General features: G+C 35.7%; 6 protein-coding genes and 1 pseudogene across 6 annotated transcripts; 5 read left to right on the top strand and 2 right to left on the bottom strand.

Annotated features, from left to right (window-relative positions):
* Positions 1–3,971: 3,971 nt before the first annotated feature.
* On the top strand, positions 3,972–5,520 carry LOC133875692 (serine acetyltransferase 1, chloroplastic-like). The gene has a single exon (XM_062313898.1). The coding sequence runs from the start codon at positions 4,092–4,094 to the stop codon at positions 5,280–5,282; it is 1,191 nt and encodes a 396-aa protein (XP_062169882.1). The 5' UTR covers positions 3,972–4,091; the 3' UTR covers positions 5,283–5,520.
* Positions 5,521–9,147: 3,627 nt separating this feature from the next.
* Positions 9,148–11,577, bottom strand: LOC133875711 (cytochrome P450 71D9-like). The gene is made up of 2 exons (XM_062313920.1): positions 10,534–11,577; positions 9,148–10,016 (listed from the first exon to the last, which is right to left on the bottom strand). The coding sequence occupies exons 1-2, from the start codon at positions 11,473–11,475 to the stop codon at positions 9,393–9,395; spliced, it is 1,566 nt and encodes a 521-aa protein (XP_062169904.1). The 5' UTR covers positions 11,476–11,577; the 3' UTR covers positions 9,148–9,392.
* A 4,750-nt stretch (positions 11,578–16,327) lies between these two features.
* LOC133876340 (uncharacterized) lies at positions 16,328–16,762 on the bottom strand. The gene has a single exon (XM_062314608.1). It carries the CDS (start codon positions 16,760–16,762, stop codon positions 16,328–16,330), a length of 435 nt encoding a protein of 144 aa, XP_062170592.1.
* A 3,790-nt stretch (positions 16,763–20,552) lies between these two features.
* Positions 20,553–22,758, top strand: LOC133876339 (premnaspirodiene oxygenase-like; annotated as a pseudogene).
* An 11,184-nt stretch (positions 22,759–33,942) lies between these two features.
* LOC133876382 (serine acetyltransferase 1, chloroplastic-like) lies at positions 33,943–35,308 on the top strand. Its single transcript, XM_062314650.1, has one exon. The coding sequence runs from the start codon at positions 34,051–34,053 to the stop codon at positions 35,071–35,073; it is 1,023 nt and encodes a 340-aa protein (XP_062170634.1). The 5' UTR covers positions 33,943–34,050; the 3' UTR covers positions 35,074–35,308.
* A 4,027-nt stretch (positions 35,309–39,335) lies between these two features.
* On the top strand, positions 39,336–41,410 carry LOC133875772 (cytochrome P450 71D9-like). The gene is made up of 2 exons (XM_062314005.1): positions 39,336–40,250; positions 40,605–41,410. The coding sequence occupies exons 1-2, from the start codon at positions 39,351–39,353 to the stop codon at positions 41,205–41,207; spliced, it is 1,503 nt and encodes a 500-aa protein (XP_062169989.1). The 5' UTR covers positions 39,336–39,350; the 3' UTR covers positions 41,208–41,410.
* Positions 41,411–54,163: 12,753 nt separating this feature from the next.
* Positions 54,164–56,540, top strand: LOC133875643 (cytochrome P450 71D11-like). Its single transcript, XM_062313840.1, has 2 exons — positions 54,164–55,335; positions 55,785–56,540. Exons 1-2 carry the CDS (start codon positions 54,430–54,432, stop codon positions 56,409–56,411), a joined length of 1,533 nt encoding a protein of 510 aa, XP_062169824.1. The 5' UTR covers positions 54,164–54,429; the 3' UTR covers positions 56,412–56,540.
* The last annotated feature ends 4,473 nt before the right edge of the window (positions 56,541–61,013 follow it).

Raw genomic sequence — 61,013 nt, 5'->3', positions numbered from 1 at the left:
CAGTGGAGTAAAGATGCTGACTTCGCCGGAGTGGCAGCGCGTGTAGGACACACGTCACCACCGAGCAGAAGATCCAACGTTGTAGACTCCAGGTGCCGCCGTGCACGGCCTGAAAAAGCGAAGCGTGTCCTTCACGCACAGTCAGAGAGCAAAGACTCCCTAGCGCGTGAGGACTACGTGCCGAGCTTCAGCAACCGACAAGACTAATGCTTCCGGCAATAGGGGCGGAGGACGAAGGGAAACGCAGCTGGGTGGCGCATGTCTAGCAAAAGTCGACGGACATGCGTAGCTCTGGCTTCAAAAATCTGAGAAAAAATAATAAAAATCCGGCCAAAGCACACCGTTGACACAAGAAGCCGGCCACTCTCCCAAACTGGACTTCTTGTGTTGAATCTTCTTGCTAGAATCGAAAGAAAGAAAAAACAAGAAAACAAAAAAAAAATAAAACACAAACCACCGTAGCCTAAAAAAGTTAGGAGAAAATCAAATATTACTGGTTCTACCGGATGAACAAAACTCTACATTCCTGTTGGTAGAGAAAAAAACTAACTTTCACTCGTAAAAAACAAAAAATAGACAGAAAACACAGCCGAGTGGAAGCTCGCTAGCCTTCCTCCCCGACAAAACAAGGCTCCCTAGAAGGGTATAAGAGAAACAAGGCAATTAATTGCGGGGGGAAGTCAAAAAGAAGCATACCCAAGTCTTTGATCTTAGAAAAAACAAACGCACTAAAAATATATTGTTATTGGCCTCGTTTGAAAACAGCAGGGACGGAACCGAGTATTGCTCTTTACTGTTCATAATTTTTTAATTTTACTTTTACATTTTTTAATAACAATCAACATTAAAATATTTTTACTTTTTATATCACATCAATAATTTTTTATTACTATTCAAATAAAAAAATTCACTACAATACAATTTTTTTTTATTTTTTTATATAAATTATTTTTATTTTATGTCACATTATCACTTTTTACTTTGTCAAACAAGTTCATTATGTTGACATGAATGCTGTCAATTTAAAAAAGTAAAGAAAATAGTAAAAAAAGTGGTGGCTTAATTCCCAATCACGTGTGTACATCAAGACGTAATTGGTTACGTAAGCAAGTCAACCATTGTTCTGTGCTGTAGAAGTAGTCAAGCCGCCCAACCCCTGAATTTTGTCCGTCCGATTAAAATCTAAATCCACAAATCAAAAAGGAATTTCAAAGCGCCGCGTCATCTCATGCGTCACACGGACTCACGGCAGTTTTTTTAGTATTGGATATATCAGGATTTCCAACTATTTTTTTTTTAAATCGAACATTTTCAAATTACGTGGATTTAAGTCATTTTATTATTTTCATATATCAAACGGTATAAAAAATGTTATATAATCTTTAATTATGATCCTTTATTTGATTGAAACTTTCGTACGTATTTTTTTTTTAATTTAATTTAATTTATTGGTAAGTAACTTTGGAGTGTGTTACTGGAGTGTTTGATAAAAAATTTTGAGTTAATTTTTTTTTTATAAGTATAATTGGAAGCGATTGATTTGATATAAAGTAAAAAAAGTTTGTATAAAAAAGTAAAAAAAAAATTGTGTTGTAGTTAATTTTTTTTTATTGATGTGATATAAGAAGTAAAAAAAATTAAAAGTTTTGAAGTTATTTATTTATTATTTTTTTTTAAGAAAAGTGAATAAAATAGGGAAGTGAGGTATTTTTTTTTTTTTTTTTTTGAACATCACCTTCATTAGAAGACAACAGCTCCAAAAGGGGAATACAAAAATAGCCTCAAAAGGAGAATACAATCATCCATAGGATTTTACAAACCCAGCATAAAACAGAAGGTGAAAACTGACGCCCGAAGGCGAAAGCACAGCTCAAAGGCCATCTTAGTGACCAGAGATAAAGAATCTCCACCCACTAAGTCAGGATAAAACCTGACTTAAAGCAGCTATCAAATACAATAGACTAATAAGATATGAACCTACAAATTTTAAAGCACAACCCACCTAAAGATAAAAGTCCATACAAAATCAGCCTATTGCAATTTGCAAAAGATATACTGTGAAAAGAAAGAATATACAAAAACCAAACAGAAAACAGCCACTGCCATCACCAGAAAAGGAACCAACCATCGCCTGAGTCGGTGGGTACAACGCACACACCATCTCCCAAGACACCAAGCAGTATCCAGCCACCACAAACCACCGTCAGTATCCACAAACTAGGTCTGCCCCATTACAAAAGTTGATGCTTTAATGTCCCTACTCAAGCATTTTTTATGGAAGTGGAATGATATATGATATATTCGTGTACTTTTCTTTCTTTTTTTTTTTTAAAGTAATTTTACAATAAAAAAGTGGAAAAGATATGTTTTGTATGAAAAATGTTTAGAGTAGTATAATTTGAATAATGCTACGTATCTTATTCTATTTCATTTGGCTAATCAGTGATGTGGAAGCATTTATCGGTCTTTAATTATTTATTTATTTATTTTTAATAAGGACTAATCTAGTGGCTAATGGGCAATGCTACATTAGCCAGTGAGATCTGATGTCAATATAGTATATAGCATTACTTTTATAAATTTTATTACAATTTATTTACAAACTCTTGTGATCGTCTAAATGAGTATCACGCGGTGGACTCTCACGTCAGTTTATAAGAGAGTTGTAATAAAAGTTAAATAATCTTTAACAGTACTCGTGCAAAATTAAACAATAAAATTTAACCGACTAATTTAATTATTTAGTAATTGGCATAATAAATTTCATTTGAAGTAGCACGCCACAATATTAAAAACTTAAATTAAAAAAGTGTTCTTACCCTATCACATGCAACACTCGTATTATCATCCATGAGTATTCTATTATTTGTTTACATACATCAATGCTTTAATGTCGTCGCTAGAACATCCTTTCCAAAGTGGAATGGGGTATATGATTTATTCAACGACCTTTCAAATATATTCTTTTATTCTTATTCCCTTTTCTCATTGGCCCCAAGTTTTTTGTTCTTTTTTTATAATCAAAGGGGAAAAAGGGAAATAAGATAAAAAAAAAAATTACAAAAGAGAGTTTTTGCCGCTCTTATTCCAAAGGGAGGAAATTCATCGTCCCCAATTGATATGAAATTCCTTTTACTTTGTAATCATATGTGGTGCACCTAGCCGTGCTGGCCTTTAAAACTCACCCATTTGAGAACTCATCTACTAGGGAAAATTCTTATAAACCGACACATAGTTAAGTCACATTTTTCGAAATAGTAGATCTTATTCATGATTGACACATCATTTGAGATTAACTTTAAAAAAAAAAAAAAAAGAAGATAAATATAGCACTCCCCTTCTTGTTAGGCCTATAAGACTCGTCTATCCTATGGTTCTTTGGACCCTAACATTGTTGAACTATCCAACTAGTAAAGGCTTATAAGGACCATCTACTAGGGGTGGTGCCATGGGAGTCCTACTAGAGAAAGGTGGAACAACGTACAAGCCTTTATTCGTAACCCTTATATTCTGTCGATTTGTTTTCTCTTCTATGCCGATTACCTTAAGCATCAGAAGTGATTCTGCCAAATCTCTGTTTGATATCTCTAATAATTTATTTTTGTTTTTGGTGGGCTGTTCTGCCGACTTCTAGTAGAAATCTCGAATCTTTTGTCTTTTTTTTTTTTTTTTTTTTTTTTTTTTTTTTTTTTTTCCAACTTCTTTTGAATGCTTAGCGTGTGGTTATTGTATCAACAATTTATATATGAATATATATGAAAAAATATTACTGTAAGTGTATACTCACATATAACATATTACCTCGTAATGATGCCACTTTCACATGTCAATCTTAGTTTGGCATCTTATAAACATTAAAAAAAAAAAAAAAAAAAAAAAATTCTAAGAGGGTCCACCAGACCACCACTCTTTGATTTGGTAAGCAATGAAGGCTTCCTCTTTAGAACTCTTTAAATATTCCTCTTCCGCTCGCTGGATGCAGGAGACCAGCCTTTCTCAACGGAATATCCGAATAAACCATATTACTTTCTTATCTTATTATTTTCATACAAAAAAAAAACATTTTCCCGAGAAAATTTGAATGATTTCCCATGAAAGTTCCGGTCCTAACTCGCCGCATGTCCCTTTCCTTATATAACAAAACCTCCCCTTTGCTATCCATCCCAAATGTTCCCTCACCCAAGTTTCCCCCCCATTCTTTAACACCGATTTTCACGGTCCCCAAACAACACAAGAATTCGATGGCCGCTTGTGTTGGAGCTTCAAGAACCTCCATAACTGAACCCAACCCACTTTCCCGAGACCCAAACAGTTCTCAAATCGACGACAACAAATACAACTACGTGGAATTCTGCCGACCCAGTTTCCCGGATCACGTTTCCTGCGTACCCATTTGCCCGGATCGGTCGAAAATCATACACCCGGATACGAACATAGACGAGGTTGATCAAGACGAAGATGAAGACAGCGAGGTTGATCTATGGCTGAAAATGCAAGACGAAGCTCGTTTTGATGTGGAGCAGGAACCCATATTGTCAAATTACTATTACAACTCGATCTTGTTGCATAGTTCATTGGAGAGCGCGTTGGCTAATCATCTTTCAATGAAACTGAGCAATTCGAGTCTTCCTAGTGGCACCCTATTCGATCTTTTCGTGGGGGTGCTTGGAGGGGATCAGGAAATCATGAGGGCCGTGAAGGATGATCTGAGAGCAGTGAAGGAGAGGGACCCAGCTTGTATAAGCTACGTGCATTGCTTATTGAATTTCAAAGGGTTTCTTGCTTGCCAAGCACATAGGATGGCACATAAGCTGTGGTCACAAGGTCGGAAGGTCTTGGCTTTATTGGTTCAGAACAGGGTGTCTGAGGTTTTTGCTGTGGATATCCATCCGGGAGCTAAGATCGGACGCGGGATATTGCTCGATCATGCCACCGGTGTGGTGGTCGGAGAGACGGCTGTGATTGGGAACAATGTCTCAATTTTACACAATGTGACATTGGGAGGGAGTGGGAAGGAGTGTGGGGACAGGCACCCAAAGATTGGTGATGGGGTGTTGATAGGGGCAGGGACTTGTATTCTGGGGAATATTAGGATTGGGAATGGGGCTAAAATTGGGGCTGGTTCGGTTGTGCTCAAGGAGGTTCCACCTAGGACAACAGCGGTTGGGAACCCAGCTAGGTTGGTTGGGGGGAAGGACAATCCAGTTAAGCTTGATAAGATTCCTGGTTTAACTATGGACCATACTTCACATATTCATGAGTGGTCTGATTATGTTATTTAGGGTCCTGTCTCAGTTAATTTTTGTTTATGCTCCTTTTGCATTTTGATTAGTTTCTTAAAACCGGGGTTTCTTTGTTTGTGTTGTAAGTGAGAACTGAAGTTCTCCTAGTTGCAAACAGGGTGCCCCGAAGCTGCTATGTAGCCTATGTATGTTGAGGGGTTGTTTTGCGTTTGTAATATTACAACCTGCCATGACTGTGATCATGTGCTGCAATATATAGTATTTTGTTCTTGTCGTAGGATGATATCCAGCTTTCTTTATTCTTTTATTATTATTATTAGTTCTATTATTGTTTTTTATGATCAGGATGTGATTTTGTGCATCCAAGGTTGAGTATTTGATCTATGATATGCGATCCATGATTTGTGAATAGCATGATTCTCGAAGGTGATTCAGTTTCGGTTATAAGGCCAGTTGCAACTGGGTTGAAAAGCCTCTTGGCTTATTGAGTCTTCAATTTATGATATGTGTCCCATTCTGAAGGATATGGAGTTCTGGTCTGTCATATACTTGGATTAGCTAATTTTGAAGTCCATAATTTGGTGAAGTCGGTTGCTTGTTGTGAATGGTCAACCCTATCCCCATCTCCACTTTATTTGAGGTTTCGTTTTGGTCGGGGAAGCAGATGGGAGTGTCCCAGACATCCCCTTTCTGCCTAGTTGAATAATATTGAAAAAGGGTCAGGGCACTAGGTCGCTGTGGGAGAAATTGAGTGATTTGTTTCTTCTACTACTGAGATATGCTTTTGGCAGACATCTATCATTTTCTAAGTAGTCGACCTCTGTTTCTATGCTTTTGGTAGTCATTCAATATCTGCTTGTGGGTAGTATATCAAAGTGTCTTAGGGAAGGAATGAAGGAATTAAGTTCCACTTTTTTATTTGCTGGGGGAAGTAGTCCAGCTTTAATTGTGCCAAGTCAAAGTTTTGACGATCATGGATGAAGATTTGGAGAAAGGTTTAGTCTGAATAAAAGGTAGATGGATAAGATTTTAGTCATTGATAAACTGAAGATGAGTACAATATTACTGCAACAAAGAGGAGTACTGTGTGATTGTTTAGCTTTCGTAATCCTCCTATGAGAGGATATGGTTTATTCACCACCTGTCAGAATGGAAGTAAAAACCGTGTAGCCATAAGCAGTTGGGGCATGCAAGTACTTTGTGACATCTAGTTGAGAGAATGGGGAGGAGAGGTAGTTGGAGCAGAGAAGTTATGGGTGTATAAAATGAGCCATTTGCTCCTCTTCACAACTGGGATTACACTTTGGATTATGTGATTTTTTCCAGAAGGGAAGAAGAGTATGCAAAATTATGCATAATCTGAAAGTCTTGCTATATTTGACATGTCATAGGGCCACCCTGAGATAATTGTTAAGGCTATGGATGAAAAGAGAAGAAAATTTAGGTGGAAATGTATGACAGAAACAAGTAGCCGCTTCCGACCAAAGTTGCCGATGTCTAAATTCCTGCCATAATAACTTTGGTCGGAAGCGGCTACTTGTTTCTGCCAGTTTCCCAACTTGTTTCTTGTTTCATCTGGTAAAGTTAGTCCTGGCATTGGCAACTGGCAAGGCTGCCCCGAGCGATTAGAAAACTGACAATGTTTCCACTTGCAGAGGGGTGGATGAGCATTCAGAGGGTGGCACTTAGTTATCAGTTGCAACATATCAAGGGTACATGAACTAATTTTAGCCTACTTATTTTTCATGATTACCAAAGACAAAGAAGCCAGAAAAAGGAAAAATAAACTGGGTGAATTTAAAGAAACGCCCATATGAATGAAAATATATATGCTTCCTTAAAAAAGCTGATTCTGTATATAGTTATCTTGCAGAATCTGTCAATATGCAAACTTATCTTAAACTGCTCTATTTCCAGGACTTCTTGGAATGTTTCTAACATTAATTACTTATCTGGTGAGAGCTATAATAGAAGCTTCTGGGTTTGACTTAGAGCTAAGAGAGAGCAAATTCAATTAATTAAAACTTAGAAGGTTTAATAATACTTAACGCATTTGCATTGAAATTTACAGCATGTTGCTGAGTCTGCATAGGGTGTCAGCAGCCAATTATCAAATCTCCCAGGCCTTAACCCTTCCCTCCCTCCCTCATGAAAATAATTCAGAGAGCTACCAAATTAATTAATCACTCCATTCATGTTTACTGTGACGTGAGGTGTGACTTGATTTTCATCATCGTGGGCCCCAAGTTTGCTCTTATGTTTTTTCTTTCTCCAAGGAGGATAAGTAGTGGCGTGTTTCCTTCTCCTTCTCATACCATAACTAGGAGATCTTTTAGCCGCCTATCAGATTCACTCCTATAAAAAGTTTGATATCCCTTCTTAAGAGTGTTCGTTAATGTTTTAACTTTTTTTTGAGTTAAAGTTAAAAAAAGAAAGAGAAAAAGTTTAACAAACAAGATACTAAACTATTCGGCCATTCATTGAACAAGAGAAAGAGAGACGGGTGCGTTTGCTAAACCATTTTAGAAGGTATTTTTTGTGTTCAAGTTAAAAAGGTGTTTTGAGAATAAAACAGAAAGGAAAATAGATTTTTTATTTTTTATTCTTTTAGAGAATAATTCTCTTTTAGCCACCTTTCAATCCTATAAAAAGTTACTATTCGGCCATTCATTGAACAAGTGAAGTGAGAGAGACTCTGTATGTATGTGCTGTGCGACATAGTTAAAGACAGAAGCTGCCGATTGCTTTTCACTGCTCTTTTTTGTTTTTTTTTTTGTTTTGTTTTTTTTTTTTTTTAAAAAAAAAAACAATTATGGGGAAAAAAAAAAATACACTTTATCCACTTTTAAGTTTGACTCATTTTTTGATCTTGTCTCTAATCTTTTAAGTTTGACTCATTTTTTTTTTTTTTTTTTTTTTTTTTTTTTTTTTGTTGTTGTAAATACTGGACTTCATTACTCTATTCATGGTCTTGGCACCTATATATCTCTTAATCAAGCTTAGAATGTGTTATTTCCTCTATTTCAGGTAGGGGCTCGCACCTTGAGCCTTTTTCTTTCATATATTTGGTCAAATATGTTTCGACTTTTAAATGGGTTTATCATTTAGGCTTTTCACGTTATAACATTGTTATGACTTGACTTTTATTATTGTTGTTGTTTGAAGTTTTGGGAAATCTTATTAGGAGAAAGAGTCTACGCTCAAAGGTATCATTTTTCTTAAACCCTATAAATTATGCTTAGTTTATTTTACTAGTAGTTTATACTATTGTGTGTTTGTGATATCATGAAAATTTGAAATTTTAATTTCGAATCGAATAAGTACTTTGATGTAAAAAAATTATACAAGTTTGTCTTCCCTTACCAAAAATTCTGGTTTTATCCTGTACTAAATGACCCTTCCAAAGTTTCAACTGTCAGTAAGTTTGTCCATTCGTTGATCATTTCTATCTTATTAGATGGAAAATAACCCATGTATGTTGCACCCAAAATGCCTCCATGGGGTAAGACAACTCTTCTTTTTCAATACTGCTTGATGGATTCCCTTTTGGGAATTTTACCCATCTAGTGGTCTAAGACATGGGATCCTCTCTCCCTACTTACGTCGTGGGAGACCGGAGACGTACTGAAAATTAATTACTGGTTAATTAATGTCCCAATTTGAGGTGAGAGCTACTGTTCTCAGTAACTTTAATGGTAATATAAATTAAAGTTGATACTAGATGTCTTCACACTGTTAATGCTAGCTGCTATTGGAAAAACTTTAAGATAACAAGCTGTAAAAAAGTTGTAAAGGGGTTGTACTTGTAGCATTAAAAACCAATTAACTGCATGTTTGCATGCTAATGTAGTCGTTAATTCATGGCAGTTTCTCGTTTGGTAAAATTTTTTACGACAACGATAAATGTCTATAACCTGTTATTCATAGAGTCTGGACAAAGAAGGAACCACAAAACTTCTGAAAGAACTATAGATCCACTAACACAGTGAAATAGATTTGTACATGACATGGTTACGATGATAAAGCATGCATGCATGCATGAAGAAGATCCAAAGAGCAATGAAACATCTCTCCCCAAAATCTTCCATTCTTGAGCTTTCTTTTTGTTTATTTATTTATTTATTTTTTTGTAAGTAACCATTCTTGAGCTTATTCAACCGGCATCGGATAATATGGAGTGGGAATCAAGAGCAGATCGGCTTTTCTTCTTGCTGTGAGGCCGGTGGTCTCAGTCATGTCCATGCCTTCATTCTTCATTCCATTGGGAAGTTTCCAATCAAAATGGTACAAAAACATTGCAAGTGCGAACTCAACATTCACAAGGCCAAATGTCATGCCGGGGCATATCCTCCTTCCGGCTCCAAACGGGATAAATTCGAAATTAGTCCCCTTATAGTCAATAGTGCTATCAAGGAACCTCTCTGGATCAAACTTCTCTGGTTCATTCCAATATTTGGGATCTCTTCCAATTGCCCAAGCATTAACAATTACTTTAGTTTTGGCAGGAATTTCATACCCATTAATTTCACACCTCTCTCTAGATTCTCTGGGAACTAGCAGAGGAGCAGGAGGGTGTAATCTCAGGGTCTCCTTAACAACTAACTTCAAATATTTCATCTCATTCATGGCTGTTTCATCGGCCTTCCCTTTTCTATTAAACACTTCTCTCACCTCAGCTTGTGCCTTCATCATCACTGTTGGATGTTTAATCATTTCTGCCATTCCCCAAGTCATGGTTGTGGCTGACGTCTCACTCCCAGCGCTGAACATGTCCTGAAAGGGGATCAATGATGTTTGATTCATTCGCTTCCCAAAAAAAAGATTGAAGCAATTAATAGAAATAAATAAAGCAAACCTCGACTCCGTCATTCTCCTAATTCTATTTTAATTAAATATTTCACGTATTGGGTTTCACTTACTATAGAGGAGTTTGAGCTTACACGTGAAGACGAGTATTGAAATATAAATTAAATGATCAAATTCATCACTCCTTATCAACTTAAGGAAGCAAAAATAATGTGACGTCTCACATTTCTTGGGTATGGGAATAGAGATGTGTTTATATATATATATATATATATTCGCACCATGCATTCTTAATATAGCACGTTTTAAAGCCGTGATGACTATAAACCTATTAAAACTCCGCAATTAAGGGGAAGTTTGATTCGGAAGAGAAAAAAAACTGACAATATTGTGTCGTTGAGGGGTGTGTCGATACAAATAAGGTGAAATTCCGGTGGGAATTACAAAAGCATGCATCATATGAGCAGAAGGTGAATATAATTACCAGGATTACAGCTTTGATGTTGTCGTTAGTTAAGGAAAACTCACTGTCGCCATGCTCCTGAAAGGTCGTTAAGAGAATATCTACCAAATCTTCTGTGGTCGCAGCCTCTCCTGATTTTGTTGTTGTTGCCTTGGCCTCTTTATGATCATTGATGATGTTTTCCAACACCCTGTCAGCCACTTGATGCATCCTCTCAAGTTTTATTCTCATCCCACTGATCAGATGAAGCAGTTTAAAAGAAGGAAAAACATCAGCAATCTCGAAACCTCCAGCCACCTTAAAAGCTTCCAACACAGCTGACAGGAATTTCTCTTGATCTTTGCATTTCTTACCAAAGGCCGCCCTTGCAGTAATGACAGACATGGTTGAAAACAATTTCTCCGTAAGATTGATAGAAGACCCTGCTTTTGAAGCAATCCATTTAACGAGGTTTGATATCTCTTCTTCTCTAATTGGTCGGAAAGATTCGACACGTTTTGAGCTTAAAAGCTCTAACACACAAATCTTTCGCAGCTGTCTCCAGTAATTTCCATATTGAGCAAAGACGATGTCGGAAGAATCATAGGACATGATTTCTGAAGCCAGAATGGTTGGCCTCGTTGCAAAGATAGAATCATGGGTTTTCATCACCTCTCTGGCTAACTCTGGAGATGAAACAGCAATGGTGGGAACTTCTCCTAGTTGAAGGTACATGAGAGGTCCATGTTTATTGGCCAAGTCTCTTAATGCACGATGGGGAAGAGAGCCAACAAACTGGTGCAAGTTTCCTATGACAGGTAGCTTCCATGGCCCTGGAGGTAGATTTGAAGTTGAGTTGGTTTTGAATCTCTTCGTTATTTTCACTACTGCAAACATAAAGAGAAAGAAGGTGAACAGGATAGGGAAGGAGAACACTTGGAGCTCCATGACCATGAGGAAAGTGTGCTTTACTGCATCTCTCATGCATCCATATTTATGCAAACTGTGGAGCCTTGGGATCTTGATTTCTGGTTTGTCGATCTTCTACATGATCGGTATGTTGATTCCCCAGCTACTTGGTCTTAATTTGCACCAATTAAGCTAGACTTGTTTGTTAAATGAAAAATTGCACTATTAATCCTGTAGTTTATCTAAATTATAATTTTTTTTTTTTTTTAATCAAAATTAATTCATACATCCTTGTAGTTGGCTTAATTTATAAATCACTTCCAAGAGTCAAATTTCGTTAGGCACCATATCAGCTCCAATAAAATGGTGACACGTGTCAATTACAATAAAAATAATAATAATAATACTTAAAAAATATTTTTTTAAAAAAAAAAAATAAAATAGTAAAGGGTTGGCTGCCAGCCACCCCTTTTCTTTTTTAATTTTTTTTTTTAAATTAATAAATTTTTAAGTATTATTTATTTATATATTTAATATTTTTATTTTTTTATTACGATTGACACGTGTCGCCGTCTTATTAGCCCTGAGTGGCGCCTAACAGAATATGTCAAAATTTTTAACGAAATTTGACTCTAGTGAGCTATTTGTAAATTAAACAAGAATCTTTAAATTAATTTTGATACTAAAAGAAGCAATTTACAATTTTGGTCAACCACATGGATAAATGGTGCAATTTTCCTTTTGTTAAATAACACAGATATTACCACCACAATCAGAATAAACATATAATAAATAACATGCAGATTTGGTGACGAAGTGAAAACCTTTTTGAGGAACTGTTTAAAAAGTAAAACTGTTTCGGGAATCAGCCAACTTCAAAGGTATCTACCTACAAAAGACTTGTTAAGCTGAAATTTATTTTGAAGAAATTAGAAGATTGGCAGTGTTGTTTGTTCTAAATCTTGTTTGTAGTCCGTTCAAACGAGGTGTGTTTTTGGAGGGTTCTAAGACTGGCAATATGGCTCGTTCTAAGTTGTGTTCCAATCAAGTTCGAACTACGGTCTTACAGAACAGCTCATTCCAAGCACGTCCTAATTCAGTTTGAACGTGCCGCTCCAGTAAACCATGTAAAATCCTAAGTCACATCATAACACTTTTTTTTTTAAAAAAAAAAAAAAAATGTTTTAGGGGTGTTTTTTAATTTTTGTTTGAAAAAATATTTTGGAACGACAAAAATGTGAAGTGGTTTTCTTTTAAAAAAGAGTTCTTTATATTTTTAGTACTTTGTTAATATTTTTAACTTGATAACAGAAAAAAAAAAAAAAAAAAAATCTGATAAGAAGCTTTGGTTTCATGAGTGAAGGCATTTGTGTAACTTTTGGTTTATATTTTCTACGGAGCTGGCAAGAGGTATTTAAGTACTAATTAAGATAGATGATCGAACTAAAAACACAGAGACAAGACATCACAAAAAACAACTATGCCGGCCACGACGAGTTGCGATTAAGACCTTATTAACTTGTAGCACTTGTTCTATGTATCATAGCCGTTTGTTGCAGTTTGGGAGCCTTGAATCCTAAATATGAGGGATCCCTCCAAATGGACAAGGGCTGAGAATTTATGATTGTAGGATAGTATAAGTGGCGTGAGTTAAGGCTTGTTTCAACTCTTATTTTGTCATGACAAATTAATATAATTAAATTGCTGTGTTCGAACAGCTTTCAGTATGGTGCCACAAGTTTTGATAAAGTCCTTCATTTACTCCTGTAAAACAATAAATATTAGCAAATGAACTCTCCGGAAGTGTCAGGCGGTCCCACTCCGATGTTTAGTCTTTTGGGAGAATTTAAATCAAGTCTTTATAATCAATAAATCATATGAAGAATACCTAGTGGTGTGTACCTATTTATAGATGAGACTTTAACTGTTTAATCCGAATAAGGTGAAAACTGATTCCTTAACTTTGAGATTTCTTTCCATTCTACCCGAGATCCAATATCTTGGGATTTCATGCTTCCGAGATAATTCGGCTTCTTGTGAAATTCTTGATGGGCCTTAGCCTTTGCTTCTTGATGTCAATGATGTGCCTTAGCATTCATCTTCAAATGTAGTTGGTTTTTCAAGACTTAATATAAGTAAATGGGCTTGTATGAGTTAAATAAGCTCATTTACTAACTATTGAGAATATTTCCTAAGACTATGAATACCAATTTGTTATGACAAATTAATATTTTCGGATCGCAAATAAGCGAAAAGAATAAAATAAAATAATTAATGTAATCAAGCAGAACACCAAGAATTCCCTAAGGTACCAAAAAAAAAAAAAAAAAAAAAAAACAGAAAGAAAAAAGAGGTGGCTTAACGCTTTGGGGGTGGTTAGGGCTACCCCAATTTTTTTTATTATTTTTTTTTTGGGAGGGGGGGTTAATTTTTTATTTAACCTTTTTATTTATTTATTTATTTTTTTGGTAATGGCAAGATGTGTATGGTTAAAATCCTTGAGCATATATAAAGCCCCATCTGAAGCTGAAGAAAGATTGCCCAAAAGTGATGACATTGGTTTTGACTATTGGCCAGTAGGTCTTATAGAACACCATCTTGCCCAGGGGATTTGTTAAGACCCAGTAGAGATGATATAGCTTGAAAAATTTCTGAATCATTAGGAGGGCACACAAAAAAAAATTATCCTCATCAATAATCACAGTATCCAAAAATCAGTCAGATCATCATCAAGATAAGGATTTGTAGTAGAAAAAATCTTACTAAAATGGTCCACAACAAAATATTGATCACCAATGTTTTCCCTACTATTAGGGCAAGAACCATTAATTGTTTTAAGGAAAATATAAGGAATTATACCTATGATGATCCGCAATGGAAAAACTTCGTGTTGAAGTTTTTACAAGTAAGCCATAGCTCGAAACAAAAGGATGGTTCGTGGTCAGTTACGAACTTGCGGTGAGTCGTGGTTTCAAAATGTAAGTGAAATTAATTGGGTGAAAGTTTGAGAGAGAGAAAAAATAAATAAATAAATTTACACTTACGTTTTTTTAATTTTAACAGGTTCCAACTATACCTTAACACCAACAAATCCTTAATTGAAAACAACTTCAATTCAGTTTTTTTATTTTTCATTTATTTAAAATAAATAAATAAATAAAATTAGAAGTTTCCAACTAATCCTTTATTGAAAACAACATATACAAGTATTTGATGGATGGCATCAACTCTAAGAAGCTCTTTCTTAAAGTACCAAGATTCCAACCTAGTTGGAAACAAAACTTAAATTAAGGAGAGAATATTTCCAACCTAGTAAACAACAAAACTTAATTAAAATAAGGAGAGAATATATGACGTAACGCAGGCGGATAGGAGTGAAGAGAAGCTGTGTTCTCTAACACTAACTTTCAACTCATAAGTTGAAGAAGAAAAATCTTGATTTAAAAATGACAATTGATGATCATTTTAGCTTCTTACATCGTCTTCCTATTTATAGTGAAGCCCTAGTGGCTGATAAGGAATAAAATAATGGTAAAAAGATACCATCAAATCCTCATTAATGAGAGGAGATTGGATGGACATAGTAATCCCATGATTTAGGAAAAAATATTGACAAGATAATTATCAAAAGATTAAAAATATGGAAGTCAACAATTCTTCCATGATTTTAGCTCGAAAATCTCTAGAAAATCCGCTCGGCTGTTTCTTCCAGAAGATCCGCTTAGCTGCTCCTCCCGTCGGAGAGTTCTGCTCCGATTTACCGAGCTAGGTCTCGGTTATTTGCCGAAGGGGACTGAGCTGGGTTTTGGTTCGTCGTCAGGGTGGGATCTCGGCATTTTACCGAGTCGACTCCCGACACATCTCGACTAGGTGCCGATCTAGACACCCCTTCTCGAAGATTGTCCGAGACAACTTCCTTGTCTCGGATATTGTCCGAGACAACATTGTGAACCTTCCGAGGCGCCTTTTCTGGTGGTCCTTCATCAGTCTCCCATTCTTCAAGAAAACTCGTCCTCGAGTTGGAATCATCGTAAAGTGGCTTGTCACGATGGTAGGCAAAGAGGCCAGCCACATTGAAAGTGTTGGAAATGGCCATGTCCTTGGGAAGTTCAACCACATAAACATTATCATTTATCTTCCTTTTAATCAGAAACGGTCCATACTTTCGACTCTTCAATTTGCCATAGGTTCCAACCGGAAAGCGGTTCTTACGCAAATGCGCCATCACCAAGTCGCCTTCGCGGAAAATCTTTGCTCTCCGCTTTGAATCAGCGGTATCTTTGTAATTGTCATTCGCCTGCTCCAAATTCTGACGTACTTCCACATGGATCTGCTGCACTCAATTAGCCATATGCTCAGTTGGGACATTCAACCCCAGAAGTCTTGGAAGTGACACCAAGTCAAGAGTATGCTTTGGAGGTTTGGTGTAGACAATCTCAAAGGGTGACTTGCCGGTGGACCGATTACTCATGCTGTTGAAAGCGAACTCTGCCTGAGGAAGGTTGATGTCCCACTGCATTGGCTTGTCTCGGGAAACACACCTAAGCATATTGCCGAGAGTTTGGTTGGTCATCTCGATCTGTCCGTTTGTCTGTCGGTGGCAGATGCTGCTATAGTTAAGGGAGGTGTCGAACCACCGCCACAATGTCCTCCAGAAGTGGCTAAGGAATTTGACATCCCGGTCCGACATGATGGATTTTGACACCCTATGCGACCGAACTACTTCTTGAAAGAAGAGATGGGCTACGTGTGTCGTGTCTGATGTTTTTCTGCAAGGGATGAAGTGTGCCATTTTGGAAAATCGATCAACGACTACAAAGATAGAGTCCATGCCTTGTTGGGTCCTCGGAAGTCCGAGCACGAAATCCATGCTTAGATCTTCCCAAATGGTCTCGGGAATTGGCAAATGAGTGTGTAGCCCGGTATTCTACGTTCCTCCCTTTTCGGTCTGACACACAGGGCACCTTTGCACAAATTTGCCGACATCTCGCTTAAGCTGTGGCCAATAATACCTATCTGAGACCAATGAAATGGTTTTATCCCGACCCACATGACCATTGAGACCTCCTCCATGTAACTCACGCAAGATCTGTTCACGCAAAGAGGTTCGGGAAACACAAAGTTGGTTTCCTTGGAATAGATATCCCTCTTGAATGTGGAAGTCCACATTTGACTGCATCGACATGCACTTTTCCCAATCTTCTTTGAAATCCTCAGCTTCGGCATATAGAGCCCGTAAGTGCTCTAGGCTTGTTATCTCGAACTGTAATGTCGCGAGCAAAGCCAGTCGTCGACTCAAGGCATTAGCCACCTTGTTCTGTTTTCCCGACTTGTGCTTCAGTACAAAAGTGAACTTCTGCATGAAAGCAATCCACCGGGCGTGCATCCAATTCAAAGTGTTCTGCGTGTTGACGAACTTCAAAGCTTGGTGGTCACTTTATAGAACAAATTCCCGATGGATTAGGTAGTGCTCCTAATGCTTCAAGGATCGGATCACTGCATAAAATTCAAGCTTGTATGTCATCAACTTTTGTCGAGCTTTACTCAATTTTTTGTTGAAGAATTCGACTAGCCGACCTTCCTGTGACAACACTGCCCTGATCCCTACAATGGAGGCATCACAATCAACTTCAAATAATTTCTCGAAGTCGGGTAAGGCTAGGATTGGCTCTATTGACAGTCACTCCTTGATCTCGGCAAAACTGGCTTCCTGCTCTTCTCCCCATCAAAATTGCCCTTTCTTCAAGCACTCGGTAATTAGGGCTACCAAGCTGTTGAAATTCCGAATGAACCTTCGATAGAAAGTGGCCAGGCCGTGAAAGCTTCAAACTTGTCCGACTGTAGTGGACGTCGGCCATTCTTGAATGGCTTGGACCTTCTCCTCATCTACTTGTATGCCCTCGGCACCTGTAATAAATATGAGGAAAAGCAACTTGTCCGTAAGTAAAGTGCACTTATTCAGATTGAGTTATAGCTTGTTGTTCCTTAACACACTTAAAACTTCTCGTACTTACTTCAGATGTTCCTCGGTATTTTGGCTATATATCAAAATATCACCGAAGTAAACTACAACAAATTTACTAATGAAAGGCTTTAGCACTTGATTCATTACCCGCATGAATGTGCTTGGTGCATTCGAGAGCCCAAATGGCATCACCAGCCATTCATACAAACCCTCCTTCGTCTTGAAGGCTGCCTTCCATTCGTCTTCGGGTCAGATCCGAATTTGGTGATAGCCGTTGCGTAGGTCAAGTTTTGAAAAGACCTTTGCTCCTGTTAACATATCGAGCATATCATTTAGCCTCGGAATGGGGAATCGATACTTCACCGTGATTTTGTTGATGGCTCGGCTGTCTACACACATCCTCTAGCTTCCATCCTTCTTTGGAATTAGTAACGCCGGCACGGCACAAGGACTCAGGCTCTCCTTGATCAAACCCTTTCGGATCAGATCCTCTACTTGCTCTCGGAGGATCTTATGCTCCTCGGGACTCATCCGATAGTGGGGAAGGTTAGGAAGACTTGCTCCCAGCACTAAGTCAATCTAGTGCTAAATGTCCCTCATGGGAGGTAACTCGGTCGGTAATTCAGCTGGCACGAGATCCCCAAACTCATCCAACATCGGCTGTATCAATTTAGGAATATCTGCCTTTGACTCCGACTCAACACCCTTAACTACCATAGTTAATATCGTCTCGACAGTTTTCACTTCCTACATAAACTCTATTTCATTGAGGGTAAGGAAAGACGGCTTGCTTGCCGTGGTACTACCTTGAGGTGTGTTATTAGTCCCAGTTGGTACTAATATAATCTTCTTCCCGTGCCACCAAAAGAGGTAGACATTGTCCTGACCCTTATACGTGGCATCTACATCGTACTGCTACAGTCGTCCCTACAATACATGACAAGCATCCATTTCTACAACATCACATATGATCTTGTCTCGATAGGACTGCCCGATTGAGAAAGGCACTCAGCAAGTGTCCGTGACTCTCCAATTGATCTTGTAGGGGCTCGGGTGCTTCTCGGTTTTAAGCTGCAACGTGGTGACTAATTTTCAATAGACAATATTCTCACAACTTCCACTATCAATAATTAGATTGCACACCTTCTGATTGATAGTACATCGGGTTTTGAAAATGTTGTGCCGCTGCGTCGGCTCTTCTTTTTTAGGGGTTAACAACACCCTTTGAACGATATAGTCGATGAACTCCCCTTCCTCACCTTCAGTGAATTCTCCTCCTTCATAATCACCGAGTTCATCCTCCTCGGTTCCTACAGTATCTTTCGATAAGACTCCTTTCACCGAGTCCACCATATTTATCGGGCGTTGGTTTGGGCCCTCATTGGATCGGTGACCAGGTTGGCCACTCCTGAAACATTTACCGAGAATAGGCTTGGCGTACGGATTGTTACTACTATTGCTGACAGCCTTTTTCCTAGGTGGAAAAGACACCCCTTTGGCTGCTTGGGTGTTACTGCTTTCACCCTGGAATCGTCGGGGTTGTGAACTTTGTTGAGGGCTCGATACAACCGTCTATTCTCCTTTCTTCCCGGTCTGCTTAAAAGCTTGTTACCGGCTCGTTTGGCTCACCATCTGCAACTCAATCTTCATGGCTAGGTTCACGGCCTCGGACAAAGTCCACACCGCATGCAACGACACTTGGTCTTGAATAGCCATTCGCAACCCTCCAACATACAGAGCTACTTGCTGACCCTCTGTCTCAGATAGATTATTTTGAGAGTCCAGGCGATAGAACTCCTCGGTATATTCTGAAATTGATCGAGTTCCTTGTCGGCAATTCTGGTACTGCTGGTACAACATTTGCTCATAATCTGGGGGTAAGAACCGAGCCTTCATTAACTTCTTCATTTTCAACCACGTCTGAATCAGTTGTTTACCTTGCCTTCTCTGGTTGCTCTGCGTTTGTTCCCACCAGGCTGAGGCTCCTCCACGCAACTTGTTCGCCACCAATTTCACCTGTTGTGCTTCCGGTCTCTGCATGTAGTCAAAGAAATTCTCGACTTGGAGATAACCATTAAAAGTAGGAAGGTCAATTTTTACCTGGAAATGGTGGGCATTTTCCGGTCTTCTTCTACCGCCATCTTCCTCTAAAAAATGGTCTTCTTCCGCACTAGATGACTCTTCGAAGGGTTGATGCCTTCGTCGAGGTCCAGGGCCACGTTCTCCTCTGGAATGGTCACGAGCCTCTTCGTTGACACGATTCCAGGGGGTTCATGGTTCCTGTTGCTGTCAACTCTGAGTCCGGCAGTTGCTTGCTATAACGCTTCAAGTGTGCGTTCCATATGAAGAAATTGCTGATCTCGGGCGTCTATGGCTGCCCAAAGGGCCTACACTCCACGTTCTTTACCGCCAGAGTGGTTGCTGTCGTTTCCGTCTCTTGCCATCAGACCAAGGTAGTCAAGGCTCTAATACAAATTGACGTAGCGCAGGCGGATAGGAGTGAAGAGAATTTGTGTTCTCTAACACTAACATTCAACTCATAAGTTGAAGAAGAAAAATCTTGATTTAAAAATGACAATTGATGATCATTTTAGCTTCTTATATCGTCTTCCTATTTATAGTTGAACCCTAGTGGCTGATAAAGAATAAAATAATGGTAAAAAGATACCAACAAATCCTCATTAATGAAAAGAGATTGGATGGACATGGTAATCCCATGATTTAGGGAAAAGTATTGACAAGATATTATCAAAAGATTAAAATATGGAAGTCAACAAATTTTCCATGATTTCAGCCCGAAAATCTCTAGAAACCCGCTCGGCTGTTTCTTCCAGAAGATCCGCTCGGCTACTCCTCCCGTCAGAGCGTTCTGCTCCGATTTACCGAGATGGGTCTCGGTTATTTGCTGAAGGGGACCGAGCTGGGTTTCGGTTCTTTGTCGGGGTGGGATCTCAGCATTTTATCGAGTCGACTCCCGACACATCTCGGATAGGTGCCGATCCAGACACCCCTTCTCAGAGATTGTCCGAGACAACTCCCTTGTCTCGGATATTATCCGAGACAACATTGTGAACCTTTCGAGGTGCCCCTTCTGGTTGTCCTTCATCAATATATTTCACAAAATATGCTAGCTCTCTAACTCTAAGGCTTCACAGAATGCATATATAAAAATATGGATGAGATGCAATTTCACCCATAATCAGTAGCCCTCCAATATTCACATTATATCATGGAGTTCCAATTGTTATCCTTCCCAATCCTATTGATCACCTTCTTGCTCTTCATGATGTTCATGTTCATGATGGTCTTGAAAACTAACCGCTCAACTTCAAATCTACCCCTAGGGCCATCAAAGCTACCTATCATTGGAAGCATGCACCACTTTATTGGCTCTCTTCCCCATCGTGCATTAAGAGATCGACTTGGCCAAGAAACATGGACCATTAAGGCACATTCGACTGGGAGAAGTTTCCTCCATTGTCGTTTCATCCCCAGAGCTTGCCAAAGAGGTGATGAAAACCCATGATTCCATCTTTGCATCAAGGCCTAGCATCCTAGCTTCAACCATCCTGTCTTATGATTCTACAAGCATTGCCTTTGCACCATATGGCCATTACTAGAGACAGCTACGAAAAATCTGTATACTAGAGCTCTTAAGTCCAAAATGTGTTAAATCTTTCCGACCCATTAGAGAAGAAGAGCTGTTAGGTCTCATCAGATGGATTGCTTCAAAAGCTGGATCTCCAATCAATCTTACCCACAAAGTGTTCTCAACAATATTTGGCATTACTTCCAGGGCGGCCTTCGAAAAGAAATGCCAAGAGCAAGACAAATTCATATCAACTGTGAAGGAATCTATTGAATTGGCTAGAGGTTTCAACATTGCAGATGTCTTTCCTTCTGTTAGACTGTTTCATGTTATCAGTGGGGTGAGGCCTAAACTTGAGAGCATGCATCAAAAAGCTGACAGGATAATGGAGAACATCATCAATGAAGATAAAGAAGCAAAGGCAACAACAAGCAGAGCAAGGGAGGCTGTAACAGCAAAAGATTTGGTGGATGTTCTCTTAAAATTTTAGGAGCATGGCGACAATCAGTTTTCCTTAACTAATGACAACATCAAGGCTATAATCATGGTAATGTCATTCACCTTCTGCTGATATCATGCTAATTTTGTACTTCCACATAATTTCACACGTTATTTTTGCTTCCTTGAGTGAACTTGACTATAATAAGAAGGATTTGGCTAACATTTTCCAAAGTCGATATTTTGGAGTTCCCATATCCTAGCTACATGGAGTCATTAATGGAGATGGTTCCTTCTTCTGTGTAAAACCTCCTTTGTGAGGAGCAGAAATGTTACGTAAATACATTATAAAGTGTACACTCCCTAACGTGACAATGAAAATTATCATTAGATGGATGAATCACCGTTAAATTTTAAATCTAATTGTGATTTTTATAGCGTGACTCAAACCTCATTAATCCATTTCACTTTTCAGGACATTTTTGCAGCTGTGAGTGAGACATCAGCCACAACCCTGAACTAGGCAATGTCGAAAATGATAAAGAATCCAAGAGTGATGAAGAAGGCACAAGCCGAGGTGAGAGAAGTGTTTAAAAGAAAAGGGAGAGTTGATGAAACAGGCATTGATGAGATGAAATATTTGAAGCTTGTTGTTAAGGGAGACCCTGAGATTACACCCTCCTGTTCCTCTACCCACGTACAAGGATCGAGACGAGAAGTGAGACAAAGAGATGCTTAGGTTCAGGGATTGAGTGGATTTTTTGGCTTGTTGGTTTTTTGTTTGAACTTTTGAGTCTCCCAACCGTTTGGGTTGTGGATGTTTTAGTTCTCCCCGGTGTTGATCCGGTGGGAGATTAGTTTTATGTTTAGTTTTGTATAGGCAGGAGAGTTCTCTGGTGAAGGTGCTGGCGCGAATCTGCCGTCCTTGGCGTGTTGATGATAGAGACCGTGGTCGAGTTTTGTTCACTGTCTGATCTTTGGAGGCCAGATCTACGTGCTTCTGTCATCTTCTGTTGGACACGCGCCACTCAGCCTTGCTTGCCGTCAATCTCTGGTGCTCCAGCCGCTCCCCACGGTTGTGCGGTCTCTTGGTGGTCGGCGCATGGTTTTCACGCGCCTGTGTAGATTTCGGCAAGGATCTGCGTGTGATGGCCAAAACCCGGGTTTTTCGCCGTGGTTGGTGTTTCTGGTGGTGATCGGAGGTTTTTGGCGTTTGAGGGTTGATGGGTTTGTTTCTGGTGGCGACGCGTGTGCTGCATGCGCCGTCACAGACGACGGCTTTCCAGCGGACAGCTTCCTAGTTGAGCTTTTCCTGTGTTTGTTTGTGTGTCCTTGGACAATTTGCTTTGTGCGCATTTTAACTTAGTCTTTGGTAGTCGCCCAGAATGTGTGACCGACTCCCTGATCAAGTAAAGGTGTATGTCAACGCAGAGGCATCATTCTGTTGGTTGGGTTATTTTAGTAGCAACTGTCAGTAATATTTTAAGATTTATGTACACCTTTAGGGTGTTTGTTCATGTTCACCTTTATGGTGTTTGATGTTGTACTGATGATTGGTTTTAATGAAAGATTATCTTTCCTTCAAAAAAAACTTGGATGCATGGTTGTAGTTGTATGTTAATAATCTATACATCTTATCAAAAAAAAAAAAAAAATCTATATATAAAAAACAAAAACAAAAATGTAGTTGTACGTTAATTAGTGTAAATGCTACAATTATTCTGCTCATATATATAGATTGTTCACCATACGTACAGAGAGTCAGAATCCTGGCCTACCCATGTTTGATAGAATTGTAGGGATAATGACAAGAACAATTGTCGGCAATTCAAAGAACAATATTGGTGCTAATATGAGAACGATAATATAATTAGTCCAATTTGTATAACAATATTATATATATGATGGTATTTGGATACTTCAAAAATTTTGAAATGCAAATCACAGGGAATTATATAAGTTTAGGCAACAAGGTGCATTTGTGCCTGTACATCTTTCTCTTTTTTCTTTTTTTTTTCCTCTCTCTCTCTCTCTGTTTTTAGACGACAAATTGAAGTGGGATGTCACGGGAGGCTCTTAAGCATGTAGGAAATTAGGGTTAGGGTTTATAAGATATTCGGAAATTGATAAAAATGGATTTGGGAAGTGGATGTATTTCAAACTTAACATAAGGCCATAATGCAAATTAGTTAATTTATCATTGATAATGAGGCATTTTCTGTTTACTTGTTCTTGGTGATTGAAGATAATATTTCTTCTGCTTTGGTCGCAGGAATAGTTGATGAAATTAAGCATTAGAATTTTAATTTGGGGTAAGAGCCAGATATATTTCATTGATGTTTGTTTGCTTAGAAACTTAATTATGAATCCACTTTATGAAATATCGTAACTTAATCAACAATTAATTTTTATTATTATTATTATTTTTTTAAAAAGAAAAAAGAAAAGAAACAGTTGACTTTGTCATTAATCAAGTGGATCAATGAACGATCGTAGTTATATTTTCTTTATCATAAATGCCAGGAAAGTTGAATATCCAAGTTCATAAGCTTATATATCCACCATGATTTTCTGGTTGGTTTTTCTTTTTCATAGGCACAATTTAATTATTATGTTTTGTCTCAATGAATAATTTAATTATTATTTTTAGATTACTGGAAATTTCAAATTCATGGTAATTTCAATCTCATCCATTTAAGTTTTCATAAATTAGATAAGTATATTAAAAATTAAGAATCCAAAATAATGTAGAAGTTATAATGATGATAATAAAGTCAGAATTTTACTCTCTCATATGACCATATAAAGTCAGAATTATAGTGTTGTTGATAATTACCGATGTTAGGGACAACTGTGTGGTATTGATAGTGGTAGGGATAATGAAAACAATAATTGTCAGCAATTTAAAGAAAAATGGTGCGCTAATTATATAAGAATGAATTGAGTTCATTTGATAAAAATAAAAAGTTAAAAAAAAAAAATAAAAATAAAAAAGGGTTAAACAATTTATTGGTCTATGAGGTTTGGAAAATTTATTTTTTATCCTCTATACTTTCATTCGTAGCACAGATGGTACCTATTGTTTGGGAAAAGATAAGTGGTTGAGCAACTCAATTTTTATTTGGTCAAGTGGGTCTTATAAATTATATCTCAAATTCGGATAAATAATCTGAGAAGATCTTATTTAAAATAATCTTATTTCGCATTGTGTGTGATAATATATATATATATATATATATATATATATATATATATATATATATATATATATATATATATATATATATATATATATATATTAATTGTCAATATAAGCTACATAAATTTATGCAAACAATAAAAAAAAAAAAAAAAAAAAAAAAAAAAAAAAAACACAATTAAACTGAGAAATAAAACATAACATAAATCTGTCCAAACATTTGCTCAATAAATACATGATGTAATCTAAATATCCAGGAGAATATATGGTCCACTAAAGCAGCCAAAATATGTCCAAATAGCCCTTCCAACACCCATCCTCATCTTCATTTGGATTGTGACTTGCCCAATCAAAATGTATTCAATACATTTATCTGATATCTTATAAAAAATTAAATAATAATAATAAATAAATAAGGGGATTTAAGTTGGGATTACCAGCCCATAGGATCAAAATGGGGTGGGCGCCCATCAGTTGGCAGCCCAACCGTTGGCGTTTGTGTGTGAGTGGAAGTTTGTTGACTTTTGACTTTTTTTTATATATATATATATATATAACCTTACCCACTCTTATGGTTTCAAAACTTTATTTTTTACCCCCTGAATTTTCATTTTTTTTTTCATAGAAGGTACTTGTGTTATGGGAAAAGACATAAATGGTACATCCATCTATTTTTCCGTCCAAAACTAAATGGTGTGCTAATTATATGAGAATGAGTTGAGTTCATTTGATTTAAAAAAAAAAAAAAAAAAGGTTAAACACCTTATTGATATCTTAGGTTTGGAAATTTTATTTTTTGTCTTCTGTACTTTCATTTGTAGCATAGATGGTACTTGTGGTTTGGAAAAAGATAAAATTGGTACCTCCATTAGTTTTTCCGTCCATAAACTAACAGTTGGACACGTGTCAACTCCTGAGAGTAGACATGTGTCATAATGTAAAAAAATAAAAATCTTTAAAAATTAATAAAAATTTGAAAATAATAAAACTTTAAAAAAAATTAATTTTTTTTTTAAAAATAAATAAATAAATAGGGGTGGCTCAACCATCCATCTTCTTTTTTATAATAATAATAAAAAAAGGTTTTAATACTTTTGTTTTTTTTTTTAAGTTATTATTTTCAATTTTTATTAATTTTTAAAGTTTTTTATTTTCTGTTTTTTTAATTTTTTTACATTATGACACGTATATACTTTCAGGAGTTGACACATGTTCAACCGTTAGTTTTTTGACAGAAAAACTAACGAAAGTACCAATTCCGTCTTTTCCCTAACCACATGTACCATTTGTGATACGAATGAAAGTACAAAGAGCAAAAAATCAAGTTTCAAACAACAGGTATTATCTGTGACACGAATGATCGAAAGCACAGGGAAAAAAAAAATCAAGTTTCCAAACCACAAGTACCAATAAGGTGTTTAATCTTTTAAAAAAATTAGAGTAATTACTTTTCCCCCATGAACTACTAAAAAATGCGCGATGCTCCCATGAACTACCAACTCGACCAAAAAAGAGCATTCAACTACCAACTTTACACATTTTGCTCCTTCCGTTAGTCAGACCCATTAACATTGACGGAATATGTCGATTTTGGACATTAATTTTGATTAAAAGCCAAAAATGCCTTCAATTGATAGAAAAATAATAATAATCAAAAAATTGGTTTATTAATTTGGTTTAAATTTATTAATAAAAAATATTAAAACTAATATATTTAATTAAAAAAAAAAGCAAAAAGAAATAAGAAAGAAAGGGGGTGGCTGACGAAGGGGCCACCCCCCAAAAAAAAAATCGCGCGGCCACCTCAAGTTACAGGGTGGCTGGATCCACTTCTGGGGGTGGATCGCAGGCCACCCCATCCGGCAGCATCCATTTTCCTTCCTCTTTTTTTTTTTTTTTTTTTTGTTGAAGTTAAGGGCATTTAGGTTATTTTTTAAATTGAGTGAGGGTATTTAAGTATTTTCACGAGTTAGGCTGACATAAAGGGGCAAAACATGTAACTGTGGTAGTTGGATGCTCTTTTTTGGTCGAGATGGTAGTAAGGCTGGCAAAACGGATCACCCGACACGACCCGTTAAGACCCGCGACCCGTTTAGCTTAGACCCAGACACGACACGAACACGGTAATTTCACGGGTCACCCGACACGACCCGTGAAACCCGTTTAACCTAATGGGTCGAATCGGGTAGACACGACCCGACACGACCCGTTTAAAAAAAAAAAAAGTTTTAAAAAAAATAATAATAAAATCTGCAAACATATATAATATATTATGGAAAAGAAAATCAAAACCCTCAAAGCCCCGCAAGTCCCTGTCTCCCTCACCGCCAAATGGCCAGTCAGTGCAGTCACTACCACCACAGCCACCCTTCCCCCCAGACAACCACCGCCTGTTGCTGCAACTTTTGCCACTGCTGCAGCCCACCACCACCGCGTCTTTCCCCGCCATTACCAGACCCACTTCTCCAAGCCCTTGCTGCTCACATTCTCCAATCAGTCCCACCAAGCCATCATCACGATCCCTATCCGCAATCTACGAAACTCGACACCCGCAATCTTCGTACCCAAAGCCAATGTCAACAATCGAATCAAAATCATTAGGCCCATCCATATATATCAACATACAGAAAACAACCTCAGAAACTCCAGAGGTTCCTCAAAAAACAGAGAACTTGCCCTGTTTTTGGATAGCTGCTTGAACTCTATACCCTTTGCTCAATAATCCTTTGACCAAAGAGAGAGATCGTCGTTGCATCGAGCGGGTCTAGCGAGAGGAAGAAGAAGAAGAGGGGGTGGCGGCGGTGGTGGTGCGACGCTGAAGAAGAAGAGAATGGAAGGGGAGCGGGACGGAGCGGTGTGAAGGAGAAGAAAAGAAAACTGAAGAAATGAACTTAGGGCAACCGGTCCTAACTCCTAAATGACTAAATTACAAAAATACCTAATAATCCTAAAATTCTAAATCAGATCTAAATATCTAATCTCATTTCCTTCTTCTTTTCTTTTTTTTTTTTTAATTTTATATATATATATATATATATATATATATATATATAAAAGCTAATCGTGTCTGGCGGGTCACCCGCGGGTGACCCGCGACCCGACCCGTCAAACTAAGATAAACGGGTCATAAACGGGTAGACCCGTTTATGACCCAAACCCGTTTAAGGTAAACCCAAACCCGCTAATTTCGTGTCGTGTTCGTGTCGGGTTGTCGTGTCGTGTCAAAATTGCCGGCCCTAGATGGTAGTTCATGGGGGCATCGCACATTTTTTAGTAGTTCATGGGGGGAAAGAGTAATTACCCCAAAAAAATTAGAGGGTGCTATTTGCTTTTTTGGTTAAGTTCTAATGTGACATAAAAGTTAAAGTAATTTTGAGTATTTTGTATTTAGATTTGCTTGTTAGTACCTTTTTTTTTACTAAACCAAAAAAAAAAAAAACTTTCCCAAAAAGCGTTTCAAACAAGTCCAATTTATATAACAATATATATTTTTTGATGGTATTTGGATAGATATAATACTAAAAGGAAGACTCGTGTCCTCCTTGAATCATTTCAAAATTAATATGACTTTTAAAATTATTACCATTAGATGTGTGATAGATCACCAATATTGGATTTTGATTCTATTGAAACAATAGTTACAAGAGCTCAAAAGATAAGAGTTACAAGCATTCAAGAGACAAAAATTACATACACTCAAGAGATAAGAACTACAAAATGATAATTATTGCTAGTGTAGAAGTTGAATGGACTTGTAACGTTTAGATTATTTCCCTATAAAGAGTCTTGTATACAATCAAATATAACAAGGAAAGATGTAGCCAAAGAAAAAGTTTTGACGTGTAGAAGTAGGCCATATACCGAACTACCTAAAATGTGTGTTTCCTCTATTTCCTTTATCTCTCTTTAAATTATTATTAGTTCTTACATTGTATCAAAGCTCTAGGCTAACGCCAATATTTGATCATGTGCCATTTTTTTTTTTTGTTCAATCATCCTTTTGCATCTTCAATTATAACCAAAATCAAAATACCCACAAATATTCATCGTGTACCATTTTTCTTTTCTTGTTTTTTATCATCTTTCCACACTTTCTCATCCACATGATTCTCTCTCTTGGTCAAGATGACATGCCACATTGTCATTGTTTCTTCTACTAGCAAATACTACCACTCAATTCTCTCTTGTTGAAGAAACAAATGTCAAAAGAGGTTTCATGCTCATAGTTAGCGCGATTTCGGCAATAGTAGCCGCTTCAGACCAAAGTTGCCGATGTCTAAATTCCGGCCATAATAGCCGATGCCGACTAAAGTCGCCGATGTCCAAGTCCCGGCCATAGTCACTGAAGTCCAAATTTCGGTTATAGAAACCAATGTTCCAATTTAGGCCATAATATCCATATTTTCTTTTCTAGCCCTTTGATATTCAGTACCAAACCTCAACATTTTTGTTATACCGTTGGGTTTGTGGGGGAGTATTAAAATAGGAGTTACAAGAGTTCAAGAGACAAGAGTTACAAGCATTCAAGAGACAAAAGTTACATACACTCAAGAGACAAGAATTACAAGATGATAAATTATTGTTAGTGTAGAAGTAGAAGAAACTTGTAACGTTTAGATTATTTCTCTATAAAGAGTCTTGTATACAATCAAATATACCAAGGAAATATGTAGCCAAAAAAAAGGTTTCGACATGTGGATGTAAGCCATATGCCGAACCACCTACAATATTTGTTTCCTCTATTTCCTTTATCTCTCTTTAAGTTATTATTAGTTTTTACATGGTATCAGAGCTATAGGCTAACGCCAATATTCAATCATGTGCCATTTCTTTTTTTGTACACTCATCTTTTTGCATCTTCAATTATAACCAAAATCAAAATACCCACAAATATTCATCATGTACCATTTTTCTTTTCTTGTGTTTTCTCATCCTTCCACACTTTCTCATCCACATGATTCTTTCTCTTTGTCAAGATGACATGCCACATTGCCATATTTCTTCTACTAGCAAACACCACCACCCAATACTCTTTTGTTGAAAAAAAAAAATGCCAAAAGAGGTTTCATGCTCATAGTTAGCTCAATTTCGGCAACAGTAGCCGCTTTCGGCCAAAGTGGCCAATGTCTAAATTCCGGCCATAATAGCTGATGCTGGCCAAAGTCGCCGATGTCCAAGTCCCGGCCATAGTCGCCAAAATCCAAATTTCGGCCCTAGAAACCGATGTTCTAATTCAGGCCATAATAGTCATATTTTCTTTTCTAGCCCTTTGATGTTCAATATCAAACCTCAACATTTTTGTTAAACCGTTGGGTTTAAGGGGGTGTATTAAAATAAGAGTTACAAGAGTTCAAGAGAGAAGAGTTACAGGCATTCAAGAGATAAAAGTTACATATACTTAAGAGACAAGAGTTGTAAGATGATAAATTATTGTTAGTGTAGAAGTAGAAGAGATGTAGCCAAAGAAAATGCTTTGACGTGTGGATGTAGGCCATATGCTGAACCACCTAAAATATGTGTTTTCTCTATTTCTTTTATCTCTCTTTAAGTTATTATTAATTAGTTCTTACAAATCTAATAGTGATTTTAAAAGCCATATCAATTTTGAGAGGAGAAGACATGTGTTTTGTGTTATTCTCTTACAGTTCTCTTTGTTGTGAATTCACCATTTAATTTATGTGATAGATGGGCAAAAAATATGTAAAAAAAACCCATTCCCGGATTCACCATTATGACATTGATGGTTTGGATATGAAATGCTTAAAAAATTATATATATATATATATATATATATATATATAATTTCTGCATAACTCTCTTGTTAACCTATAAAAGAGAAATCAATATAAAAATAAAAAAAAATAAATCCAAATTACAACTTGTTAATAAAATCTTACTTCAAAATCATTTTTTCCAAAACACACACACACATATATATATATAACTAACACACACACACACATATATAAAATTTCACTTCAGAAATTACAAGGTAAATCGAATATTCAATGTGATACATGCTACATGTAACATGTTGGATGCATTATCCAAATTGGAATTATACTATTTTTACAATTTTTTTCAAACTTATCAATGGATTATATATATATATATATATATATATATATATATATATATATATATATATATATATATATATATATATATATATCACAATCATGACAAACGTGCAATCAGTGATTTCATTATACGTACATTCATTTTTTTTTTTTTCCTTTATATTACTTGAATGAATTAATTAAGAAGAATAACTCCATTAGGCTCCTTCAAAAAAAAAAAAAAAAACTCAAACTTTATTAGGCTGCCTACAATTATTATTATTGGCTCAAAAGACAGGGACGTATCAATATTTGGAGCCACCTATCAGTCTTACCAAAATAATTCCTTAAGTTTATTTATTTATTTATTTATTTTTTCTGGTTATTAGAAGAGTATGTTATTTCAAACACAAAATTTATTGTTATTTGTGTTATTTTAAATGATTGTAAGAGACTACTTAAAAGATCTATCTGACTGGATAAATGGTTGGACAACTTAATTTTTATTTGATCAGGTGGGTTCCATAAATTATCTCTCAAATTCTTGTAGATAATCTGAGAAGATCTTATTTGAAATAATCTTATTTCGCATTGTGTGTGCTATATATATATAATTAGAAAAAATATATTTAATGTTGATGTGTAGATCAAAATCCAACGAGCCATTCATTTATTTAGCAACACACTATTAAACAGAGACATAAAACTCTTCAACTACTTTCATATATATATTAATTGTCAATATAATTAGCTACATAAATTTATGCAAACAATATAAAAACATAATTAAACAGAGAAATAAAACATAACATAAATCTGTCCAAACATTTGCTCAATACATAATGTAATCTAAATATCCAGGAGAATGGTCCACTAAAGCAGCCAAAATATGTCCAAATAGCCCTTTCAACACCCATCCTCATCCTCATTTGGATTGTGACTTGCCCAATCAAAATGTATTCAATATGATATCTTATAAAAAATTAAAAAATAATAATAAATAAATAAATAAGGGGATTTAAGTTGGGATTACCAGCCCATAGGATCAAAATGGGGTGGGCGCCCATCAGTTGGCAGCCAAACCGTTGGCGTTTGTGTATGAGTGGAAGTTTGTTGACTTTTGAATTATATATATTTTTTTGTTGATTTATATTTTTTTATTATATCAAATACCAGAAAATGCGAAAAAAAAAAAAGAAAAAAAAAGAGATTAAATACCTTTCACACCTCCCGTGATTTCAAAAATTTATTTTTTGTTTCATGAGTTTTCATTCTTTTCATAAGAGATACTTGTACTATGGTAAAAGATGAAAATGGTGCTTTGGTCCATTTTTTCGTCCAAAACTAATGACTGGCTATGTTATTGGACACATGTCGGCATACATGTGCGACACCTATCCCCAGATGCAATATCAGTGCCATGTCATCGTTGATGTGGCTATATATATATTATTTAAGGACCTTTTTTTTAAAAAAAAAAATATAAAAAATTCTAGATGTGGTTTAGTGGTGGCTTGGCCTGAGGGTGGTTCGGCCACCCCCAATGGCCAAAGTGCAAAAAAAAAAAGAAAAAAGAAGGGTGTTTTGGTCATTAGAGGGCCGAACCACCCCCAAGGGTCATGGGGTGATTCGGCCATCCCCATGTCGCTCAAAGAGGTGGCTCGGCCAACCATACATTTTTTTTTTTTAAAGCTTTAAAATAAAAATCCAATGTACTATTTATGATATACTTATTGAAATCACATGTGGTACATCATGAAATTTATAAAATCACAGGTGGTATATAATTGAAAATCGAGGTACCATTTGTGATACTTAATGAAACCTCATGAAACAAAACATGAAATAATAAAATCACAGAGAGTTTAAAGTTACATAATTCACATACACATGTCAAACTACAAGTCAGTGTTGACGTGGTGTTAGGGATCAAGTGTTGTAATATTATACCGACACGAATTGGATGACATGGTAATTCTTTAGTTTTTGATGGAAAAATGGATAGAGATACTATTTTTATCTTTTCTTAGCACAAGTACGTCTTATGAAAAAAAAAAAATAAAAAAAAAAAAAATAAGGAAAACTCAAAGGTTAAAAAAAAAAAAAAAAAAAAGGGGGGGGGGGGGGGGGGGGGGGGGAGGTGGGGGAACGTCCAAACCCATACGCACACTGATTGAGCAAACAAACCAGCGTCATGTCTCTGTTTCTTTCTAGGAAAATGATTTGTGAAACCATTCCTAGCGGGCTCTTTTTATTAAAAAATTAAGTTTTAATAAAAAAGTATCTTTTCTGTAGAATTCCTGTATTCACGCCTTCCCCAGAAAGAAAGGGCTGTGGAGTTTTGAATCCCCCCGAACTTGTTGCGGTGGTGGTTTTAGTCCTCCTAGTCCTTATGGACTATGGAGTGTGGTTTTTGGTGTTTAGTTTTGGTAGGTTTTCTTTGTTCTTGGCAGGATAACACTTGAGAGAGGCTCCGGAGGAGGAGAGACCGCCGCTTGTGTCACTGGCAGAATGATTTTGGTGTGTTCCAATTTTTCTCATTCTTCAAGGCCAGATCTACTCTGTTCTGCCGTCATATGGTCGGCACACATCCCCCAGTCTTGCTTGCCGTTGTCCTCCGGTTCTAGCGTTGCTTGATACGGCCGGTACGCTCTCCAGTGACCGGCGCGTGGTCATCACGCGCCAGTGTCTTCCAATCCTTGGGCCACGCGTGATGGCCACGTTCCGTCTCTTTTGCCGTGTTCGGTGGCGTTCGGGAGTTTATGGTGTTCCGTTGCTGCAAGGGATCCTCTGGCGCAGGCGCGTGTTCTACACGCGCCGTCTCCGGCGGTGCTTATTCCGACGTCAGCTTCTGTTTTTGGGTGTTTTCTTGTTCTTGATTCCAGATTGTATTTGGCAGTTTGCTCTGTTTTAGATCTAACCTAGTCATAGCTTCTTAGCACAAATTGTTTGTGACTGATTCCATAGTGCAAGTAGAGGTTCATATGTCAACACATATGCACTTTTCTGTTGACTAGGTTTATTTGTAGCAACTGTCGATATGATCTGAGTTTTGAGGTAAATGTATTGGGATATTTGTATTGATCTGAGTCCCTGTATTGGTCTGAGTTTGACTCAGTCTGGTCGTAACTATGTTACCCCTCGGGTGTATTAATGAAATTTTAAATTTCCCTAAAAAAAAAAAAAAGAAAGAAAGAAAGAGGCTAACTTTTATTGCTCACTACGTTATCCTACGCCCTCCGAAAGCGCAACCTATGACTCTCTCTCTATATATTGGACAATAATCCTGTACGTCCAGTAACTCTTTCATTTTTATGTATACGAGGGGTCGAGAAAACCTTTCAGAAGTTCTTGGATATTGCTCAGAAGGACGGTACGTGACAAACCCCACAAGAATTCGATGGCCGCTTGTGTTGGAGCTTCAAGAACCTCCATAACTGAACCCAACCGACTTTTCCGCGACCCAAACAGGTCTCAAATCGACGACAACAAATACAACTACGTGGAATTCTGCCGACCCAGTTTCCCGGATCCCGTTTCCTGCGTATCGAAAATCATACACCCGGATACGCACATAGACGAGGTTGATCAAGACGAAGATGAACACAGCGAGGTTGATCTATGGCTGAAAATCCAAGACGAAGCTCGTTTCGATGTGGAGCAGGAACCCATATTGTCAAATTACTATTACAATCCGATCTTGTCGCATGGTTCATTGGAGAGCGCGTTGGCTAATCATCTATCAATGAAACTGAGCAATTCGATTCTTCCTAGAGGCATCCTATTCGATCTTTTCGCGGGGGTGCTTGGAGGGGATCAGGAAATCATGAGGGCCGTGAAGGATGATCTGAGAGCAGTGAAGGAGAGGGACCCAGCTTGTATAAGCTACCTGCATTGCTTATTGAATTTCAAAGGGTTTCTTGCTTGCCAAGCATATAGGGTGGCACACAAGCTGTGGTCACAAGGCCGGAAGGTCTTGGCTTTATTGGTTCAGAACAGGGCGTCTGAGGTTTTTGCGGTGGATATCCATCCGGGAGCTAAGATCGGACGCGGGATATTGCTCGATCATGCCACCGGTGTAGTGGTCGGAGAGACGGCTGTGATTGGGAACAATGTCTCAATTTTACACAGTGTGACATTGGGAGGGAGTGGGAAGGAGTGTGGGGACAGGCACCCAAAGATTGGTGATGGGGTGTTGATAGGGGCAGGGACTTGTATTCTGGGTAATATTAGGATTGGGAATGGAGCTAAAATTGGGGCTGGTTCGATTGTGCTCAAGGAGGTTCCACCTAGGACAACAGCGGTTGGGAACCCAGCTAGGTTGGTTGGGGGGAAGGACAATCCAGTTAAGCTTGATAAGATTCCTGGTTTAACTATGGACCATACTTCACATATGCATGAGTGGTCTGATTATGTTATTTAGGGTCCTGTCTCGATCAGTTAATTTTCGTTTATGCTCCTTTTGCATTTTGATTAGTTTCTTAAAGCCGGGGTTTCTTTGTTTGTGTTGTAAGTGAGAATTGAAGTTCTCCTAGTTGCAAACAGGGTGCCCCGAAGCTGCTATTTATGTTGAGGGGTTGTTTTGCGTTTGTAATATATTAGAACCTGCCATGACTGTGATCATGTGCTGCAATATATAATATTTTGTTCTTGTCGTATATAGGATGATATCCAGCTTTCTTTATTCTTTTATTATTGTTAGTTCTATTATTGTTTTTTGTGATCAGGATGTGATTTTATGCATCCAAGGTTGAGTATTTGATCTATATGATATGCGATCCATGATTTGTGAATAGCATGATTCTCGAATGTAAAGACCAACAAAAATAAATGGAAACTTTATCAATTAATAAATTATATTTATTAAATAAGATGAATTAATATTAAGTTCTAAATGATAATATTTATATTATTCAAAATATAGTAAGTTTAAGATAAAATAATGAAAATTGAAATAATAAAATACTACTAATGAGTCTTTAGGAAATAATAAAGAGAATGTACACTTTACCCCCCCGATGTATCTACCTATTGGCAATTTGACACCCAATGTTCAATTTTGGTAGATGACCCCCCTGACGTTAACCACTTGTCTCAATTTGAACCTTCCGTCCATTTAGTCTGACAAAAGTGACGGAAAGAGGGTCACGTGCAGCTAATTTGACCACTTAAACGCCAAAGTTTCAAAATTACCCTCAGTGTTCAAAACGGTGAGTTTGGCCACATATAATTCCAAAATTCCAAAACACACCGTTTCATTTAACAGAAGCTCATTCCTGTATGTATGCAACCTGCTTCTTCGAGCTCCTCTCTCGTCCACCTCCAGATTTCCAAACCCTCACTGGACCGTCTCGTGGCTCTCGTCCCTGAATTACTCTGTCTATTCTTTAGCCAACCTGTTCATTTCCTTCAACGACTCCACCTCATATCTGAACAAGCACGACGACGGCAAAGACACCAACTTTGCCGTCTACTCCAAATAAACACATAGTTAGCACAAAGTAAGAAATCATCGTACACAAGCCATTTGATTATTAACAATTTTCAACCTTAATTTTGAATTACCCATACACAAAAAAAACAAAAAAATAAATAAAAAAAAAAACAACAACAACAAAGGAGAGCAGTAAATTACCCATACCAAAAGCACCATTTCCCAATTCTTCCTTGAACCCATCTGTAGCTTCTACAAGCTCTTTGTAAGTAAAACAATGCAAATTCATATCCACAGCACACGAGGGGCAGAATCTGAGAAAGGAAATGGAGAGAAACCAAAAAGTGGGACAACTACCGACAGAATTGGAACATCTGGACTATACTTGGCAACCAACTTTGTTGTGGTTCCTCCACGTGTCAACACCAACTTGGTGTATATCATGGTTAGTGGCAAGTGTAAGCAGACGTGGAATGGGCTGAGTTTGGAAACGTGGTGCTTTCAGATTCTGGTGTTGGTTGCTGAGTTTGTGATCCAGGTGCCATTACATTTGGCTTCAAAATGCATGGATTGTTGAGTGAGGGACCTCTTGTGGCGTAGCTAGCAACAATCGAAGCAGGCTTCATTCCTATTAAGGTTTGTTGGAATGTCATGTTCGTCGTGGGTACAAGACCTGCTTCTATATATTTGAAGAAAGTCTCTCTATCATTTGTGCCAATCAAAAGGCAACGACAAAGAATATGTTCAACACACTATTTCGGTTAATATAGAATTATTGAGGACAAATATAGCACCACGCACATTTGAACTTCGCATGAACTCTAGTTTAGTGGGAAGAGGAAGAGATCGACTGTGGCATATGATAGTTCGACGAGGGGCCTTCGATAGAATTACCTTGTTACAAGCCGACAACTTGTCATACACCAATGGCAATGTTTCCGTTGCGACATAGCCTGGGAAGATGGTCCATCCAATAATTGTCTATAAAATCACAAGTTTGATGGACAACCCATTACCCATGCATGCTGAACATGAGGGGTAACCGAAAATATTGTTGACAGTGTTGGCCTCTGTTTTGGTTGGGTAAAACAGAGGTGAACAGAGGAATGTTAATGGCCTCCATACACGCTATAGTAGCTCTGTGCCATAACAAAAATGGGTCATTGCATGCACATGCAAAATCATGTGTACGCACGAAATCGAGTTACATTGCATGTACGAAGTACAAAAATTTCAAACATATGTGAATTTGTTTATTTATTTTCCTTCAGACAGTACCACCTTGGAGATTATTATACCTGCGGGTTGGTAACAACGTACGATGTAAAAAAAAAAAAAAACAAGTTTATTTTGTTTAGTTGTGTTTCGCGCGTTATGCCAACCAAACATGGATTTTGTGTAGGCGTTCGGGTGGATCGATATGGCGGCCACGCGACTGAGTCTCTCGTCCTCTGGTTTTGGCAACGTGAGGGAATGGAAGCTGAGTCTCTCATTCTCAGTAAGTACAAAGCACAAAAAGCTCAAATTTTCAAACACCCAGATGCCAAAACTGACCAAACCATGAGAGCAAAGCACCAAAAAGGTGGCCAAATTCAGAGTACCCCATGAGATTGACATAAAGGTGGATGCTTTGTTCAATGAAGAGCTCGTACATCTGGTCCAGATCAGCGGCATTGCCGTGAGAGTAGAGCAGACTAGAGGTGGCCAATAGGGTCCCTCGACGAGTCGGCAGTTTGAGAACCTCGGCGTTTTCTTCGACGACTCCACCCAATACCTAAACAAGCACGATGACAGTAGAGACGCCAACTTCATCGTCGACTTGTTCAAGAAGTAAAGCGAAGCCACAACTGGCCACAGCGATGGCGAGGTTGAGGCAGCCACGGATGCCCTAGTCTGTGCAGGTCCGCATGTATACAGAGAGGACGCCGATGACTAAAAAGACGCTGGCGAGGATGACCATGATTAAGGCCATACGTTTGTCGAAACCGATGCGGGCGAGCGGGTCGATCTTGGGACTACGTTCCTGTTCCGTTCTGGGCGGTGGCGTGCGGTGACATCTGAGAGAGAATAAGCAGCTTGGTTGGGGAACACAGACGTTCCTAGCGAGAGACCGCATTGGTATGGTGTTCTGAGAGAGAGAAATGGAGTTGCAAGAGAGAAATTGATTTTTAATTTGAACGGTGCGTCTTGGCCAAACCCACTGTTTTGAAGAAGGGGTAATTTTGAAACTTTGGTCTTTAAGTGGTCATGTGCATTGCACGAGACCTCTATTCCGTCTTTTTGGACGGATTAAGTGAACGGAAGGTTTTAAGTGTCAAAGTTGGTTATATTAGGGGGGTTATCTACCAATTTTTAAACATTGAGCGTCAAACTGCCAATAGGTGGACACATTAGGGGGTAAAATGTACTTTCCCCAAATAATAATAATAAATTCTAGTGGAATAAATAATTAATTGTATTGATGAAATATAGTTATATTAAATGTAGGGTCAAATATTGGTTATTAAAATATAGGATTTTAATATTGTGGAATCCTAATGTAATTTGTGGAAGTCTAGACATTTAAATAAAAAGAAAACTTCACCCTACCACATGTCACTACCGGATTGGTTAGAAGAAGATAACTTCATCTTCTCTCAACCACCCACATGATGATCCGCCATGAAAAAACTTTGTGTTAAGGTTTTTACAAGTCAGCTATAGCTCGAAACAAAACGATGGTCGGTGGTCTGAGTTATGGACTTGCGGTGAGTCGTAGTTTTAAAATGTAAGTGAAATTAATTGGAGTGAAAGTTTGAGGGAGACAAAAAAAAAAAAAAAAAAAAAAAAAAAAAAAAAAAAAAAAAAAAAAGAGAAAAAGGTAAAGAAAGGATATTTAACTATACCTTAACACCAACCAATCCTTAATTGAAAACAACTTCAATTCAGTTTTTTTTTTTTTCTTTTTACATTTTAGAAGGTTCCAACTAATCCTTTATTGAAAACAACATATACAAGTATTTGATGGATAGCATCAACTCTAAGAAGCTCTTTCTTAAAGTACCAAGATTCCAACCTAGTTGGAAACAAAACTTAAATTAAGGAGAGAATATTTCCAACCTAGTCAAAAACAAAACTTAATTAAAATAAGGAGAGAATATATTTCACAAAATATGCTAGACTTGCTAGCTCTCTAACTCTAAGGCTTCACAGAATGCATATATAAATATATGGATGAGATGCAATTTCACCCATAATCAGTAGCCCTCCAATATCCACATTATATCATGGAGTTCCAATTATTATCCTTCCCAATCGTGTTGATCACCTTCTTACTCTTCATCATTTTCATGTTCATGGTCCTGAAAACTAACCGCTCAACTTCAAATCTACCACCAGGGCCATCGAAGCTACCTATCATTGGAAGCATGCACCACTTTATTGGCTCTCTTCCCCATCGTGCATTAAGAGACTTGGCCAAGAAACATGGACCGCTGATGCACATTCGACTGGGAGAAGTTTCCACCATTGTCGTTTCATCTCCAGAGCTTGCTAAAGAGGTGATGAAAACCCATGATTCCATATTTGCATCAAGGCCTAGCATCCTAGCTTCAACCATCCTGTCTTATGATTCTACAAGCATTGCCTTTGCACCATATGGCCATTACTGGAGACAACTACGAAAAATCTGCATACTAGAGCTCTTAAGTCCAAAACGTGTTGAATCTTTCCGACCCATTAGAGAAGAAGAGCTGTCAAGTCTCATCAAATGGATTGCCTCGAAAGCTGGATCTCCAATCAATCTTACCCAGAAAGTGTTCTCGACAATATTTGGCATTACTTCCAGGTCGGCCTTCGGAAAGAAATGCCAAGAGCAAGACAAATTCATATCAATTGTGAAGGAATCTATTGAATTGGCCGGAGGTTTCAATATTGTAGATGTCTTTCCTTCTGTTAGACTGTTTCATCTTATCAGTGGGGTGAGGCCTAAACTTGAGAGGATGCATCAAGAAGCTGACAGGATAATGGAGAACATGATCAATGAACATAAAGAAGCAAAGGCAACAACAAGTAGAGCAGGAGAGGCTGCAACAGTTGAAGATTTGGTAGATGTTCTCTTAAAATTTCAGGAGCATGGCGACAATGAGTTTTCCTTAACTAATGACAACATCAAGGCTGTAATCATGGTAATGTCATTCACCTTCTGCTGATATCATGCTAATTTTGTACTTCCACAGAATTTCATACGTTATTTTTGCTTTCTTGAGTGAACTTGACTATAATAAGAAGGATTTGGCTAGCATTTCCCAAAGTCGATATTTTGGAGTTCTCATATCCTAGCTACTTGGAGTCATTAATGGAGATGGTTCCTTCTTCTGTGCAAAACTTCCTTTGTGAGGAGCAGAAATGTTACGTAAATGCATTATAAAGTGCACACTCCCTGACATGACAATGAAAATTATTATTGAATGTTAAATTTTGAATCTAATAGTGATTTTTGTAGCGTGACTCAAACCTCATTAATCCATTTCACTTTTCAGGACATTTTTGCAGCTGGGAGTGAGACATCAGCCACAACCCTGAACTGGGCAATGTTGGAAATGATAAAGAATCCAAGAGTGATGAAGAAGGCACAAGCTGAGGTGAGAGAAGTGTTTAATAGAAAAGGGAGAGTTGATGAAACAGGCATTGATGAGATGAAATATTTGAAGCTTGTTGTTAAAGAGACCCTGAGATTACACCCTCCTGCTCCTCTGTTACTTCCTAGAGAATGCAGAGAGAAATGTGAAATTAATGGGTACGAAATTCCTGTCAAAACTAAAGTCATTGTTAATGCATGGGCAATTGGAAGAGACCCCAGATACTGGAATGAAGCTGAAAGTTTTGACCCCGAGAGATTCTTGGATAGCTCTATTGGATATAAGGGGACTAATTTCGAATTTATCCCATTTGGAGCTGGAAGGAGGATATGCCCAGGCATGGCATTTGGCCTGGTTAGTGTTCAGGTCCCTCTTGCTCTGCTTTTGTACCATTTTGATTGGAAACTTCCCAATGGAATGAAGCATCAAGACTTGGACATGACTGAGTTCTCTGGAGTTACAGTAAGAACAAAATATGATCTGCAATTAATTCCAATTGCTTAATTACAATCCCTTGCCTTGCCGGTTGAATAAGCTCAGGCATGAACTGTGAGATTTATACCAAATATATTCTCATTTAGTTCAAAGCATGTGTAAGAAATTGTGTTTTGTGTGCGGAGGAATCTAGTACTCTCGGCACGGCCAACTCATTTAGCTAGGCCAATTAGGCGGCCGCTTAAGCCCCCAATGGAATAAGGCCACAATTAGCAATGATATAATTAAGTTTTGTTTAACAAATACAACTTATGGTAAAATGGTTACCCAATGCTCTTTAATTAAATCTTAATCATGGTAAAAACAAAAATTAACTAATTCCAAACTCAATCTTATCATTTAATTGCCCCAAAATAATATTAAAATTCAATATAATCTCTTAAATTCCTCGAAAGTTATTATTGCATCTAATATATATATATATATCAACAAAATCTTAAGATCAAGTTAAGATCTCCTAAATTGAAAATTAAAATTTGGGGTGCTAAACTAACTATTACTTGAATGGGCCTAACTCTCAACTAATTTACTAATAAGAAATGGGCTACAATTACATTCAGCCCAACTATTCAACCCTAAACCCAAAGGCTAAAGGGCCCACTAACCTACCTAATATACCCCTTACGTACAATTCATTTTTAAGTTTTTTAAGGTTAATGTCAACATCGATAACCCCTCTGTAAATTTTCTGTTTCTTTCTTGCTATCAAATTTAATTATTTAATTAATATGTGAAATGGAATGTAAAATGTGAAATCAGAATTCGGATTTAGAACTTTTGACTCAGATACTATATTAAATCACCATTAATCTAAAAAAATTAAGCTGATAAGATTAAATAAATTTAATCAATTAATTTATAGTATAATTGAATTATTTCTTATTTTGGTACCATATTAAATTATTTCTTATTCCAAAAATTTAAACCCAAAAAAACATGAAATATTTGAACTTAAAACTAAATTTAATCTTGAATTAATATTCTAACATTATGTCTATATATAATCCATCCATGACACGACAACAAACAACCCAAGCTTGACGCACTAACGTTAACACACTTACGTTGTTGACCAAAGGACTTCCCCCCACCATACAACACGTATGGTGATTAATTTAAAAAGAGAGATCGATCTATAGTGATAGATCGACAATGGTGACATGCTTCATCTTCTCTTGGGATAGAGATCTAGTCCAAATTAAATATCCAATATCTTTCTCATATTGTAGTATATATAGTAGGGGGTAAGTGTGAGTAGGAGAGGGCCCTATTTACTCGATAAGTATTCGAGCAGTTCGAGCTGTCCGGTAGGTAAAGCCTTGGCCTCTTCTGTACTCACCTACCTTGCCCTATTGTAATGCATGGGATTGCACTGAATCTTAATCCATTTTCTTGTGCATGTGAATATGTGATGTTTCTTTACATTTAAAAATAAGGTTAACCACTTTTTTTTTTTTAGTACATGTGACAATGCCTATTATCAAACAGTTGTCTCAATTTCGAAAAGTGTCGAATGTGATATCATATTTGTATCCATTTAATAAATAGAGATAGATGGTCATTTTGTTCATGTTCCATTCAATATTTTAACAGCATGTCACATCAAACTAATTAACAACTGACACGTGTCTCATATGCTTTATTAATATATATAATTTTTAAAAAAAAAAAAAATTATTGGCTATAATGGGCCTCGGCCAAAATGGGGGTTCTTTTAGTTTTTTTTTTTAAATAAAAAAAAAAAAAAAAAAATGGAATGTCAAAGCCATTCTCATAATTAATACAGAACATATATGATTGTAATTTACCAAGACTGACTTTTTTCTATGAAGGTTTCAAGGAAGGGAAGAAGATGGCATGTTGTGGAACTGGTCCATGCATACAGAGGAATTTCAAGTTGTGGAGGGACGAAATCAGTGAAAGAGTATGAATTATGTGGAAATTAACGCCAGTGAATATGTGTTTTTTTGACTCCGCTCATCCCACCGAAAGGGCCAACCAGCAACTAGCCTAACTTTTCTGGAATGGAAATTGATTAATATTGGCCTGCCGTTGACGACGGTCTATTTATCATACTCACCAGCCGGCAGGGACGAAACTATGGGGTAGGGGCTATGCTCCTCGGAGCCCTCTTCCACTACCCTGATTTTTTTTTTTTTTTTTTTTTTTTTTGAATAGTACCCTGGTTTTGTGTCTCTACGTATATATACGTACTTATTTTATATATATATATATAAATTAAGTTTGATTCTTATCAAAATTAAACTTAGGGAAAAATATAATTTAGCCCCTTAAACTATCAATGTTTAAATTTTGGCCCCCAAAGTACTACCAAAACCTTTGAAAAATACATCTTTTGGCGAAATATCCCTATAATACCCCTGTTACATGTCATTTTTCAATTAAAAAATAAAAATTAAACTAAAACTTTATTTCTTTATTTTTTTATTTTTTATTTTTAAAAAAAGATTGGTGTTTGGGGTGGCGTTATTTCCCAACTACGACCCGATCTTCCCGACACCTCTCCGATCACCATTCATTTGCAACTTATGATGACCAATTTTATAGCCCAGTTTGGTTAGTTCCAGTTCGCAATCATCAGTTTGCTAATCTTGGCCGGGTATATCCTCTACCAGAGAGAAAAGCTTGTGATTCTTGAATCACAGGTAGTTATTTGCTAACGTTTTGAATGCCAAAAAATCACAGAGAAAAAAAATGGATATGGACATCGACGAATAAGCTCACAACCGTTGATTTCTCCGTCAGAAACCGATGGAGGTCTTCCACAACGATGATAGATTTGCTCGTTGTTTGTAACAAACAAAAGTCATATTGGAATCGTTCATAATCTTCAAAAGATCAATATCATAAATATTGAAGGACAGGAAATTAACCATGTCCGCGTTCGGAGAGGCAGGGATGAATTCACCGAGTAGCAGGCATGCATCATGCCCAACAACTATGCTGAAAAGAAGCAGTACGTCCTTCGGTCGATCGCAATATTTTTTTTAAAAAAAAAAAAAAAAAGAACAGAAAAGAAAATTATAGTTTTTTTTAGTTTTTATATTTTCTTAAAAAAAAAATCTATTTTTTTAACTTTTATTATTTTTTTTTAAAAAAAAAATTAATTGAAAACTGACATGTGGCAAGGGTATTATGGGCATATTTTATCAAAAAAAATGCATTTTTCAAAAGTTTTGGTAGTTTGGGGGGCCAGAGTCCAAGCTTTAGTAGTTCGGAGGTTTTTCCAGAAAATGACTAATAGTTTGGAGGGATAAATTGTATTTTTTCCTTAAACTTAACTTTCTCATTTTTGTTTTGGTCATAGCTACTAAGGGTGACAATTCGCCTTCACGTATCGAGGTATGAGTATTATAAGACTATATACGTTAACTCTTATTCGATCAATTTAATTAAACAGTCAAACTCTTCAACTCACTAATTTCGTTTTCACAAAAAAAAAAAAAAAAAAAAAATCACTAACGTCATATTAAATTCATATCAAATTCAGTGCCAAAAATTAGTAACTCTATTTGGTCCCTTCCAGTAAAGAATTTTGGTTTGTCTCTGGTCGGTTATAAGTTGTTTTAGGCCAAAGAACAATTCTAGAGAGAAGAAGGTCACCGCCATTTCCTTAATGAAACTTTTCCTTGTGAGTGTGTCCGGAGGAGGAGTAATGACCTTCTCATCATCCTCCTCCCTTCCCTCCCTCCCTCTCTTTAATTTCTTCGATATTTCTCTTTCTATAGCAAGTTGGAAACCGACCCGATCTACAGTGTTTTGTTGTTTTGCTCCGTCTATGCCACCACGGTCCACCGGCAACTTCTGCTTCTCCTGGCACCTTGTGTCTCCACTTGCTGACTAAGAAAATCAACTTTAATCCGACCAAAAATTTTGAATAGTCTCTGGTCAGTTATAAGTTGTCTTAAGCCAAGACGAAGATTCAAAGTTTCGGGGTGCCGGCTATTAAAAGCAATGACCCTTGAAAAAGCAATTAATACCTTCCAGACTTTGATGGGTCGTTGATTCTCAGATCAATCAGATCCAAAGATATAGGGCCTACCACATTTAAGGTCATGCCAAAAAGTAATACGTGTGAACTGGACTTTTCTTATGGCTGTTTGTGATCGTTGGTCATGGCCTTTGATGCCGTACCAGTTTGGCAGCAGCAATAAATTGCGACAATATGGCCTTATACTCGCCTAACCTTTGAAAATATAAGGCCATATATAATGCAAAATTAGTTTTTTCATTTTTTGTTCATGGAATATTATTGGCCTGCCTTGATGAAAGTATTAGAATTTTTTGGGGTAAGAGCTAGATATATTTGGTTGTTGTTTGTTTGCTGAGAAAGTTATGCATGCATGCATGCATTTTATGAAATATTTCGTAACTTAATTAGCAGCAACAAAAAAAAAAAGAAAAAAAGTTGACTTTTTCATTAATCAATTGGAGCATTGAACGACCATTGCTATTTTGGTCTATCATGCTAGCGGTCAATTTTTGTTATCATAAATGGTAGCTAGGAAAGAAAAAGGAGATCGAAGAAAGATAAAAAAAAAAGACTTGTACTTTTTTTCTTAAATTCATTCATAGGCTTATCTATCTACTATATATGATTTTGTGGTTGTTTTTTTATAGGCACAATATTTTATTATGTTTTCTCTAGATGAATATTTTATTTTTTTTTAGAATTTTAGAAAAAAACACGTCACATTAGTTTGTATAATTTATATAATAATAAAAAAAATTAGAACACGTCACATTAGTTTGTATGAAACGGGTGTTAAAAGTATCATTATATTTTCATAAATTAGATTTAGTATATATATTAAAAAATTCAGAATTCAAAATAATAGTAGTTAATGATGGTAATTAATAACTAATAACTCGGATGGTCGTATATAGTTTTTTTTTTTTTTTTTTTTGACATGTCCACACAATTATAGGGTGCTCTTTGCTTTTTTGTCTGAAAAAAAAAAAAAGTTCTAATGTGACATAAAAGTGAATGTAATTTTCAGTATTTCATATTTAGATTTGCTTATAGTACTTTGTTTTTTTTTTACTAAAAATACGAAAGCTTTCCCAAAAAGCATTTTTAAACAAGTCCAATTTGTATAACAATATATATTTTTTGATGGTATTTGTATAAATATAATACTAAAAGGAAGAATAGTGTCCTCCTTGAGTCATCTCAATCTTGATGTGGCTTTTAAAATTATTACTATTAGATATGTGATAAATCAATCACTATTGAATTTTAATCCAATTGTGATTTTAAAAGCTACGTCAATTTTGAAAAGACTCAAAGAGGATATGTGTTTTGTGTTATTCTTTTACAGACCTCTTTGTTGTAAATTCATCATTTTTTTTATTTTAACGAAAGATCTAAGTATTTCATTGGCCAAAGATCACGACCATAAAACTCTTACATTACAAAGTATAAAGCTTTACGAAATCATAGTCACATGCTATGATGTTACGTAATCATAGATACAAACAAAATTCTTACAATAAAGTGTTATTTATGATTTTCATTTTTTGCTAATCCATGTACAAAAATAGTTAAAAAGCATATTTGCTCTAAGTATACTAGATCTAAGACAATGGTAACCAAATATTCTAAATTTTTTTTTTAAAAAAAAAAAAAAAAAAAACCAGCCGTGAGAGATAACCTCTCACACCGAACTATCTAGGCCGTGAAAGATAACCCTTCACACCTGACTAACCTTCATCACATAGATCGTCCATGAGGGCAGATCTAAAGAGCATAAAACTCTTATTCAAAGCAAAAACATAATCAGCAAACAGTAACAATAGCCAAGGAGGAGATGAACCGCACATTACAGAAATAGATGGACGGATACATAGCGAAGATGCCAAATTGTTGGTTTGGTAGAGAACACCTACAAACAAAATAAAAAACCAGAATTGGAGGGGGAGGATAAAAGCGGAGAGTAGAAAGAGAAAATGAGAGGAAAATAGAGCAGATCTCTCATATCTGTTTTCTGAGGGGTGAAGTCTAGGGCCGGCTTCTCCTCCCTCCACAGCAAAGAGCAAGTTAAATCTTAGAAAAAATAGTACATTTTTTTACTCGGTAAAAAATCCATCATTTAATTTATGGGATATATGGGCAAAAAAATATGTAAAAGAATGAAACTAAACATTTATGGTTTGGATATGAAAAGCTTAAAAATTTAAAATTTCACATATATAATTTTTGAATCAACTCTCTTGTTAACCTATAAAAGAGAAATCAATATAAAACCAAAAAAAAAAAATCCAAATTACAAGTTATTAATAAAATTGTAATAAAAAATTTATTTGAATAGTAATAAAAAAATTTATTGATGTGATATAAAAAGTAGAAAAAATTTAAATATTTTGATGTTAATTATTATTAATAAATAAATAAATAAAAATTAAAAAAAATGTAAACTCTCTCTCTCACTATTATGTCCACAGGATGCCTTTGCTAAACATAGCCATTATTATTTGCTCGAGAAATGATTTGTGGAGGGACAATAAACCGTTTCCCACCCCCCATTTTTGATTTTTTAATAAAAAAAAAATCAAAAGATATCCTTTGATGATCATCAAAGCATATCTTTTGATTTTTTTTGATTAAAAAATTAATAAAAGGGTGATGGGACGCTAAATGTATCATCTCCCTATTGGCTCAAAGAACATTGACTTATCGATCCTTGGAGCCACCTGTCAATCTGCAGTTCGTGCAATATGCTAGGCTTGAATTTTGTGGGTAGACTTTGTGAAATTGATGTGCATTGAATGAAAATTGACTGATTTTCAGAGTGGCCTCTTGATGAACTGATTTATAATTAATTTGCATTCACTCAATCCTTTTTCTCCAATATTGCCTGATTTATTTATTTATTTATTTTTTGTTTGAACCAATATTGCCTGATTGATATCGAGTTTTGTTGAAGTTTTTCCCGTGTGCTTATTACAAAGTTTCAAATCATTATAAATTCTTAAAAGAAAGAAAGAAAGAAAAAAAAAACGCGAAAAATGAAAATTCAAAAAGTGGTCCAAAATGAAAATTATATATATAAAAATAAAAATAAAAAAATTCATCATTTAATTTATGGGATATATGGACAAAAAAATATGTAAAAGAATAGAACTAAAACTTTATGGTTTGGATATGAAAAGCTTAAAATTTTCAAATTTCACATATGTAATTTTTGAATTAACTCTCTTGTTAACCTATAAAAGAGAAATCAATATTAAAAAAAAAAAAAAAAAATCCAAATTACAAGTTATTAATAAAATCGTACTTCAAAATCATTTTTTCCAACACAGCATATATATAAGAAATTACAAGGTAAATCGGATATTCAATGTGCATGATACATGCTACATGTAACATGTTGGATGCATTATTCAAATTGGAATTATACTATTTTTGCAATTTTTTTCAAACTTATCAATGGATTATATATATAAAAAAAAATCACAATCATGACAAACGTACAATCAGTCATTTCATTATACATTCAATTTTTTTTTTCCTTTATATTACTTGAATGAATTAATTAAGAAGAATAACTCCATTACGCTAGCTGCCTACAATTAATTTTTTTTTTTTTTATAAGTCGTCGCTGCCTACAATTTGTTGGGTGGCCTCTTGATGAACTGATTTATAATTATTTTGCATTCACTCCATCTTTTTTCTCCAATATTGCCTGATTGATCGCGAGTTTTGTTGAAGTTTTTCCAAGTTGTTTTTGCAATAAGGCCCCTATTGTTTAGGGGCGGTAGAAAATTTTGGCCAAATCAAAAACGATTTCCGTTGACAGCTATATAATTGATCTTATAATATTTATGGTTGAACTTGAATTGTAATATTTATCTGCAGTTAAACTTTTGTCGATAGTTTAAATGTATTATTCGATCCTCGATAATCAATCTGTATATATTTTAATCAAACATAATTAACCTTCGTTCAAAGTCGATCTCTTTGAACGAGATGACCACAAATTGCATCAGTTGAAGTCTCATTCGGAGTTTGTACAAAGTAAATGCCACATATTCAAAACAAAGACTTTATTCCCTTTGTTAAAAGAAAATTCTATATATAATTGTTCTTGAGCTAGCTTCAGCATATCATGAGAAACTTCTCATTGTTTCTTCTTAACATGAGTATTACTTTTCAAACTTCAACAAAAGCATACATTAATCAGAGTTCTTATTTAACGTGGATGAAATTCGTTCGTGAAAGTCATCTATAAGTTTTCTATAGGAGATGCTCATGCCTAGCTAGCATCAACTATATATCAACCAGTCTACTCATGCAACAATCTTGTTCAGTATATATAATATCTTTAATTTTTAAGACACATCATCACTAATAAATTTTTTTATTTAGACCCCAAGTTGTAACGAACAGTAAATACACTACAAAAATTCTCAGTTTTAATAACCTAGGTTTACTAACGTGCAAAAGCTTTTTGCACGTTAGTAAACTTTAGTAACGTGAAATCAATGGCGTGATTTTCACGTTCCTAATCCCTCAGTTAGTAATATAATTTTACTAACGTCCAAATAAACATCACGTTAGTGAATAGTAACGCAGGAAAAATTGCACGTTACTATATATTAGTAACAATCAAATGAGACGCCAGTAAACATAGTAACGTGAAAATTACATTGAACGTTATTAAGTTCAGTAACGTGTCAAAATTAACATGTTACTTGTTTTAGTGACCTTTTACACTATTGTACGTTACTAAAGTTATTTAATAAAAACTATTTTTTTTAAAAAAAAAAAACATGTTAGTAATGCATATAGGAAAAAAAAAATTAAAAAATATATTAATTTTAGTAACGTGTGTTTACACGTTACTAAAATTGTGCAAAAGAATTAAAATAAAAAATAAAAAATAAAAAATCGCGAGCTGTCTTCAACGTTACTCGCTGGAAATCGCACCACTGATTTCGCCGGAAATCAGTCACTGGCCTGCTGGAAATCGCACTCCAGGTCATCGGAAATCGAACCCACCGAAGGCCCCTGGTCATTGGTGTCGTCTGCTCCGGCCACTGGGCTTGTCGGGTCTTCTGGGTTCGTCGGGTCCTCCCTCTCCGTTTCGTCCCAGCCTCCCATCCAGTCCCTTTCTCGGGCAATCTTCGTCTCTCTCGGTTCGGTTTCTTCCTATTTTCATTCCGGAGTCAGCATATTGTTTTTCGTAAGAGAAAAAAAAAAATGGAAACCCCAAACAGAAAATCCAAAGATTTCAAGGGATTTTTCTTCTCTTTTTCCTAGGGTTTCCAAGCAACCAATTTACCAAACAACAAAACCAAAGTCAGCCACAACCTAGTCGAAAACCAAAGCAAACCAACAAAACCAAAATTTGACCTCAAAACCCAAATGAAAACCAAAGCAAACCAACACCGACCGAAACCCAGATGAGAAAACCACATGCCAGATAAACCTCAAAACCAAAGCAAAGCAAGAACACCGATCAAAACGCCACTCTTCCAGATGAACACCGATCAAAACCAGATGAACACCGATCAAGAAATGATGAGAGAGAGAGAGAGAGAGAGAGAGAGAGAGAGAGAGAGAGAGAGAGACAGAGAGAGACAGAGAGACAGAGACAGAGACAAAGACAGAGACAGAGAGAACCACTCTGCCAGGAACTAGCTCGCCGGGTGGGCCTCTGGCGCCGGCTCGTCACACCCAAGCGTCGCCGTTGATGGCGATCCCGCCGTCCATTCCGATTCCGGATCTCTGCTCCTCTCGGGCGGGCAAAACTGTAAGAACAAAATGAGGAAAAGAAAGAAGAAAATCGTAAAGAAAGAGGGAGAAAAGAAAACAAACAAAAAATTTTACAAATTGGGGAAACAAATTTTAGGGCAAACAAATCCTCATAGAACCAAATTTTACAAATTGAATAATATATATATATATTTGGGCCTCTTCCTCTGCCACCGGGCTACACCAAAAACAAATAGAAAAGGAAATGAGTTACTACGGTAAAGAAGACCTGGCTCTGGATATCCGAGAGAGAGAGAGAAAGAGATGGAGAGAAGCACCGACAGGGATTGCTCGTGAAAAACAGAGATTAGTTTTCAAAAAAGTTTCAAAAAGGTCATAAACTTTGTTTATGTGCGGAGAGGAAGAGTCAGAAAACCCCAGTGTTTTAAGATTTGTTAAGATTTCTCTGTTTTTATTTTTCATTTTGCCCATGTATTATGCGCGGGAGTTTTAAAAATTTGGGGAAAAAAAATTGCAGTGAACTTGGCCGCCAAAAAAATTTGTTGCGCGCCCATTACATCATTAACGTGCCAAATTTGGCACGATATTAAATATATATAGTAATCAATTTTTTTTAATTTTGTTTTTTTTTATAAAAAAATTATGAAAACTTTTTTAATAGAAATTGTTTTTAAAAAAAAATTAAAAAGTGTTTTTTAATCAGTTTTTTTTATAGAAAAATTATAAAATATATATATATATATATATATATATATATATATATATATATATATATATATATATATATATATATATATATATACAAATTGTTTATATATACATAGCTTTCAATTTTTTAATCAGTCTTTTTCTTTTTCTTTTTCTTTTTCTTTTTCTTTTTTTTTTTTTTTTTTTTTTTTATAAAAAAAATTATAAACGCACATTAAAAATTATAAAAACACATTTTTATATTATAATCCGTTAAAACACATTTTTAACACATTTTTTTAATCATGTGATCGATCGTGGAACGAACAGGTGATCGATCGTGGTACGATCTAGGTGATTGATCATGGTACGATCCATGTGATCGATCGTGGAACGATCAGGTGATCGATCGTGGTACGATCTAGGTGATCGATCGTGGTACGATCAATGTGATCGATCGTGAAACAATCAATGTGATCGATCGTGGAATGATCAATGTGATCGAAAATCATGGTAGATCATCTGATAAATGGGTTTTTATTATTGTTTAGTTTTAATTTTAATTACAACTCAATCATGGTAGATCATCCGATCGATCATGATAGATCATCAGATCAATCGTGGTAGATCATTCGATCGATCATGATAAATCATCCGATCGATCACGATAAATCATCTGATCAATCATGATAGATTATCCGACCGTTCATGATAAATCATCCGATCAATCATGATAGATCAATAGGATCGATAGATCTTCTGATCAATCATGATATATCATCCGACCAATCATGGTAGATCATCCGATCAATCATGACAGATCATCCGATCAATCATGGTAGATCATCCGATTAATCATGGTAGATCATCAAATCGATCATGATAAATTATTCGATCAATCATGATAGATCAATAGGATCGATAGATATTCCAATCAATCATGGTAGATCATCCGATCGATTATGATAAATTATCCGATCAATCATGATAGATCAATAGGATCGATAGATATTCCGATCAATCATGGTAGATCATCTGATCGATCATGATAGATCATCCGATCGATCGTGATAGATCAATAGGATCGATAGATAATCTGATCGATCAATAGGATTGTTAGATCATCCGATCGATCGTTATAGTATTGATCCTATCCGATCGATCAATAGGATCGATAGATCATCTGATCGATCGTGATCGATCTATAGGATCTATAGATCATCCAATCAATCGTGATAGTATCGATCATATCCGATCAATCATGATAGATCATCCGATCGGTCGTAATCAATCAATATGATCGATAGATCATTTGATCGGATCGATAGATCATCCAATCGATCGTGATCGATCAATAGGATCGATAGATCATCCGATCGATTGTGATGGATCAACATAATCGATAGACCATCCGATCGATCATAGTGCATTAATTAGTCTGATGCATCGTGATAGAGTTCGATCAATCGTACTTGACATAGTGAAAGTTTGATCTAACGTGCGATTGATCCTAATAAGTACTAGTCCAATCGATCATGACATGATCAAATGATCGATCATACTTGACACAAGTGAAGGTTTGATCAAATATCTAATTCATCCTACTGCATCGGTCCAATCTATTGTGACTGGAACATCCGATCAATCAAACTTGACATAGTTATAGGTTCGATCTAACGTGTGATCGATCATGACATGATCATAGGATCAATAGAATTATCCAATCAATCCTAGTTTATTACTCCGGTCGAAAAAAAACCAATTTTTCGAAAAAAGAAACTAAAAATTTATTTTTTAAAAACAAATTAAAAAATTAAAGAAAAACGAAAAAAATTGAATATTAAACAACGAAAAAGTTTTTTTTTTTTTAATAAAAAAAAAACGAAAAAGAAAAACCAGTTTTCTATTAAAAACATAATATAATTTTTAATATTTAGTAACATGCAGAATTTTCCACGCTACTAAATTAGTAACATGAAAATTTTGCATGTTACTAATTTAGTAACATGCAAATTTTGCACGTTACTAAATAGTAACGTGCAAAATTTGCACGATTTTGCACGTTATTAAATAGTAACGTGCGAAATTTGCATGTTATTAAATATTTTACTAAAATGCAAATTTTTAGCACGTTACTAAATTTAGTAATGTGGAAAATTTTGTACGTTACTAAATGCTCAGTTTTTTGTAGTGATATCTCACTCGTTACAATAGTCAAGATTAATAAAGTAATCAACTTTTAATCCAACCACCGCCATATATATCCATACCAATATCAAAGATAAGCCGGAACAAATACTGTATCAGAAAGATATTATTGAAGTGGCTCAAATAAAAAAGGAATTGAAATGAGTCGGTGGATTAAACTGTTTTAGATTTTTTTTTCTTTTTTTTTCATATATATTTGCTAGTGTTAATGGAGGAATTGTCATGACCGTTGTTGCGTTATTTAGCTTGTAAATTCAAAAGTCAGTTTGCTAAAAGCAAGCCATAAGATTTGCAGTTAGAAAAGCCTGATCAGTTGAATGTTGATGTGAGCATGAAGTAATATACACGACCTTTTTGTGTGCCGGCCGGCTTTGTTGATTTTTTTTTTTTTTTTTTGTTTCCTTGATGTAGCAACGAAGAAAATCTTCAGCCTTTGTTTGTCGCCACCGATCGACTTTCACCTATAAATACGTATACTCTGCTTAACATTCCAAGCAAGAAATTTCTCTAGCTTCTTAATATTGTCTTTATCAGTTCATCGATCCATATATATTCATCCAAAAAAAGAGAGAAAAAAAAAAAAAAGAGTTTTGATCGATGGAACTCGAAGCCTTATCATTCCCAATCCTCTTCTCCCTGTTGCTGTTTATGTTAATGGTACTGAGAATAGGGAAGAGGTTCAAAACCGGCAGTTCTCTAAGCCTTCCCCCAGGGCCATGGAAGCTACCCATCTTTGGAAACATGCACAACTTTGCTTCAGGCGATCCACCCCATCGTGCTTTGAGAGACTTGGCCAAGAAACATGGACCTTTGATGCTACTTCGCCTAGGAGAAGTTTCCACTGTCGTGGTCTCCTCTGCTGAGTATGCAAAAGAGGTGATGAAAACCCATGATGCTATCTTTGCATCAAGGCCAAGTGTTCTGTCTTCAGAGATCTTGTCGTATGATTGTACAAGCATTGGGTTTGCGCCATTAGGCAACTACTGGAGGCAGCTTCGAAAAATCTGTGTTCTAGAGCTTTTGAGCCCAAAACGTGTTGAATCTTACCGACCAGTTAGAGAAGAAGAGCTATCAAAATTCATCGAGTGGATTGGCACAAAAGCTGGGTCTGATGATCCTGTCAATCTTTCCAGCAAAGTGTTCTCAACAGTGTATGGCATTACTTCAAGGGCGGCTTTTGGTAAGAAATGCGAAGACCAAGAACAGTTCATACAAATTGTGAAGGAAGTTATCGAGTTCGCTGCGGGTTTCAATATTGCAGATTTCTTTCCCTCTATTAAACTGCTTCATCAGATCAGTGGGGTGAGGCCTAAACTTGAGAAGATGCACAAGGAAGCTGACAGGATTATGGAGAAAATCATCAGTGAACACAAGGCAAAGGCAACAACAAAAGCAGGAGAGGCTGTTACAGAAGAAGATTTGGTAGATGTTCTCCTGAAATTTCATGAGCATGGCGACAGTGAGTTTTCCTTAACAAACAACAACATCAAGGCTGTAATCCTGGTAATTATATATTCACCTTCTGCTGATATCATGCTTTTGTTCCTCAAAATTTTACACATTATTTTATTCTATTCTAAGGTAAGCTTGTTAATCAAAATTTGACCTTCAAGCTTTTATTTTTGAGATAAGTGACGGTTTAACATGTAAAAGTTTTGAGTTTGAATCCTGATTTCGTTGTTCACTTCTCACTTTCCATTTTAATTAAATATTGTCAAGTTTAAACTTTTAAAATAAATAGTGGTGATTTGACACACGTTGCTTAGCATACGCCAAAGTCAATATTTTAGAATTCTCTGAACCTACTTGGAGTTTCTTCATCCTTGTCTGCAACTTGAACATGACATCTTTCTTTCTTTCTATTGGTCAACTAAAAAGCTTTTTATTATTATTATTATTACTTTTTTGTTATATCTGCTTAATTAGCTCAAACTTCTATCCAATATTTTCAGGACATTTTTGCTGCTGGGAGTGAGACATCGGCCATAACCATAATATGGGCATTGTCAGAAATGATGAAAAACCCAGAAGTGATGAAGAAGGCACAAGCTGAGGTGAGGGAAGTCTTTAAAACAAGAGGGAGGGTTGATGAAACAGCCATTAATGACATGAAATATTTGAAGTTAGTAGTCAAGGAGACCCTGCGACTACGCCCTCCTTCTGCTCTATTACTTCCTAGAGAATCCAAAGAGAGGTGTGAAATCAATGGGTATGAAATTCCTGCAAAAACTAAAGTTATTGTAAATGCGTGGGCAATTGGAAGAGATCCCAAATATTGGAATGAACCTGAGAGCTTTATCCCAGAGAGATTTCTAAGTGATAGCTCTCTTGACTATAAGGGGACTAATTTCGAATATATCCCATTTGGAGCTGGAAGGAGGGTATGCCCAGGCTATATATTTGGCCTTGTCATTGTTGAGTACGCACTTGCTCTGCTTTTGTACCATTTTGATTGGACACTTCCCAATGGAATGAAGCCTGAAGATCTGGACATGACTGATATCGCCGGCGCTACAGTTGGAAAAAAGGAGGATCTGAAGTTGATTCCGATTGTTTATAATCCGTTGCCGGTTGAATAAGTTTGTGCTTCTTCTTCTTCTGTAGAGATAGCTACTATATATGATGATTACCAAGTTGGAATAAGATTTGAACTTTGTATTTCTATTGGGTTTTGAACTATTTAATGCCATGTTACATCTTCCCCATTACTCTAATCCTTTCCATCTAACATACTACCTGCAACAACTGCATAATCTTTCAATAAGTGAGGTAAACTGTTTGAACTCAGAATCTCCTAATTATTTCATATTAAATTACAATTTATCTCAAAAGTTCAACCTTACATAAAAGAGTAAACTTTTAATTATTTAACCAATACTTTAAAAACAACTGCATAATAAACTGATCGACGATCGATTCATTAACATGTTTTGTTGGGTGTTTTTAGTTTTTGGTTTGAAAAATGTTTTGATTTGAACTGCATGTTCTTTTTCACCTAATTGAGCCAATATCTTCACAAACAAACAGCTGGAGAAATAATTTTTCTACATCACATTATCTTACATCAATCCTACACTAAGACATATAGGGTGTGAGACTCATGCATGTGGATCCTATATATATATATGTAGGTTTTACAATCAATATGTCTTAGTGTAGTATTAATTTAAGATAATATGATGTAAAAATACCATATCCTTACAAAGTTGAGCTGTTCTTTATTTTCATTTTGGGAAAGTAAACAATTGTCGTATTCAATCGAACTTAAAGCTCCCCTGAAAAGTATAGGTAGAGAGATCATCTATTAATGAGGCAAAAAGTGTCATCATCATAAGCCCAAAATTATTGGCAATTCATCACAGGATAGAAGAACATCTAACGGTGAAAATTGTCATGTCAGAAACCTGAAAGCCTGCCTCGACAACTTTGTTCATAAAATTAATAAAAGTTATGATCAAAATGTTCAAATCACATAGGGTATATTTGGGTTCTGCTTAGTATTTTGTGTTGGTTAATTAATTCTGAAGATTTTTTTTTTCTTTTTTAAAAAAATAAAAATATATATGTACTAATTAGGTTGTGGTGAAGTCCTGTACGTAATCATTGAGCCGTGTTGTTCATATGTTGAAGATGATCTTTGTACACATTTATGGACCAAGAAGAATTAGTCTCACATGTACACCATTCAAACGACAATGATGCCTTTCTGACCCTAATTTCAAATGGTGGACTGCTAAGTCTGCTATGACATTTCTATAGACATACAGGAACGTGAAAGGAAAAAAAAGCTTCATTTTTAAACTCTTTTTTTAATTAAAAAAAAAAAGAAAAAAAAAAAAAAGAGAAGAAAAAGAAGAAGAATTTTTTGAGTTTTTTTACCAAACGGACCATCTTTTTGTTTGATGCAGTTTTATATGTACTAAAAATACTTTTTAAGTTCCTTAACCAATTTCAAATAAACTTTAAGACTATATGTTTAAAAATACACAGCATCCAAACTAAGCACAGTAAATTAGAGCTATTCCCACAATCGGGGACAGAATTAGGTGTATGTGTGTGGATAGTAACTTTTCAATTTTTTCATATTTATTCTTCAAAATGAATCTTGCCTTCCAAACCTAAACTTTTAGTTCCGTTCCTGCTCACAATGGCCGGCGATGAAAGTGTGTTTTCCCCATTACCATCTATGTATAATCTCTTTGCCCCACTCCCAAGAGATAAGAATAATAATTTTCGCCCCACCAACCAAAGAATTAAGTTTCAAAGCTAGATAATCATGGGGCTAGTCCTATAAAGTAAGAGAATTAAAATTTAAAAGACCATTGTAATTTTGGTCTACTAAGGTAGTCAATTATCTTTTATCGGAAGAGAAAGCAAAAAAGAAAGAACTCAAGACTGTTTTGTGTCAACTAAATTCAACTTGTATGTTCATAAGCTTATATATATATATATATATATAACAAAAATAAATAAAATTGATTAAATAGACGAAGAATTTCTTTGTTTTTTAGATTTTTATTATTTTAAAATAACAAAATTGATTAAATTGACGAGATTTATTTTTAGATGAATACCTTAAAAAAATAAAAATAGAGTAATAAAGTAATTGCAACAATAATGGAACCATAGTGGTAAAGAAGACTTTGTGATCTTGATGGTGATGGTAATGGTTGGTAGCAATATATAAAATAATGGTAGTGGTATGAAAATGTTAACATCGAGAGAATTTATTTAATGACATCCGTACGTCACTCGTGATTCATGAAATTTTGATAGGTGATTTGAACTCGTTTGTTAATGTTTTTTAAGAATTTTTTTTTTCTTTCTATCATTTTATAGCCCAATAAAAAATATATATATATATTAACAAATAACTCAACACATAAAATACTAAAAATTATTTTTATCTTTACATTACGTCATAACTAAAAAAGAGTAAAAAACACCCTCTAAAAAATATTAATAGAGGAGCCCGATTTTTTATTTTTTATTTTTTTTAAGTCCAATAGGAAGTCAACATAAGAAAGTTTTAAATTACAATTTTAATTAGAATTCCACTTCAAAATCACCTTTTCAAATTACGGTATGAAATTTCACACAAAGCCGGTTGAAACTTGAAACTGGTGAAGGTCCATTGCGCGTGACGGAAGCGTTGCCGCCACATGACATGCTGCGCGAGTGCGCGTTGTTCAAATTTGACCACTCTTTTAGTTTTAAATTGGATATGTATTGATGGGAATGGGACTGTCCCATCGGATGGGGCATGGGGGATGGCTTTGTTTGGTAGAGTATTTTATTTTATTTTTTTAAAAAAAATAATAATTAATTAATTAATTGATTTGATATAAAAATGAAATGAAATGAATTTTTTTTTGTACAAAATAAGTGAAGAAAGTTGTATAATAATGTGAAAAAATAAATTTGAACCTTTTTTTTTTTTTAGAAAAATAAAAATTGATTGATGTAATATAAATGTGAAATGAGTTTTTAATTTATTGCGATAAAAAAGTATCGAAAATTGTGGATTATGATCATTTATAATTATTTATTTAAATTTAAAATAATTTGGCACGTGATTGTGAGATATCTTTTGTAAGACTCACCTGATTAAATAAAGATTAAATTCTTCAACCATTTATCCGAATAAGTGTATCAATTGTCTCTCTTTTAGATAATCTTTATCCAAAAATTGTTTGGTGAAAAGGAGTTTGCCAACAACTTTTGCATCGATGGCATTTGTTGTTTACAACTACTTTTGCATGGTTAAAGGCAAGCCGACCATACATAGATTTTGAGAAATAAGGTTACAATTACTTTTGCCTAGTTAAATCATTTTTTTCTATATCAATATTTTTTTGTAGACATCTATAATTAAAAATACTTAAAAATAAAAGAAACATTATTTGTAATATAAAATTATATTATGACAACAATAAAATAAATTTTAAAGTCTAGAGCAATATACTAGAACTTGATTTTTCAAAGAACTATTACAACTTCATTTTTTGAGAGGATTATCTAACACTTTGCACGCCTTATAAAACGGAGGTCACTAGTTTGAATTCTCCTCCCCCTCTTGTGTGGACATGTCAAAAATAAATAAATAAATCTAACACTCTGCACAAAAGGAAAGACAAATTTTTGTAATAATTAGTTATAACTCATCATATATGGAAATCCAATAATTTATGGTAATCAATAAAATAAAAAATTAATTGAATGCAAGTGGCCAACCATGAGTTTTTGGTAAGGCAAATGATATTTGTATACACATTGTCCGCATACTTATATTTTTTTTTTTTGTAATTAAGGAATATGACGTATTATGAATTGTTGAAAAGTCAGGAAATTGAGAAAAAAAGTATAATAAATTTTTTGAATAAGACTTGTAGAGTACAATGAATAGTTATAATGAAAGTGATTTGTAATAAGATGTGGAAATCCCCCTTTTCCCTTTCCCCATATTGAATAGAATATATATATTTGGAGATAAAAAAAAAAAAAAAAAAAAAAAAAAAAAAAAGTGGGACCCTGAAGAATTTCCGAGTGTTTAATTATATCTGTATGCATAATGCGATTAATGAGAATTTATGAATGTCGAAGACTTTCCATCTTTTTCGATGCATGTAATTTAAATTGATGTTGGAAAAATAAAAGTTATGCACGTTGTACGTAATTCCCTTTTTTATAAAATAATTTCATACTTTTTATCAAACTAATCACTTTTAATTATTATTTAAACAAAAATTTCACAACACAACCATTTATCAAATAAACCCATTCGTTTTAGATAGAGCGACATATCAGTGTGGCAGCCACCCACCTTTCATTCATCATGCATGCATGCATGCATGAGGCTTGCTTGATGCTTATCAGGGGAGATGCAATTAATTGACTTAAAAGTTGGCTCCATTCTTTGCATTATTTCTCTTTAATTTTTGTTTTTATATTGTTTTTCCACATTCCACATGCATATATGGAATAAATGAAAAGGTTAAAAGACAATGAGTCAAGGTACCACATTCACAAAACTCAGTCAAACATGTGCGAAGAAATTGATTGATTAGAAAAGAAAAGAAAAAAATATATTCCTTAGGTTTTGTAAGATTTAAATTTATGTATAAAATTAAGAGTTTTTTGAACCTTTTTTTTTTTTTTTTTTTTTTTATAATATAATTATA

This window comes from Alnus glutinosa, chromosome 8 (genome assembly GCF_958979055.1).
Source record: "Alnus glutinosa chromosome 8, dhAlnGlut1.1, whole genome shotgun sequence".
Lineage (NCBI taxonomy): Eukaryota > Viridiplantae > Streptophyta > Magnoliopsida > Fagales > Betulaceae > Alnus > Alnus glutinosa.
Note: the sequence above shows the minus strand (reverse complement) of the source record. Positions and strands in the feature narration are given on the sequence as shown.

Excerpts from the sequence above, each read along its gene's own strand:
- LOC133875692 (XM_062313898.1), top strand. The coding sequence starts at position 4,092 with ATGAAAGTTCCGGTCCTAACTCGCCGCATGTCCCTTTCCTTATATAAC.
- LOC133875711 (XM_062313920.1), bottom strand. The coding sequence starts at position 11,475 with ATGAGAGATGCAGTAAAGCACACTTTCCTCATGGTCATGGAGCTCCAA. Across the intron at positions 10,017-10,533 it reads ACATCAAAGCTGTAATCCTG|GACATGTTCAGCGCTGGGAG; the intron begins GTAATTATATTC and ends ATCCCCTTTCAG.
- LOC133876340 (XM_062314608.1), bottom strand. The coding sequence starts at position 16,762 with ATGCAGAAGTTCACTTTTGTACTGAAGCACAAGTCGGGAAAACAGAAC.
- LOC133876382 (XM_062314650.1), top strand. The coding sequence starts at position 34,051 with ATGGCCGCTTGTGTTGGAGCTTCAAGAACCTCCATAACTGAACCCAAC.
- LOC133875772 (XM_062314005.1), top strand. The coding sequence starts at position 39,351 with ATGGAGTTCCAATTATTATCCTTCCCAATCGTGTTGATCACCTTCTTA. Across the intron at positions 40,251-40,604 it reads ACATCAAGGCTGTAATCATG|GACATTTTTGCAGCTGGGAG; the intron begins GTAATGTCATTC and ends TTCACTTTTCAG.
- LOC133875643 (XM_062313840.1), top strand. The coding sequence starts at position 54,430 with ATGGAACTCGAAGCCTTATCATTCCCAATCCTCTTCTCCCTGTTGCTG. Across the intron at positions 55,336-55,784 it reads ACATCAAGGCTGTAATCCTG|GACATTTTTGCTGCTGGGAG; the intron begins GTAATTATATAT and ends CAATATTTTCAG.